Source organism: Chlorocebus sabaeus, chromosome 18, assembly GCF_047675955.1.
Source record: "Chlorocebus sabaeus isolate Y175 chromosome 18, mChlSab1.0.hap1, whole genome shotgun sequence".
Classification (NCBI taxonomy): domain Eukaryota; kingdom Metazoa; phylum Chordata; class Mammalia; order Primates; family Cercopithecidae; genus Chlorocebus; species Chlorocebus sabaeus.
In genome coordinates, this window is record NC_132921.1 from 10,015,276 (window position 1) to 10,087,364 (window position 72,089).

General features: G+C 40.6%; 1 protein-coding gene across 4 annotated transcripts; it reads right to left on the reverse strand.

The window, feature by feature from the left end:
• Window positions 1–16,752: 16,752 nt before the first annotated feature.
• SOCS6 (suppressor of cytokine signaling 6) lies at window positions 16,753–59,079 on the reverse strand. Of its 4 annotated transcripts, XM_073006240.1 has the most exons (3): window positions 58,042–58,346; window positions 57,192–57,295; window positions 16,753–22,406 (listed from the first exon to the last, which is right to left on the reverse strand). In XM_073006240.1, exon 3 carries the CDS (start codon window positions 22,278–22,280, stop codon window positions 20,673–20,675), a length of 1,608 nt encoding a protein of 535 aa, XP_072862341.1. In that variant the 5' UTR covers window positions 22,281–22,406; window positions 57,192–57,295; window positions 58,042–58,346; the 3' UTR covers window positions 16,753–20,672. The 4 variants fall into 4 exon arrangements, with proteins under 4 accessions (XP_072862341.1, XP_008011995.1, XP_008011996.1 ...); XM_008013804.3 differs by lacking the exons at window positions 57,192–57,295; window positions 58,042–58,346 and adding an exon at window positions 58,850–59,079; XM_008013805.3 differs by lacking the exon at window positions 57,192–57,295.
• Between the last annotated feature and the right edge of the window lie 13,010 nt (window positions 59,080–72,089).

Sequence of the window (72,089 nt, forward strand, 5' to 3'; positions counted from 1 at the left end):
TGTCTGGGATTTGTAAATTATGATTTCACCAATTTTAGGTAATTTTTTAAATCAATTCCTCAAATATTTTATCCTTTTCTTGCTCTCCTCCTCCTGTAGGACTCCAATTTCAGTTATGTTAGACTGTTTGATACCTTCCTAAGTATTACTGAGGCTACTAATTTTTTCCATCCATTTCTTCTCTAGGTCTTCAGAATATAATTTCTATTGATCTGGCTTCAAGTTGACCGACTCTGACAGTTTCAAGTCTCCAATCTGCTGTTATGCAATCAATTTTTAAATTTCAGACATAGTATTTTTTGGTTGTAGAGTTTCCACTTGATTCTTTTTGGGAGTTTCCATTTCTCAGCTGAGATTTCCCATCTGGGCACATTTCTAGTTTTTTTGTTTTTGTTTTTGTTTTTTCCTACTGTCTGGCCTGGGGTCTCTTGTTCCAGCTTTTTAGCATGACTGACAATTTTTGACTGGATGCTGAACATTGTGGATGAAAAATTTTAGAAGCTCTGAACTATTATTGCCTTCCTTCAAAGAGGGTTAAGTTTTCTTGTTGAAGAAAGGCTAGGTAATGGATTCCTTTGAAACTTGGTCGTAGGCATTGTTAAGTCTGGCCTATTTAAGTTTTCCTTACTCTTCTGGCACAGCCACCCTGAGGTCTTGATTTAAAGCTTGAGTGCTTACCAAACCCAGTCTACTTGAACTCCAGCAACTGACTCCCCAGCATTTCAGAGCTGCTAACATCTCTGTTTGGCTCTTCAGCCTCCCTGCTGTTGTTTTCTTCCAGGATTCTTTTTTTAGGCTTTTTTTCCTTCTAAGGTTCTTGAAGTTTTACTCTTTGCATGAACATTTTAAGCATCCAACAATTACAATAAAATACCATGGACCGGGCACCTTACATAACAGGAATTTATTTCTCACAGTTGCCAGCAGGGTTGATGTCTGGTGAAGTCTCTCTCCTGGGCTGCAGATGACTGTCTTCTCGCCATGTTTTCACATGGCCTTTCCTTAGTGTATGCAGATAGAGAGAGAGAGAGAAAGCACGCGACAGAGAGAACACCCATGCACAAACATGAGTGCACTCTGGTGTCTTTTCTTATTACGATTATTATTATTATTATTATTTGTAAAGATAGGGTCTTGCTCTAAAACTCAGGCTGGAACACAGTGACATGACCATTGCTCACTGCAGCCTTGACCTCCTGGGCTCAAGCAATCCTCTCACCTCAGCCTCCCAAGTAGCTGGGACTACAGGCACACACTATTATGCCCGGCTATTTTTTTTTTTTACTATTATTTTTAATAGAGACGGGGTCTCACTATGTTGCCCAGGCTGGTCTTGAACTCCTGGCCTCAAGTGATACTCCTGTCTTGGCCTGGGATCCCAAAAGGCTGGGATTACAAGTGTGAGCCACCGCACCTGGCCCGTGCCTCTTCTTGTAAGGGCACTAATCCTATTAGGGGGGACCTACCCTCATGACCTCATCAAACCCTAATTACCCCCGAAAGGCCCCAGCCCCAAATACCAGACACATGGGTGTGTTAGAGCTTCAATATATGAATTTTAGAGGGACACAAACATTCAGTTCATAACAGTGAGGGTGGCTCAGATCCCAGCTGGTGGTTGGGTGGCCACCTCAGCTTTTTAACCTGAGGTCTCTTGTCCTATTTGTGTAGCCCCAGATTCCTCTCTTTCTTCCCATTCAGTTATATGTTTAGTTGTAATATTTCTGCATGGTGTATATGATGTTTTAGTGGTTTAAAAATTGTGCACACTTTGAGAGGCCAAGGTGGGCAGATTACCTAAGGTCAGGAGTTCAAGATTAGCCTGACCAACATGGTGAAACCCTATCTCTACTAAAAATACAAAAAATTAGTCGGGTGCCTTGGCACGCACCTGTAATCCCAGCTACTCAGGAGACTGAGGCAGGAGAATTGCTTGAACCCGGGAGACCGAGGTTGCAGTGAGCTGAGATTGTGTCACTGCACTCCAGCCTGGGGGACAGAGAAAGACTCTGTCTCATAAAAAAAAAAAAGAAAAAAAAAAAGGAAGTTAGATCGCACCACTGTGCTCCAGTCTGTGCGACAGAGCGAGACTCCATCTCAACAACAACAACAACAACAAAATGTGCACAAACCCAACCATAACCAAGAGGGTTTTGGTTGTCTTTTATTATCTGAGCAGGCAGATTTACTCTGGAATGGAAAACATTCCTGCAGTTAACTTGTTTTTGCTCTGCTCTTGCCACCTTAACCTAGCACAGCATTTTTTCTATCTCCAGAAATAGCATTTTTAACAATTCTGTGTTGCATTTGTTCAGGTTGTTCCAGTATCTAACAAAATTTTCTTTCATAAACAAGACTCTTGCAGTTGTTAAAGATTCAATTCCAATGTATTGCCTACAGCCATCACATTCAAATAGATTAAAAAATAGATATAAGTTGCTGAAACGATTCTATTAAAGTTTAAAATCTACAACCTCTTTTTCTTCCTCTGGTACAGCAGTGCTTTTTCTTATGGGTTTCCAAATGAAGCCATTTTAATGAAAAAAATATGCCAGGGCACAAGGCAGAAATGTACACCAATACTTTGCTTTGCTGTGACCTTGGAGCTCTCAATAAGGGTGTCTGCATGTCCCTGAATAATTTACAAAATGGGTTTTTCATGGCTTTGATCACTGTCTAAGCTGGTCTCTTAATTGACCTAGGCAATGGCCTCTTTTTCACATGAGAATGCCTCTTCAGAAGGCAACAAGATTGTGAAGCCAAACTTTGATCTATATCTTTTGATTATGGGAAAAATATGAATGTAATTTACTTATTAGAAACCATTAATTTTTGAAGCCTCAGTTGGCAAGTGCAGCTAAGGTGTGGTGTGTAGTTTATATTTATGCCTTCAGCATCCCACTCAAAGAGCTCTTATTTCCCAATCCTAAACATATTTCCCTAGTAATGATAGTTGATGGTTGGTTTGTGATTGCCTTAAAAAGTGATTTAATTTTCATCAGTTTTTTTTCCTTACTCCTAAGGAAGTAGTTTTTCCCTGTTTAGAATTTAAAGACAATTGGTGGATTCCAGAAATTCAGCAAATGTCAACTAGAAAGGGAAATTTGAACTTGAGCTTTAGAACAATTTGAACCAAATATTTTTTTCCTTTGTGACATATACTGAAATACCTACACATTTATATTGTTTCAAGTCATTTGTGACTTTTCAAGCTATCTACATTTGCCATGTAATGGGAAGATTAAGTGTAAAATCTGCATTTAATTTAATTAATATGTGTTATTAGCTCAAGGGCATGAAAGAGTTAATCTACAGATATCAAATATGTAATATTTATCAACTACTAAATTGTTATCCTTCATCATTAATTGATAGAGCCTTAAATTGTAACACTGTTGTTAAACTATTTGAGTTGAAAGGATTTCCCTCTCTATAGGAACTGGGTGGTAAGCCCTTAGCAGGGTGGGAATATATTTCTATTGTTCCCTCAGGAAGTTAAAATGCAAGACATATAAATGTTCGCATAACTAAAATCTCTTAGGAAGCTCTGTGTAAAAGCAATAGATGTATTTTTTTAAAAAATTCATTTCCATATTAGCCTTAGGGTGAAAATTCAATTTTAATATCTTAATGTTTACTTCTATTGAGAACTTGTGGTAGAAATGAATATGTCTGGACCCAGAAGTCGAGAATATAACTAAGGTAATTCTGAATTTTAGTATGAAATTTTCTATTGCATTTCTCACTACCTGATAGTTTACGATTTTTTTTTTTTTTAATCTAAATAGATTATAAAATAAAGTTCTGGGGCAAATTCCCTAACAGCCCTGGTCTTTCCTGATAGTGAATCGGAGATTGTATCTTTATAGCACTCATTTTGGCAATTAATCATAGACTGCTTAACTGTTCACTATATAACTGTCTTGCCTTCCCAAGAAGATTATAAAAATTTAGAGCATACGGTTATAAGACTGCCATAATACCTAGTCTCTAGGACTTGATGACTTCCTTTAAAATGTTTCTAAAATTAATCATAATTTTTAGTATGATGTTAGCAGGCACATATGCCAAAATTGCTCACAATATACAGGTGATTAGAAAATTCTTGAAGTCTTTCTTTTCCTTCTTAACTTGAATCCTTAAAAATGATGTCTTTTGGCTGGGTGTGGTCGTTCACGCCTGTAATCCCAGCACTTTGGGAGGCCGAGGCGGATGGATCACCTGAGGTCAGGAGTTCAAAACCAGCCTGACCAACACGGCGAAACTCCGTCTCTACTAAAAATACAAAAAGTAGCCAGGCATGGTGGCACATGCCTGTAATCCCAGCTACTTGGGAGGCTGAGGCCGAATTGCTTGAACCTGGGAGGCAGAGGTTGCAGTGAACTGAGATTGTGCCACTGCACTCCAGGTTGGGTGACCAGAGCAAAACTGTCTCAAAAGAAAAAAAAAAAAAAAAAGATGTCTTTTTAAAAATCTAAAATGCATATATATCTTAAATTCATATCTTTCAAAGGGAACCATGCAAGTTTCTAATATAATTTTTTTTTTTTTTTTTTTTGAGACAAGGTCTCGCTTTGTCACCCAGGCTGGAATGCAATGGTGTGATCTGGCTCACCGTAGCGTCAACATCCCAGGCTCAAGCAATCCTCCCATCTCAGCCTCCCAAGCAGCTGGGACTACAGGCATGTACCACCAAACCTGGCTATTTTTTATATTTTTTTATGAAGTTGGGGTCTGGCCATATTGCCCAGGCTGGTCTCGAACTCCTGGGCTCAAGTGAACCTTCTGCCTCGGCCTCCCAAAGTACTGGGATTATAGGCATGAGCTACTGCACCCGACCTCTAATATAAATTTTAAAATGAAAAATAATAAAGGACAATTATGATGCCCATATTTGAGTATTCTGGATTCTATAATCTAGAGAAATTTAGGTTACTGAACACTAAAATCACAAAGAGGCCACCAAACCACTTTTACTGGTGTTCTATAGGGTAGAAAAAGGATGTGAAACAGAAGAAAGAAATAGCTAAAGCTCTTTGTCTCTGCTTTTGGGAGATAAGTAAAGAAGAGAGGCAGCCTGGTATTTATGTCTCTCTACCTCTTGGTTCCCACATTTCCAGGAAGATCTGATATTTTAGAATAGCAGTATGCAAACTGGGGTAAGTACATGAAAGTCTAGAGGTTAAGTACATGTAAACTTCTCTTCAGTAAGCAGGTATGGATAGTTTAAAAGAATTAGCTCCCAGATCCTCAAGTACCATGTCTATTCTCTTCTAAAAGTGATCTTCCTGAGAATGTGCTTGGGGAGACATCATTCTGGTTAATTCTCTCTTCACAAGTATCCTTCTCTGTCATTCCATTGCTATAAGATGCCATGTAGGCCACTGGCCACACCATACCCCCACAAATCTCAGCTTTGTTTTAGAGACAGAGGGAGACAGATTTCCAACCCAGAATACTACACAGAGCCTAACCAGTAAACAAATAGACACACAAATGAGTGGAATAAGAGATTTTAAGGCATTCAAACTAAAAAAGAAAAAATAATCATGTACTTTTTCTCAGGGAGCTATTGGAGGATGTCCTCCAACAAAAAGAGGGAGTAAACCCAGAGACAGGTGATCCCCAACAGAGAAGAAATATGAAGGGAATCCTGGGAGTGATAATAAGATAACTCAGTAGTATCACTGGGAGTGACATTAAACGTAGCTTAAGGATATCTTAAGGTTAGCAGCTATAGTAGACTAGAGAGCAATCCATCCAAGTTCAAGGGAAAAAGCATGAGGGCAAGTAGGGATGTTTCAAGAAGAAAGAAAAGTGGATAGATTATCTGTTGTGTTCCAATGTATTGAGAAATAATTTCCAATTCTGAGGAAAACTTCAAAGATGACCAACACATAGAAAATTAAGTGAATGAAAAAAATGTGACGAATAATGAGACTGCAGTTGTACAAGAAAAGTTATACAGGAAAAAATAATCATAGCACAATATATGTTTTAGTTATAAAAATATTTACTGGCTTATAATAATTTGAATACCTCCAAAAATTGGTATATAACACGTTTGGGAGAATGAGGAAAGAAACAATATGTATGTGTGTGAGTGTGGGGGTATATAAAAGAATTACAGCATTATATTTATGAAAGTAAGTCAACAGTTAATGCCCTAATGCTAAGGTCTAACCTAAACAAGAAAATCCAGAAACAGTTGTATACACTAGTAATAGAGCAAAAAGATTTTAGAAATCAGATGGGGAACTTTGAATGTGATAGACAGAATAATGGCCCCCAAAGATATCCACATCTTAATCCCCAGAAACTGTGAGTATATTGCCTTTTGTGACAAAAGGAACTTTGCAGATGTGATTAAGTTAAGGATCTTGAGATGGGGAGATTATCCTGGATTTATCTAAATGCAGACAATCTAATCACCTGAATCTTTCACAGCAGGTTATCTTTTCTGGCTGAAGTCAGGAAGAGGGAGAAAGATGCAAAGCCTGACAAGAGTTGGACCTGCCATTGCTGGCTTTGAAGATGAAGGAGAGGCCCTGAGCCAAAGAATGTGGATGGCCTTTGGAACTTAGGAATGGGGAAATGAGGATCTCAGTTCTACAACCTCAAACAACTAAATTCTACCAGCAACTTAAATGAGCAAGTAAACAGATTCTCCGCAAGAGTCTCTAGGAAGGAACCCAGCCCCTTGAAAACGTAGATTTAAGCTCCATGAGACCTATGCTGGACTTACCATCTCCAGCCTGTCAGATGATACATCTGTGTTATTTGAAGCCACTAAGTGTGTGATATTTGCCACAGCAGCCAACAGAAATCTGTTGAGGTGCAGTGAAGAAGAGATATTTTAAATTCTGTGGTACTTTTTACATGAATACATTTGTTTTCAATATGTAACAATTTTAAAACTTTAGTAAACTAAGAATTTATGGATGTTTTCTTGATGCGATTAAAAATATTTAATTGAAACCATCAGCCTCCTTCTGGCTTCTCTTCCATTAGGTACATTTACACATGAAATCTGGTGGCTTATGCAGTCCACTAAATGGCAGAAAGGACCCTGATTCCCAATTCATTTTGATGTTCCCCTAAGCTTATACTGACATAGCTGTGGTGGTTTAAAGTTGTGGCTGCAAAGTTTTTGACCTTACTACTATTAAGGGGGTTATGAACCCTTCTTCCCTTTTATCTGGGCTGGCCTGTGACTGAGTTGACCAGTAAACAGTAACTGTGACAGTAGAGGACTTCTGGTGTAGGTTATAAAAGACCATGGTGCTCTGTCTCATTCACTCTTGGAGTCCTGAGCCACCATCTACAATGTCTGGTTGCACTGAGATCGTCATGCTGCACAAGCCACACGTAGGTGCCCTGATCAACCAACCCTGCTAAGCGGATTCTTCAGCCATCTTTGAACAGACACATGCACAAAGCCTTCCTGTGTAGGAAACTATCTTAGAGCCCTCCAGCCCAGCCTATCTGTCAGCTGAAAAACACTGAGTGCTGCCAACCCTTCTTAGGATAGAAGAACCACCCAGCTGATCCCTACCCAAATTCCAAACCCACCAAATCAGGAGCTGTAATAAATTGTTCTAAGTCAACAATTTAAAGTTTCGGGATAGTTTACTATGTAACAATAGATGCCTACAACATAATTTTATTAGAAGACAGGTTCTGATCATGGCTTTCACACCCTTAACATCAAATATGGCCTTGGGGATCTTGGCTGAGCTCCAAAAGCCATGGTGTTTGGTTCTCTGTTGGAGGACAGAAGCCAGTCCCCAACCAAGGTCCTGTACCTGAAGACACTCCCAACTCTTGGCCTCATAAAATCCAACTATCTCCCAAGGAAAGGCCACTTTCTTTTCGTACCCCCGGAACAAAACTTTTTTCCCCTAATGTGCCTCATAAAACAAAATGAGCTTTCCTCTAGGTCAGGGATATCCAGAACTCAAGGACTTCAAGACCAGCTATCTCATTTAACAAAGAAAAAGGGGAAATTTCTCATGGTTCCATGGTAGGAAAAATGCCACCACCTACAACCAACTTCTCACCCCTATAAAACAACATGCCTTATTCAGTGGTGGTGGGTTGAGGCAAAGAGGGAGTGTTTAAAGGTTACCGTTAACAAAATAATTATTGGTTACTTATTGTAATGTAGCCAGAGAATGTGGGTTTCATATTTTGTAATTTTTAGAATCTGCTGAGATATTCTTTCTTTTTGAGACAGAGTTTCTCTCGTTGCCCAAGCTGGAGTGCAATGGTGCAATCTCGGCTCACTGCAACCTCTGCCTCCCAGGTTCAAGTGATTTTCCTGCCTCAGCCTCCTGAGTAGCTGGGATTACAGGCATGCACCACCACGCCGGCTAATTTTTTTGTATTTTTAGTAGAGACTGGGTTTCTCCATGTTGGACAGGCTGGTCTTGAACTCCCAACCTCAGGTGATCTGCCTGCGTTGGCCTCCCAAAGTGCTGGGATTACAGGCATGAGCCACCACACCTGGCCTGAGATAGTCTTAAAGTCCTAAGATATGATCAGTTCTTTACATCTTCCAAATGTTTGTATTAAATATATATATGAATATGTTTTAAAATACCTGTTAATTACATTATTCAATTCTTGTAATAATAAACGCTTGCATAGTATTCACTCTGGGCCAGGTGCCATTTCAGAAATTTTAGATAAATTAACTCTTAAGTGAGAGCCCTCTGAGGTTGGAGCTGTTATTACTACCGCAATAAACTTAATCAGTAAAGTTAAGGCAGGGAGAAGCTAAATGGCACTGCTAGTATGTGGCTAGGCAAGGGTTCCACTCAGGCTGTGTTATTTATATTTTAAAGGCCATGTGGCTTATATAGACTTTATTTCAAGTCACTTATGTTATTTTGAAAGAGTTATAGCATGCCTTATTAATAAGCACAAAGTTTTATTTGCTGACAACCCTAGTTAACTCTCAATGCTTAACATATTTATATTTCTCTCATCTCTGTTACTTCTAGTTACTCCATTTTTGCTTACTTTGTAGAAGTTGTTTGACAGTATCGCTGACATTTAAGTATTCTTGTATATTTCTTTATATTGGTGATTTCCTAATTTTTTTTTTCTCCTTTGCTGTTTTTTATTCTAAAGGTTTAAGAGTCAAAAAATGACTAGGTGGCCTTAATTACAAAGGTTTGAATGAGTTAGTTTGGTTTTCCTTTTTAATCTGCGTTCTCTTTGTATCCTAGCCTAGTTTCTGGGAGGTGCAAGGCACTGAGTGACTCATTGGGACCTGCTGAGTCATTAGAGAGAGTGCCTGAGGGACAGAGGCCAGACTACAACTTAAGCTATCTGGAATCTTACCTCTGCTGTCTTACTGGCTGTCTACATGGGGCTATATTTTAACTATGGCTTACAGGTAATCATTTCATGTCATGTTCTTTCTATCTTTTCCCCTCTAAAGTGGTAGTAATCATCCTTTATCTCTCCATCTCCCCACCAGGATATTGCAAAGATTATTATTAAAAACAAAATGAAATTATCAATCCCTTCAGGAATATGTTTGCTGTATTAATATAAGAAACCATTCTCATGGTTTCCTTGATTTTTATAGCTGTGCTTATTGTACCTCTTCTCAATGAAGGAGATATGCCAAATTTCTCCCAGAGGCATCTGGCATTGATTTAAAATCGATTTAGTGGCTGAAGAACCCTGAAATTGTCCCAGCGGGTTCTTACTCTGCCAGGTAAATATTTCTAAGAACTAACATGCTAAGTCTGAGACTGGTTATTCATGATTTAACTTTTAGAGTTGTATTGTTCTTGAGTTTCTTTGGGGTTACCTTTCTTGAACCCCTATGATTTTGTGCATGCCACTCGTCTGTGTCAGTGTATGTTCTTCAAGACTGAGGGATACCAGAGCTGGGAGGAACAACCTACTTGCTAAGAAAGGACATTCAACGTGTACTTAAGATGTTCAGAGATAGGTTTTCCCAGACTGGTCTTGGGGTCCCATGCTCTTTCTTTCCTTCCACTCCAACAACTGCAGCATGTTTAGTTTTTGTCTTTAAGTTTGATGACTCACGGCCACCCAGTCATTGCCACACTTCCAGACAGCAAGTCTTTACTTGACCCTGTTCACGTCAGAAGTGGAGAGATCACAAAGATGGCAAGAGAAAACTCTTCTCCCAGGCCTATCTCCTTTCATTCAGGAATGAAAGTATTTCTCAACCTTACATCTATTGAATGTCATGGGCTCTCTGGCTCTGCATGGGTGGCTGGAAAAATGAGTATCTTGCTTTTTCAGCATCTACATTGAGAGGCCGGCGAGGAAAAGTGGATGAAGAACAATTAACCGAAGTGTCTGTCACAACTAACAAATTCTTTTTCTCTTTTGCTCTCTTCTACTCCACAGAAATCATTGCCTGTCAACAGTCCCCCCAACCCCGCCACTGCACTCTTGGGAATGGACTCTGACAAACTCACCATCAGGAAAGTTGATGTTACCCATCTACGATGGAAGAATGGGATTCTGAACTTTGTCACTGTTTCTGAAAGGTCATCAGCTCCTGTAATTGCATGGTTGGGACAGATCTATTTAAACTGCTTTGAAGTTTTCCCAGAAAATTCCCACAAAATTGTGCAACCCAAGGAAATGAGGTGGAAAAAATGGCACTGGCTTCAATTTGCTTCTCACCACGACCCTGTGAAGAAGGCACGTAGCCACTCATATTTGTGATTTAAAAAATGAGGGATCAACAATTAAAGGGGTAACAGTTCTAGGTGCTTGGACTATTAGTTTTGTCAAAAACACAGTCGGTATAGGTTCATTGATAGCTGGCATTCATCATCTGAAATTAGACCCCCCTTTTAAATTATTGTTTCTCTCATTTTCCTTGCTTTTTTTCTGTAAATAGAGAATGGCATGGGATGACATTGCAAATAGGCAATATGCCATATGATCAATTCTATGTATTAATTCCAGAATAGTTTCCTCATTAATAGAAATACAGGATGCATTCTGGTATCATTATCGTTGACATTTCTCTGTTTTTATTATGTTCAATAAAATATTGAATTCAACAGCTTACCTCAGAAGAGAAGTTTGATGAGGTTTGATTGTCCTTTAGTTTTACCTTTATCACCAAGACAGGACCCAAACCTGTCTTCCTCCTAGTGTGGCAGGGCTGTTGCAATGAAGCATGCAAACAACAAACACATCTTTCTAAAGCTCTCCTTCATCTGAAACTAAAGAAGACAACTTGATATGAATAAAACCCATAGAATTTTGGAAAAGTGTGATGTTTCTCAATCTGCACTCTCTAGTTGGGATTGATTTAACTGAGAGTAACAGAAACTTTGACACTGCTTAAACAAATAAGAGGTTTATTTGTCTTGCAAACAGTATGAAAGTATTCATTTCAGGGCCCAGTGCAACTGCTCCAGGGCCAGCTCATTTGACCTTTCGGCTTTTCCATCCTGCATGTGTAACTGCTGAGCATCTGAGAGTTACATTAGCAAGCCAGGAGAAGAAGAAGAAAGATGAAGAAGGGAGGATAAGTGGCTATAGCAGGAAGTGGAACATTTCCAGAACCCCAATAAATGTATATCTTGCCTAAACTAGATCTCACAACCACCTTTAGCTGCAAGAGAGTCTGGTAACTGTAGTTTTTTCAGTGGGCACACTGCCATTCCTGTAAAAATTAAAATTTTCTTAATGAGGATGAAATAGAGACATGATGTTGCCTCAGCAACTAGCAGTGTACACCACACCCATCATCGCCAGGCAAAGTGTAGTGTCTATGATTTCATTTGTTAGTCATCACTTTCAACATCTATTGAAATAGTAAACGTAAGCCAAAATGGTATCAAAAACTGATCTACCATATTATTTTGTTTTTCCAATAAGTAATAGTAGCCTTACTCACCTTTGAGAAGTGTAGTTTATTTTATAGGCACAATTTTACATGTATTTCTATTTTAGGGTGTGGGAGTAAGTAAAGATTTGTATCTTTGTTTGGGCTGCTGTAACCCAATTCCATACATTGGGTAGCTTATAAACAACAGAAATTTCTTTCTAATGGTTCTGGAGGCTGGGAAGTCCAAGATCAAGGCATCAGCAAATCTGGTGTCCATTGAGGACCCACTTCTTGCTTCATAGATAGCACCTTCTCCAGGGGCCAATGAGCTCTCAGGGGCCTCTTTCATAAGGGTGCTAATCCCATTCATGAAAGCAAAGCCCTCATGAACTGATTACCTCTCAAAGGCCCCATTTCCGAATACCATCACTTTGGGGATTAGGATTTCATCTTCTGAATTTTGGAAGGACCTAAACATTCAGTTCATTTGAATAGTAAAGTGAGCTTGAAAGGGACAAAATTCACTGGATTGTCAAAGGGGTCTCGGATTCATCTTGGGACTGCTGTTTCCCTGCTATACTGTTTGAGCACCTTGGCTTTACCCTTTAAAACCAGGGCCCCTCAACCCTGACTAAACCTGGAAACCATTTGAACTCAAGGCTGAAAAACAGCTTCTGAGTCAATGGGTGGCCCATTTTGGGCTGTGCCTGACCAAGTTGTCTGACTGGGTCTGTAGGAACACTCTTGATGGTGTCATAGGCAACAAGTCAACGGTGCATTTAAACAGAGTTAGAGAAGTGCTCCATGCACTGCCTGGTTACATCTTGACTCCAAGGATCTTATCCCAGGAACTTAAATGAAATGGGCATACCAAACTGATGGGCTCATTGTGGACTCAGCCTATTGCAACTATGTTACAAGTTTTAATTTTTTTTTCCTTTTAGCTTTTTTTTTTTTTTTTTTCCTCCAAATCTTTTATTCTTTTTCTCTATTTAGGTTTTGTCTTAGAAACCTTATTAGAAATTTCAAGTTGGAAAGACTTTAAAAAGTCACCTTATCCAGCTCCCTACCTGCAGGAATCCTAGAGCACCACATCCAAGTTTTTCAAATGTGGACACCTAAAGCTGAGCCAATCATTATCTCACAAATCTGCCAGTTTTGAGTAACATGTAAGAAAGGTATTTCTTATTATTACACTGATAGCTTCAACTGGAAGATTTCATAATCTCATACCCACAGGGAAATTCTAAAATCTTATTTAACAAAATGACCAAAAAGCTGATGCACTGAGTGTCTGTTACATTGCTAGCTCATCCCTTTTGCATAAGCTTTGTTGATTCAGAATTATGTGATAGCTTAAGAGTCTCCATTAGAAAATTTGGAGAAGTATGAATGAAGCCTAGCAACAATTCTGTGTAAAAGCTGAAGGTTTTGATGGGGTGTGAAAAAGAAAAAACTGAACAGTGTCATGTGCCATTCTGTCGTCTTTAAAATTAAAATGTCGTGTAAGGACATACATCCTTATAAGGATCATTGAACATATTCGTCTTCATTTTCAACAGTGAAACAGGTTGTAGCTCCTCCCTTCCTTTTTTCTTTCTAAGGCTTATGAGAGTTTCAAGGAGAAGAGGTTAATCAATTTGATTTGGGATAATGAGAGAAGACATTGTGAGATAAGGCTTGAATTACCTTTGGAGAATGAGTATTGAGTGTCTGGTTGGGTGGGATGGGAAAGACTGAATAAAGACAGATGAACAAATGCAATAATTTTTATTGACTCTGCTTGGGTGGCTAAGTCATGATTACTCAAGCCACTATTATGCAAAGTAAATATGCAGCCCACAGGCAGCCATTACTGTTCATACTTATCCCTTACTTTAGGGAAGGCAAAGCATTTGTTACTCTTGACCCTCTGTATCTGCTGGTTTGAATCCACAGAGCTAGAGGCCTTTTCAGGGGCTTGAACATTGGTAGATTTTTATATCCACAGGTGGTGGAGGAGAGCCGGGAGGGTAGAGGGTGGTCCTAGAACCAATCCCATGCAGATACCCAGCGACACCTGTATATTCACCTTGTGACCTAGACTAGTGTAATTAAATCCTACTGTCCCTGGATGCCACCATTTTAGACCCATGAAACCAAGTGAGAGATCCGGAAAAACCCTCATATCCATATCTGTGCCTCCTAGGGCTTTCTTGGTGTGGGGAAATCCATTGCTTGTGATTACAAAGGGAACTCTTCTTTTTCAATGTAATTTTTTTTTTTTTTTGAGATGGAGTCTCGCTCTTTTGCCCAGGTTGGAGTGCAGTGGTGCAGTCTCGGCTCACTGCCTCCTGGGTTCAAGTGATTCTCCTGCCTCAGCCTCCTGAGTAGCTGGGATTATAGGTGCATGCCACCATGCCTGGCTAGTTTTTGTATTTTTAGTAGAGATGAGGTTTTATCATGTTGCTCAGGCTGGTCTCGAACTCCTGACCTTGTGATCTGCCCACCTCAGCCTCCCAAAGTGCTGGGATTACAGGCGTGAGCCACCATGCCCTGTAAATTTAATATTTACCCTGTTTGTAAGCCAAAGTTAACCAAGGACAAGATTTGACGGCCCACAATTCTCTCTAGGCAAGACAATTGGCCCTATTTATAAACCTTGATCTAGCCAGCTCTGCTTGGCTCTATGTAAGGGAGCCTTTCCCTCCTATGACTCCTCCAAAAGTGGTGGTGAGACTGCCTGGTAGTAAGGAGGGAAGAATATAGGCTGGTATGAAAGCGTTCTAAGAATCTGGCTACAAAACTCAGCTGTGCCCTGAGATGAATGCCTGCCCAGATATTCACTATTATTGGTTCTTTGCCAGCATCAGGCCTGGGACACTCCTGGGGTCTCTGGATTTGACTTCTGTAATCAAACCTTTTTTTTTTTTTTTTTTTTTTGAGACGGAGTCTCGCTCTGTCACCCAGGCTGGAGTGCAGTGGCGGGATCTCAGCTCACTGTAAGCTCTGCCTCCCGGCTTCCCGCCATTCTCCTGCCTCAGCCTCCTGAGTAGCTGGGACTACAGGCGCCGCCACCTCGCCCGGCTAATTTTTGTATTTTTGTTAGAGACGGGGTTTCATCAGCTTAGCCAGGATGGTCTCCATCTCCTGACCTCGTGATCCACCCGTCTGGGCCTCCCAAAGTGCTGGGATTACAGGCTTGAGCCACTGCGCCCGGCCTGTAATCAAATCTTAACAAGCAAAAGGTACTTTTCACTCTCAGATCCATTGGTTATTTCCTGGGGTTTATGACTGATCTTCCTACTAGGACTGAATTATGTCATAAACCAATACTTCTACTCCATCCAATCTGCCGTTTCCATAAAGGAACACAAAGACCCTATGGAACTGTAAAATCTGACAGGGGAAGGTCTAGGAAAACTGTTCTGGAAAATTCCAACATGAGGGGGAGCCTGGCTAGAGCCGCAAGGGTCAAAACAGCTGTAAATCCATCAACAAAACAAGCCATACACGAAGGGAAGGAAGACAAGAGTCACGTTTTGCTAAAAAGAGGATTCAAAAGGTTAGGTAACCCCAAAACTAGAAACTGAAATACAACAAAAGTGAAAAGAATTAAACAACCATTTAAAAAAAAACCAATGAATTGTAAATGAAGCTGAAGATCTGAAAGAAGAAAAGTCACTAGGCCAAAACAGCAGACAGGAAAGCTAAATTCAACAGAAATAAGATTAAACTATTTTTGATCCAGAAATTTGAAAGCCTAGGAAAAGCAGAAGTAAAATCTGTGAGGCTTAAAAAAAAAAAAAAAAAAAAAAAAAAAAAAGTAAAAATTTAGAGGTGGGAGTAAAAAAAATTGGCTATAACAAACAAAATGTTATTATGGAAGTTCTGACGCAGACAGTCTTTTCTGTTATCTGGCAGCCTAGCAGCAGGCCTTTCATCATCTGAGAGCGTCCACCTGCTCTCACCCTCGCCCTCCTCACAGGCGGCCTTTCAGGACAAGCACCTACAAGGAATGCAGCTTGGCCTCAACAAACTTCCCTGTTCCTCTATCTTATTAAATGAATAACCCTAGAGAAGAGGCAGATGAATATGAAACACTCATTTTCTAAAACAGTTCAAAGTTTGTTTACCTGGTGACGGTGTACGTTTGTGAAGTCTGTTCTTTTGCACAATTCTTGATCCCATGATAATCTCATAGTATTTCGTTAGCACTGTCATCAGCAAAGTATAACGTTAACATCAATGCTGTCAATTGATACCAGCTCTGGAAAATGGGGTTAGAGACCGCGCTATTTGTATTCCACTGAATCCAAATTGGGTTTCACTCAAGTGAAAATTTGTGATACATTCTAAACAAGATCAGTCGAAAATTCATCTTTGAATTAGCCATGGTTTTTTAAAAAAACAATCTGTCTACGAAGTATTCAAACAAAATAAAGTGGGTGTTTAATCCCATGGTTAAGAACTCTGATACAATATAATACAGTGGACATAAGGAGAACTCTTTCTTAGCTATGAAAAAATTTCTAAATGACCCCTATATGAACTTTAATGACCTGGTTCTATTTCAATGAAATATTAATAGTGACATGCTTTTTAATATGTCACAACCCAAACATTGTATCATTTAGCCTAGCCTTCTTTCAGTGAGATATCATTACTGTGTCAGTTTTAATTTAGTCTTCTTGCTTAGTACAAGTTCTCCACTCGCTCCAGCCTTCACGTGGAAGGCTTTCGGAGATTAGCACCACTAGCTGACATCTTCCATTAGGGGCATGATTCTGCTTTCCCATTTTTACTAAAATTTGCTGGTTCTCACCCTCCAGCCCCTGTGCAGTTCCTGGGACACCCAGAAGTTATCTAGTTAACCCCATACTAATTAAAATCAGGCACCTCTCAGGGTATTAAGTAGACTACAAGGCAGGTCTTGTGAACGAAATTTTTTATTTACACACTGTATCTAGAAGCAGATACATAAATTCTTATACAATTAATTTCCAAAAATGTGCAAGAAATTACTATAATTTGTTTACAAACCAAAACACGTATTAAAATCAATGGACTTTGGATAATTCATTCTGTGGTGTTCTCAGTACAAATGGTACACACCTGATTTGAAACATACAGAAAAAGTGTAAACTACCGCAATCTGAATTGCAAGTATTAATTTCATGGCACTCAACAACTATGAAATTTCTTTAACCCAACATGTATATACTTATTACAAAATTCTATAAGAATTTTTCATAATCTCTGGATGTAGAGTTTGGATCACTTTTCAGAAACAGCAACTACACACTTTGCCATGTTATGACTGATTAATAAAAAGAATGTTTATAAAAAACCTTCTTTACAGGATTAAAAAAGTATTCAAAGAAACCAAATTTGTGATTGCTAGTGTACCAACACTTTTAGAATTTTAAAGTTATTCACGGAACTGGCTATTGTTCCTTATTAGAGTATTCAAGAAAACTGCCTATTGCTGGTAGTGAGTTCATTTTGAAATTAAGACTTCATATTGGATGAAAAGCAATTAAGATTTAAATGAAAATGTATTATTCTGATTCATTCGTAAAGCAATATCTCCCATATACAATGTGAAATGTACAGTAATTAAAATTGGCATTTCTGAAAGCATTGTTACAAGGATTATTTTAGACCTGTAGCACTAGCAGAGACATTGCATTAACCTATGTTAGATTTTAGTAACTTTTATCCTGTTTCAATAATACTGGCTCAAAAATTACAACGTATACTTTGGGTTCTGTTTCCTTTATGCCAATGATTTAGCCTTTTGGAATTTTATTTTCTTCAGCAGCAAGATGGTTGCCCCGTGTAGTTGGTTTCCTTAAAAACTATTTTTAGTTCTATGATCATTTCCTGTGACATATTTTGACCTTCTAAATTTTCAGATTATTGCACCAAGTAGAAAGAGTTTTCCTCAGACAGAAAGAGAAAGAATTAGATATTTTTTCAAGTACTTTCTATAGCCTTCTTATTATTTATAAAAATGCATAATAGTGTTATAGTAAGCCTAAAAATAGCTTCTGGCCTCCATCATATTTTGTGATGAAATATTTAATAGAAAACAACTCTGATTCATCTATCATGGCAAATGGATACAGCTTTCCTGTTTTTTCTTGCCTGGAGCTCAGATTTTTAGAAGCACGTATTTAAAAAGCACTCATAGGCTGTGTCCATGTCATATATGTTAACTGCCAATAGAATCCTAAAATTTAACCAAATTGTGTCTAGACCAAACTAAATGATGAGTTTTCTCTCTCTCTTTTCCCTGTTTCCACTTTTAACCGGACTGTGTTACTATCATATAAAGCCAATCTTTCACATTGTTGTGCTGCCAACCCCAAATGGTTATTTTTCTACACAAAAGTAGAAAATATCGCAAAACATCTTTCTGCTTGTAAATTTAACTTTTTGGCAAATAGTTTGACTTTATCATTATACTATCAGAATCTGACAATTTCAAACTAGATTAGAATAGGGCATACTAACGTATGTATTATGAACATATAAAAGCGCATCAAAATTTGGCTTTCTGAATGAGAACAGTATCAAGACTGTCCTCCACTAAAACACAAAATGTACAATTTTAAAAACATTTAGATGAAAATCTGAATCATCTTGACACTAAGCGGGTAGATCTTAAACACATGACATGATGAGAAAACGCAGGGAATAGGTTATGTCCACATAAGACGGGTTCAGGGCAGTCCAAAGACCTCTGTGCACCATGATCTCACAAGGAGGACATGTCAATGCTTCTGGAGACACGGAGAAGCCATTTCAACATTTATTACTAATACACAGGGACTCTGTGACAAAACCTGCCATCTAATATAGATGCACAGGGAGTTTTAACTCACCCTAGATATACTTTTAAGTTGTTTTAAAAATAAATAGTTTTGCAAAAAAATAGTTTAAATGTCTTGCATTAATTTGATAACAAGCTTACAACTCTGTAATAGTTCTTAATCCAAATAGCTTATAATGAACACTTAAATTATATTATTACAGTATACTCCATATTCCATCTTATTAGGAGAAAACATATGAGAAAATGAGTCTTTGTAACAAGGTACAATCAACATCCCACCAAAATTAAGTACCTTTTCCCCTTTAAGTCAAAATACCATAAGACCATAATATTATGGTATTGTGCATTTTCTTGGTAATATCTCAGTTCTGACCCTAAAAAATAAAGAGAAAAAAGTGAGGATTCAGATATGTTTGAATGACAAAGCCAGTAAGTTTGACCTAAACCTTTACCCTCATGTTTAAAGTAGGTAAGAGACTTTTCCTATCTCTTCCTTTAAGTGACAAAGCAAGAACCATCCCAAATTACAGGTTTCATCTGAAATAGAAACCTTTTCCTTTAAAGGTGTGTAGCTGAAAATTTTCTGGACAGGGTAATCCCAAAATACTACATCCATTGCAGAACTGTGAAATGAATAAACACTCTGCATTTTAAAATAACTAAAAATTATTGAATATAACATCCCTCCCCAACAACCGACTCAAGGAGATAAATTAGCAATGGCAAATTACTTAAGACTTAGCTAAATTTTAAAAACCTATTTTTAAATGGCAGTATACATGAAAGACAATATGACTTCCACATCATTATCTAATATGGTTTAAAATTTTTCTCACATTATGAGAAAAATTGCTCCACAATTTCCACAATTTTTAAACTAAAGTCATCAAGGGTTCTCTTTATAGTGGGGGTAAGGATTGGTCAAATCCAGCACACTTTTATAGTAACTACATAGAAGAAAAATATAAGTCCAACTTTAAAACAATGTTTTCTTTCTATTCAAATCAATTTAAAACTTTTTATAAACATTAATGTTGCAAGAGAATCTAGTTCATTTATGAAAATTAGTTGACAATCAAGTTCACCCAAGAAAATGCTGACTAAGCTAAAGAAATCACAGATAAAACATTTTACCAAAAGTATAGGTAACACACAAAAAAATGCTATCACAGGAAGCTATGATCATCTAATATTTCTTTAATAATAATTCTAGTTCCATAGGTTTTCATGTTATGCGCCAATTTGTACCCGAGTTCAATTACAGAAAAGGCAACAATTTCTAAATTGGTGGTATACATTTCTTTACAATTTTTTAATGTAAGGCCATTTATTAAAATAGACAAACTATAAGATGAAAATGAAGGCAACAGAAAAATTCAACTTTTCACAACCAAAAGAATTAGCACAACCTTAGAAATAATTTAGAAAAAAGTGTTGTTAAAAGATAAGTTGCAGATCTCCGTTCCATTACCCAAGATTATGTCAATTCACGATTCTAAATAAATCTTTTTAAAGAGATTAAAAACTCATCTTCAGTGTATAGTAAATTCTGTGTTTTATCACACAGGTACGTTTATTCAACACTATCTTTTGAAAATGGGCCATTTAAAAAGACATAGCAATTTCCATTCTGTAAGTTTCATTCAGCTTTACTTAGGGTTGAATACACATGAAATGTGCTTTTAATGCATAAAAATCACAGTGGATAGCAGCAAAGGACTGGGGGGAGGGGCATTAGGAGAATTTGATAATTCACATTGTGATTATTCTGCACATTGATGAAAGATAATTCACACCTCTAAAACCTCAAGACTTCCCTTTTTAAAGAACCAAAATAAACCCAAGACACCTTGCTGACATTTCCCGACCCCTAAACAAACTGATGACTCTTTTACACATAAAACTGAATAGTTATGGCAGCAAAATATTTTGATGGCAATGAAAGTCTGTAAACTGTATTTCAATCTTTTGTTCTTATTCCCAAAGTGCAAGATGCAGGGTTCCCATCTTTCAGTAGTGCTTCTCCTGTAAATAATCCTTCATTTTGTTTGGCAAAGGCAGTTTCTGAATTAAGTCTATTCTGGTATACTGACGTATAACAAAACGACACAGATACTGCAACGAGCGCACCTGCATGAACCGGGACACTGGGTTGGTCAGTCTGACGGGGTAAGTTGCAGATCCAGGCAGCCGAGACCTTGAATAACAAAAAGCTCCATTTTCAGAGTCCCTGATTGAATGCTCAATTAGATCAACTATGGACGTATGTCCTTCCACATCGGGCTGTTCATAAAAGCTAAACCTACCGTTTGAGTGCTCAATTCTAGTGTGAAGTGTTTTACCATGGGAGCGAAAGCTCAAGCTTAAAAGATAACGGTCGTCAGAACTGTCCCGAACAAGAAAAGAACCATCTGGCACGTTTGCTAGCTTCCCTTCTGCCTCCCAACGTGTGATGGGTCCCCAGTACCATCCTTGTTTTGCAAGTTTTTTCAGCTCCTCTGTAAGGCTTGTCACGACCATGGGACCACTACTTTGCACTGAGTCATACACTCTTGCAACCCCAGGAGCAGAGTTCGGATCAAAATTCAAATGACAGCGCATACTTTCCGCCACGTGGGCTTCTGTGCCAGTGAGTCCACTGAAGTTCCTTTGGATTTGATTATTCTGCATTGGAGGTAGCAATGGTGAGAGTGGAGGGACATCATCGTGACCCGCTCTCGGGCTCTGCAACATGACTCCCGTGGTGCCAATCAACAAGCCATTCACGGACTGATCCACGAAGATCTCTGGGGCGACAACCAGGTCCTGGTCTACCTGACTCTCATCTTCGGGGAAAGAGCGCCCTCCCACTGGAGGAGGAACCGCAGAGACTTCCATGGGAGAAGAGCTGTCCAGACAATAGCTCCGCGATCCTTCCAAAGGATACATCCCCTCATCTAAAGGCACAGTATACTGAATGTAGTCCTGAGGCATAAGTCCAATAACGACAGGCACATGTTCATCCAGGTGGAGATGCAGGTCTCCGTTATGAGAAGCCGAGCTCTTCAGTGAATTGGCTTGCTCTTGGCACGCGGTCTCGTTCTGGAGGTCGTGGAAATCCTTCCGGACGCCGTTCAGGGCTGGACTCGGGCTGGAAGAGTGAACCAAGGCCTTGACTCTCACCTCCATCTTGATGCAGGTCTCCTCGGAGTTCGTGGGCCGCAGAGGCCACGGCGTGGGGCTGTAGTGATGGCTGCGGAGCGAGGTGGACCTTATCGGCCTCTGAGCTCTCACGTCTTTAAAGACTATGGGTGCTGAGGAGGAGGAGAAGGTGTCCTCGTCGGCAGAGCTCCCAGAGGGTGTGCCCGCCTTGCCTTTTGGCTTCTGTTTTGCAGAAAGCCGCCTTTTGAGCGTACCCATCAGGCTCTCGCTTTTCGATCTGTTTTTTCCGCCTTTTTCCTCTTCACCGTTGATATCGCAGCTGGCCATATCTTTACCATAGCAGCTACCAAACAAGGAATCATCTTTTCCAAAGTCACTGGCTAGCGATGGTTGTTGTACTACCATGAAATCAGTTTCTTCTTTACTTTTATTCAAGTTAAAAGATTTCCGTAAGGTTTTAAGACTAATTTTCTTCATTATGACTAGTTACCTAATCCAAGGGATCAAAATTTCTATCTGGAATATTATCCCCAAACATCTGGAGAGGCTGCAAGGCTGCATCTATGTATTCTTCCTGCTTCATTTAACCTTTGGAGCCATTTTCTAAAAAATAAAAAGAATAAAAAGAAGAGTCATATTAAAAAATATTTCCACAAAAGTTTTATTTTAGTCAGTTTTAATCCTTTAGCTTCTGAACAAGAATACCCCAGTCTTTCTTTCTTTTTTTTATTTTTATTTTTTTGAGACGGAGTCTTGCTCTGTCACCCAGGCTGGAGTGCGGTGGCGCCATCTTGGCTCACTGCAAGCTCCGCCTCCCAGGTTCCCGCCATTCTCCTGCCTCAGCCTCCGGAGTAGCTGGGACTACAGGCGCCGCCACCACGACCGGCTAATTTTTTGTATTTTTAGTAGAGACGAGGTTTCACCGTGTTAGCCAGGATGGTCTCAATCTCCTGACCTTGTGATCCGCCCGCCTCGGCCTCCCAAAGTGCTGGGATCACAGGCGTGAGCCACTGCGCCTGGCCCAGTCGTTTCTTAATGTCAACTCTGTTAGGACCGGGATTTCTATTGCACCCAGCAGAGCAGATCACTGCCTACTACACATGAGCATTTGGCAAATATTTCATGATGTTTATGAAGAACAAGCCTGTATCTACCTTTATTTTTTTTTTGGCACCTTGCTTTTTGGTATAATCTCTAACATGTGGGCCAGTGTGCACGTCCTTCCCAGCTGGACTCTAGCTAGACCGGCGCACTCCTTCAGCACTGACCCCGATTGCTCCTCTGCTGCCCGCCCAGGTCGCAGGACGAAAGTAAAGGCGTTCCATAGAACTGCAGTAACAAGCCTAGTCAACTCAACAACTTATGCATACTTTAAGTATTTAAGCATGTGTCAAAATAAACAAAAAGAATTTCATTATCTAGAGATGTTCCTCTATACTCGAGAGTTCCTTCAGATCAAGAATCATTCACCTTCAAGTTCCCAACGCACAGAGGACGAAGCAGCCCAATGCAAGTGGGCTGAAAAGCTTCATCTCTTAAGTACAACATCCATAAAAACCCATGTGTCTAGTTTTGATCTATTTGGAAGATTATGAAACGTATTTCCAGAATTATTCTTTCTTACTCTTCTTTTTTTGCAATTTCCCATGGCAAATTTTTACTTCTATATCCAGAAATATATTTTCTAAACTTTTTTTGTACATTGTTCTACACTGAAATGACAGGATTTCAATTCTGTAAAGACTTTCTGAAAGTCATTTCACAGGAAGAAATCTTGGTTCCATAAACCACGTTAAATAATCCTAACACTACTTTGCAAAGGCCTTGTGTTTAAATCGTGTGGAATGTTTTCTTTCCTCCAAGGCCATGTTCTGCCTTCTCTGCAACCATCAGAGTATGCCTTGACAAGGTGACTCGCTTGACTTGAGCGAAATGCTAATAAAGCCCAGAGTGAGATTCTAGCCTCCCAAACCAGCAGTTTAGCACCACTCAGTTTCTTGGCACAAGACTAGGGCTCTAGCTTTGATCCCATTCATGAATTCACTGCATTTACTAAGCCCCTACTTGGCCTCCGCGGAGTCAGCTTGGCTTAGCCCTGTGTGGCAATACACAGATTAATAAATAACTGATGGTCGCCCAATCCAGTAGGAGAGACAGATGTATGAACAGATAAATTGTAGTATCAACCCTTCTGTAATGTAATGGTACACAAGGTGGGAACTGACAGGAGAGAGAGAACCTGACAATTGTCTCCTTTTAGTTACAGGTAGGATTTGGGTGGTGTGCAGATGGAATCATTCTTACTAAAAACCATTCAGATCAGAGAACCTATCAGGGGATCAGTAATGCCATGTCCCCAACAGGAAGAACCAATTTTTAAAAGTCTACTGTCATGTACTACGTTTTGGAGTAAGTTGTAAAAAATAAAAAACAAAATATTAGAAGCACCAGTTACTTCTGAATAGTAAATGAAGTTGTATATTAGGTGAACTCAGTGTCTTAGTAGCATGTCTTCTACCCAAGCATAATGAAATATTATAACTGCCTGAATCAGTAACTGATCAACCCTACTAAATGTGAGATTCAAATAGTCCTGCTTCCCACGATCACACCCATACCCCAAAACACGAGAGACTAGCAACCACGGTAAAAGTACCTGGCAATTACCTACTTGAAAATTACTCCTTTTTCAACTACCAATCCATATTTGCAAGCTATTAATCAATACTAATATTAAAGAAACAAAATGCAATCCTAGACATTACAAACTGTAAAAGTTCTATTAGGCCATATGGTCTTTTCTCTCTTCCCTTCATATTCTAGGCAAAGATTACTCTAAAATTTTTAAGAGTATCTGTTTTTCTGTTTGCACATCCAAAAATACATGCCATCTTTTTATAGGATTACCATCTGTCTCATGCCTAAGTAAATGTTCTGAATTAGTTTTACTGCTTTTCTAATTGTAAAATTTTAAGTTTACACATATACGTGAAAATGTATATAAAGTTTCAAGGGAAAAAGCTTTACACATTTAAATACTTTATCCATATGGGTAAAGGATAACTTCTTCAAATAATTTCAACCTCTTCTTAAAGAAATGACTTGAGGTAGTCATGTCTGTCAGTCATCATAACACATAATGAAAAAATTAAAAAGATCAAACAACTACTTAACCTTCAATAAACAAAATAGCTTTATTAACCCCATTTTATAAAATGAGGAAACTGGTTATTAGGGAGATTGGAATTTGCCCAAAAAAGTTAAAATTTGCTACTAGAAACAGCAGATCCAGAATCTGAACCTGGCTATTTATTTGCAAAGTTCACATTCTTTCTCTACACCAAACGGTCCTACCTGTCATTCTACTGCTTACATCAGTGGTTCTCAAACATTCTGGTCTCAGAACCCCTTTATTCTCTTAAAAATTATCGGAAGACAAGAAGCAACATTGTTTATGTGGGTTGTGTCTATTGAAATGTACCCTACTAGAAAATAAAACTGAGAGACCAGGCATGGTAGCTCATGTCTATAATCCCACTCTGGGAGACTAAGGCGGATCACCTGAGGTCAGGAGTTTGAGACCAGCCTGGCCAACATGGTGAACTCCGTCTCTACTAAAAATACAAAAAAAAATTAGCCAGGCATGGTGGCGTGTGCCTGTAATCCCAGTTACTCAGAAGGCTGAGGCAGGAGAATTGCTTGAGACTGGGAGGCGGAGGTTGCAGTGAGCCGATATCGCGCCACTGCACTCCAGCCTGGGCAACAAGGCTGAAAACTGTCTCAAAAAAAAAAAAAACAAAAACAAAAACAAAAAGAAAAGAAAAGAAAACCCTGAGAAAATTTGTTATTTATTTACTGAAGACACAGAATCAGAGTCTTGCTGTGTTGACCAGGCTAGAGTGCAATGGTATGATCTCAGCTCACTGCAGCCTCAACCTCCTGGGTTCAAGAGGATCCTCCCACCTCAGCCTTCCGAGTAGTTGGTACTATAGGCACGCACCACCGTGCCTGGCTAATCTTGTCTATTTTTTGAAGAGATGAGGTCTAATTTTGTCTACTTTTTGTAGAGATGAGGTCTGTGTTGCCTGGGCTAGTCTTGAACTCCTGGCCTCAAGCAGTCCTCCTACCTCTGCTTCCCAAAGTGCTGGGATTACAGTGTAAGCCACTGTGCCCAGCCTAATTTTATATGTATTTTAAAATGACAATATACTCTTTACTTGTTAACATAAGTAACATTTTCATGAATAATAAAAATCAGTGAAAGTGGCACCACATGACATTACTGTAAATCTCTTCTGCCTGACTTAAAGGAAGACAGCTGGACTCTCATGTCTGCTTCTGCACTGGATCTGTTACAGAACAGTAGCCCTCTCTTATCTGCAGGGGATATATCCCAAGATCCCCTGTGGATTCCTGAAACCACATATAGTACAGAACCCTATATAAAGTATACTTTGCTTTTTTCCTATACACACATACCTATGATAAAGTTTAATTTTTAAGTTAGGTACAGTAAGAGATTAACAACTATAAGTAATAATAAAATTGAACAATTATAGCAACATACTATAATGAAAGCTATGAGAATGTGGACTCTGTCTCACAAAATATCTTACTGTAGTGCACTTAGCTGTCTTCAGATGACTATTGACCGTGGGTAATTAAACTGTGCATGGGGGACTATCTGTAAGAAGAAAATTCAGCCTCCTCCAGATACATAGTTGGAAAAAGGAAAAATATATTTTATTTAATAACCTTTTCATATAACTATGGATATCTTTCTTTGATACTATATCAAAGCTCAATGAATGAGTTTCTTAATGTTAAATTGCCCTGTAAAATCTGAAACCATAACATGAAATTTTTTTACTCTATAACATTCAAACCCACTGGTCGTGCTTATAATGCCAGCACTCTGGGAGGCCAAGGTGGGTGGATCACTTGAGGTCAGGAGGTCGAGACCAGCCTGACCAACATGGTGAAACCCTGTCTCTACTAAAAATACAAAAATTAGCCAGGCATTATGGCTCACGCCTGTAATCCCAGCTACTCGGGAGGCTGAAGGAGAATCACTTGAGCCCAGGAAGCAGAGGCTGCAGTGAGCCGAGATCACAACAATGCACTCCAGCCGGGGCAACAGAGCGTGACTCCATCTCAAAAAAAAAAAAAAAAAAAAAAGAAACTTTTAATTTTATCACTGGCAACAATACTGTCATTTGTTTTTATTGAAGTGACAGACTCATGTTGATCATTTATGGGAAAATATTAAAACTCACATGGAATAATCATGTGTGTCTGTCAATTGTTGTTTTTAGTAAAAGTGGTTATTTCACAAAAAAAAGGAGCTAGTTAGCTAGTGTAGCCAGCAATTCAAACAACAAGTGCTTCCCCTGGAGACACTCTTCCTTCTTCAGTATGTACTGTAGAGTGTCTTTGAAATATTCACATTTCATAAAAAGGATTTTAGAAAGATGTATGCTCAGGGTAAAGATTTCATAAAATTAATAGTTTTTATAGCTTCATCAATGGCAGCCATAAGTATAACCATTTTTTTTTTTAACTAAAGTGCTTGGTTCTTACTAAAGTAAAAAACATATGACTAGTATTACATTTACTATTACAGTTTGGTGCCACTGCCTTGACTCATGGTGAGGCATCATCAGTTTTATCCATCATTGCTTTCTGTACCATCAGTGAAAAAGGCAAATGATATTTCAGCATTATGATGAAAGAGGATCCACAGACCAGAGCCACAGGCTTAAATTATCTGTGAAGGCAATTTAAAAGAATAAAGACTTTAACATAAAGCAAAGAATCCACATAAAAAGTTAATAGCATTGTAAATATCTCTCTACACCCTAAGTTGCATTGTCAATTTCTGAACCTGCATGGTTCATGTACTTTCATCTCAGTTTCTTAGATTCTACTCCACTGCTCCTGAACCTGTGGGAACACTACTTGCCATTCCCTTAGGAAAAAAAGGAAAAATAAGAGATACCAAAGTCTTCCCAGAAAGGGAGAACAGAAAAAGGAAGAATGGAACTGACCATATAATAAAGAAGAATTACAATACAAATATAACATGAAATATAAGATGTACGCTCCAAAATGTTTGTTATACCAATATATATGAATGGAGTAAATTCAAGTATTAGACATTTTCTTTTTCTTTCTTTCTTTCTTTTTTTTTTTTTTTGTGAGATGGAATCTTGCTCTTGTCGCCCAGGCTGGAGTGCAATGGCACAAAATAGCACCATCTCAGCTCATTGCAACCTCCGTCTCTTGGTTTCAAGCGATTCTCCTGCCTCAGCCTCATGAGTAGTTGGAATAATAGGCGCCCACCACCACACCCGGCTAATTATTGTATTTTTAGTAGAGACAGGGTTTCACCACGTTGGCCAGGCTGGTCTCAAACTCCTGACCTCATGATCCACCTGCCTCGGCCTCCCAAAGTGCTGGAATTACAGGCGTGAGCCATCGTGCCCAGCCTAGAAGAAAAACATTTTAAGATCTGACAAAAAACAACAACAACAACAACAACACAACAATCATATGTTATATATGGAAAGGACACACTAAAATTATCTCAGAAAGTTTCAAAATACCATAAAATCTCTCCAGTATTTCCACTCTTTCCAACTATTCTCTTCTTCACTGTGCCTGTGATTTTCTTATGCTACCAGCTAGTTGTACTAAGTGTGTTCTACTTGAGATCAGGAATGTTTTCAGTAGTGGTCACTGCTATATCTCCAATACCAAAGATAGCTCCTGGGCATGGCTGATACTCAGATGCAAACTTTTTTTGTATTTAAATTCATTATGCAATTTAAACATATGAACAAATAAGTATATTTTTGAAAATTATTTATATAAAAATAGTGCTAATTGACTTAAAAATAATAAATGCAACTGGCTAAAAATGTTTTCTGCAGAATCAGGTACAGGCAAAAAGACTAGGGAAACATTCCTTTAAAAAAAAAACAAAACTATGTCTATAATAAATAACAGGCCAGGTACAGTAGCTCACACCTGTTATCCCAGCACTTTGGGATGCTGAGGCAGGTAGATCACTTGAGGTCAGGCATTTGAGGGCCAGTCCGGCCAACATGGTGAAACTCCATCTCTACCAAAAATTACAAAAATTAGCGGGTTGTGATGGTGTGTGCTTGCAGTTGCAGCTACTCAGGAGGCTGAGGTGGGAGGATTGCTTGAATCCAGAGGCAGAGGTTGCAGTGAGCCAAGATCACACCATGCACACCCACACACCAACCTGGGCAACAGAGTAGGGTCCTGTCTCAAAAAACAAACAAACAAACAAACAAAAGAATGTGGTAAAAAGGGAACACTTCTACACTGTTAGTGGGAACGTAAACTAGAACCACTATGGAAAACAGTGTGGAAATTCCATAAAGAACTAAAAGTAGATCTCCCATTTGATCCAGCAATCCCACTGCTAGGTATCTACCCAGAGGGGAAAAAAAAATTATATGAAAAAGATACTTGCACACACATAGCAGCACAACTCACAACTGCAAAAATATGGAACCAACCCAACGTCCATCAACCAATGAGTGGATAAAGAAAATGTGGGGTGTGTGTGTGTGTGTGTGTGTGTGTGTGTGTACTACTACTCAGCTATAAAAAGGAATGAAAGAATGGCATTCACAGCAACCAGGATGGAACTGGAGACCATTATTCTAAGTGAAGTAACTAACTCTGGAATGGAAAATCAAACATCGTATGTTCTCACAAGTGCGAGCTAAGTTATGAGGATGCAAAGGCATAAGAATGATACAATGGACTTTGCAGACTCAGGGGAAAGGGTGGAAGGGAGGTGAGGGATAAAAGACTACACATTAGGTACAATGTACACTGCTCAGGTGATGGGTGTACCCAAATCTCAGAAATCACCACTAAAGAACTTATCCATGTAACTAAAAACCACCTGTTCCCCCAAAACTTATTGCAACAAAAAATACATTATAAAAAATAAATTCCATTATGCTACCTTGAAAAAAATAACTGGGCCTTTGTACAAAAATTGTTTTGCAAAGGCAATTAAACTTCTAATTCTAATACTTAAAAGAAGTACTAAACTAGAAATCCTAGACACATTACGTGAGGATATAGATTGTATCATTTAGGCGGATACAGAGTTCAGTCAATAGATGTTTAAAGAAAACACATTGGTCCTACATTTAGAAATTATTGAAAGAGTGTATTTACTTGTTTTAATTTAAAATAAAATGTTTAAAGTACACGAGTCCTAGTTTAGTGAAGTTTTTCAATTAACTGACAAACACCAATTCTGAAAAATTTTGAAGAAAAAAAATAGTCCTCTTAAAGAAAAGAATGGAAAAAGGCATAGGCAAGCAACGGGGAAGCTAGAGTAACAAGATGGCATTGCATTCAAGAAAAACTGGCCAAACAAAATGAAAAGGGGCACATTATGAAAAGTATAAGCCATAATACAATGATGAAAAAATCTGCCAAAAATTTTTGAACATAAAATGGAACAGCATTAAAATGTCCCTTTCAGCCGAGGAAAATGAAGTAAACAAAAATGAAGAATATAGCAGATTTAAATTACAAAATTCATTTTTCTTTTAGACATATGGGATTCTATACCCTAAAAAATGAGAACACATCTCCTTTTCAAGAACTTAAGCAACAGTTACTAAAGGCCCCAATTAAAACCTTCATAAATTTTAAAAGTCCAAGAGATCTCCTTAATTAACCACAAGGCAATAATAAAAGTAAATAGGACAAGCAAAAAAAAAAAAAAAAAAAATTAAGTAAATTAAATTAAAATTGAACATCTTTAAATAAGTCAGAGACAAAATCTCAAAGTGAACAAAAATGGTATACGAACATAATGAAAACGCCACATATCAGCCGGGCGACACGGTGGCTCATGCCTGTAATTCCAGCACTTTGGGAGGTTGAGGCAGGTGGATCACTTGAGGTTAGGAGTTCAAGACCAGCCTGGCCAACATGCTGAAACCCTGTCCCTACTAAAAATACAAAAATTAGCTGGGCGTGGTGGGAGGTGCCTGTAATCCAAGCTACTCAAGAGGCTGAGGCAAGAGAATAGCTTAAACCCAGGAGACGGAGGTTGCAGTGCCTGGGCAACAAGAGCGAAACTCCATCTCAAAAAAAAAAAAAAGCTACATATCAAAATCTATGTGATTCTGCAAGACCCTAAAACCGGGTCCACAGAAAATTCAAAGATTTAAACATTTACAAAACTACATGGTAAGGAATTAAAAGCAACAAATTACGCATTCAATTCAAGAAGTCAGTAATTATAAACCCCCAGCCAGCAAAAGAAAAATCAGAAAAAATAATGATAAAAGCACAAATTAATGAATTAGAAATTAAAAAGTAACACCATTAAACATGACAAGACTTGATTCTTTGATTATACAAGAGAAAACTCAATTGGTAAACAACTAGCTGGCATAACCAAGAAAGGGAAATGTGCTTATACATTAGAAATAGAGCAATAACCACACATTCGTGAGGAACCAAAATGTGTAAAACTACTTTGAAAATTCTATGAAAATGAATTTGAAACTCAGATGAAAAGGGTAATTTTATAGCAAAATATATATCATCAGACTTTGCAGCAGAAGACACAGGAATCCAAAAGAAGCTAACAATTGTCAAAGAAACAGAAAGTGATCAAGAAGCCACCAGGCTCTTTTTCCCTCAGGCGAAGAAAGGGAAGGACAATCAAGACGGGTCCAAAATTCACAACTTCAGAGCACAGAGAAAACACAAAGCTCCCAAATTTATTTTTGAGGTCAAAAGCATACTGATACCAAAATTTGACAAAGATGACAGAAAAAAAAAAAAAAAAAAATCAAACTGATCTCGCTTAGGAACATTGAAGTACAAACCTTAAATACCAGCAAACATTGGAAGTGGTGGGGGGAAAGCAATTCAACTAGATAAGGTATATCCAGGGATTGCTACCTTGGCTCTAATAATATGGAGGTTTATTAATATATATTACTTTAGATAAAAGGAGTAAAATAATATGATCATAGCTACGAGTCACAAAAAGGATCTGAAAAAATATTAAACATCAATTCTTGGCACCCCAAACCCATTGCAAAACAGAAACAGATGGACATTTAATGTTATATATATACACACATACACACACACACACACACACACACACACACACACACAACATCAGAGCTGTAATGAAGAAATGCTGAAAGCCAGCAACGAGGACATCAATTATCAATATTATTAATTAGCATTATTTCCAACACATTAGCCAGTGAATTAGGTAAGAAATAAAAATAAATATTGGAAAGGAGAAGACAAAATTATCCTTATGAAATGATTAAACACCTGAAAATTCAATAGATGCAGCTGAACAACGGGGTGTGTTCTGAGAAATACGTCGTCAGGTGATTTTGTCATTGTGCACACATAGCATGGATTTACACAAATCGTGATTGTATAGCTTACCTAGGCTTTATGGTATAGCCTATTGCTTCTAGGCCACAAACCTGTAAAGCACGTTACTGTTCTAAATATTGTAGGCAGTGTAACACAATGGTAAGTATTTGTGTACCTAAACATATCTAAAGAAAGAAAAGGTAGAGCAAAAATACGGTATTATAATCCTATAGGACCACATTACACACTCAATTCATCATAGACTAAACTGTCATTTTGCAGGGCATGACTGTATTGGGGAAAAAAAGGAACTCAGTCAAGCGACCAATTACAAAATTCATATGTAAAAATCACTAGTAATTCTATGATTTTTTTTTTAGTTTTGAGACGGGGTCTCGCTCTGTCGCCCAGGCTGGAGTGCAGTGGCGCCATCTCGGCCCACTGCAACCTCTGCCTCCTGGGTCTAAGCGGTTCTCCTGCCTCAGCCTCCCGAGTAGCTGGGATTACAGGTGCGTGCCACCACAACCGGCTAATTTTTGTAGATTCTATAATTTTAAGAAGCAGATAAGAAAACATAATAAAACACTAGATCCTATTTATAACAGCTTCAAAAAAAGTGAATAGGAAATGTAAAACTACATGAAACACTTTAAAACTCCTTAGAGAATCATAATAGATCAAATACACGCAGACACATCTTGTTCTCAGGTAAAACAATTCAATCCTGTCAAAATATTGACTTAAGATCCCAAGAAAACACCAAGAATGCTTTTTTAAGAAAGTCAACAAAATGACAGTGAAATTAACTTTGTTATGCAAACAACAAAAAGAGAAAACTTCTAAAAGACTAATTGAAGGAGGATGAGCTATATGACATATTAAAACACGTGACAACAGCTTAACACTGGAGAAGGGGAAAGACAGAATAGAAAGTCAAGAAATAGACCAAGAGACATATGGGAAGAGTATGTCAGTCATTAAGAAGACATCTTAAGACCACCAGGGGCCGGGCGCGGTGGCTCAAGCCTGTAATCCCAGCACTTTGGGAGGCCGAGACGGGCGGATCACGAGGTCAGGAGATCAAGACCATCCTGGCTAACCCGGTGAAACCCCGTCTCTAGTAAAAAAATACAAAAAAATAGCCGGGCGAGGTGGCAAGCGTCTGTAGTCCCAGCTACTCGGGAGGCTGAGGCAGGAGAATGGTGTGAACCCGGGAGGCGGAGCTTACAGTGAGCTGAGATCTGGCCACTGCACTCCAGCCTGGGCGACAGAGCGAGACTCCGTCTCAAAAAAAAAAAAAAAAAAAAAAAAAGACCACCAGGGAAAGGTGAACTATCAATGAATGATGATGAGCAGGTGGGAGAAACTTTTGGGACTAGTGGGTCTAGCAGGGCTCTTAATTTCCTATCTCAAAATGAATTCCAGAAAGATCGAATATATAAATATTTATATTTTTAAAATATAAAAGTTGGAGAAAAATATTTTTTAAAAGCCTTGCACTGCAGAAGGCCTTCTAATATATAACATAAAACCTTGAATCCATAAAAGATGAATAAAGCTGACAGTGCAAAATGTATAAATTTCTTGATAACCAAAAAATGACATAAAGAAAGCAAAAAACAGAGAAAAACTGCAAACATATATGACAAAGGATTAATTTTGTAACATAAACTGTGCTGTTAGAAATCAGTAAGAGAAAGTCTAACAATTCTAAAAGCAAGCAGGCAAAGCACAGAAACAAACCACACCAAAAGAATGATGGAAAGGAAGAAGAAAGGTAAGAAGAAGAAAGAAATCATGAAAGCAAGAGGGAGAACACAAATTCAAGTGGCCAATCAATACCCGAAAATATTCTCAATTCATTCATGATTAAAAAATCCATGGGCCGGGCGCAGTGGTTCACGCCTCTAATTCCAGCACTTTGGGAGGCCAAGGCAGGCGGACCACGAGGTCAAGAGTTCGAGACCAGTCTGGCCAACATGGTGAAAGCCTGTCTCTACTAAGAATACAAAAATTAGCCAGGCATGGTGGTGCGTGGCACTTGCCTATAATCCCAGCTACCCAGGAGGCTGAGGTAGGAGAATTGCTTGAACCCAGGAGGCAGAGGTTGCAGTGAGCCAAGATTGCGCCACTGCCCTCCAGCCTGGGCAACAGAGCAAGACTCCATCTCAAAAAAAAAAAAAAAAAAATCTAAAGAATTTTGGGGTAATGGGAATTGTTCTATATCCTGATTGTGGTGGTGTTTATATGACTGAATGCATTCGTCAAAACTCAACAAAATGCAACTAAAAAAGGTGATTTCACTGTATGCAAATTATATCTCAATTTTTAAAATTCATTGAAAAGGAAATTCAAACCAAAACAAGACAACCTCTTCATCTGAGTCTGAAAAACTTAAATTATTCACAAAGTTGGGAAAGGCGTCCTGAACTTAGTGCTCATAACTCATGACTGAAGTAAATTACAACTTTGTAAGAGATTATTTGAAAATATTTATCAAAAATTTAAATTGATATACACCTAACCAAGTAATTAGGCTACTAGTGATTTGTCCTTTGGATATATACTCATGCCAAAAACAAAGACATATGGACAACAATGTTCCTTATTGCATTAATTGAAAAAAAACAAAAACAAAAACAAAAAGCAAACATTACTTGATCACTGACCTAATACTGGTAAATACAGACCACATATTGGCCTACTATGTGCTAAGTCTTTGTTATAACCCCCCGTAAGTTTGGTACTATCCACTGTGGAACCAGACTGCATAAGTTCATGTACTGTATTCTCTCTCCACCATGGAATGATCTTAGAAATACCAGTATCCATCACTCAGGCTGGTTGTGAGGTTTAAATGCATTAATATATGTGATTTTTAAAAACAATGCCTGGCTCATACTAGGCTATACAGATGTTCGCAGCTAGTAAAAGTAGAAGTACTAACATTCTCAATGTATAGACGGGGAAGCTGAGATACAGAGAGGTTAAGGAACTTGCCTAAAATCACACAACTGATTTTAGAGCTCACTTCTCTACACGAAACGCTGACTACATAATTCATTTTGGCAAAAATATGGAACCTAAATGTCAGGAAGCAACTATAAATAAAAAAAATCATTAGACTAGTGTAACAAATGATAATCAATACAATGGAATGTTATAGAGACAAAGCAAGATGTTCACGACATAGTACTGGGGAAAGAATCAAGCTATAAAATTAATGCAAAGATTATCTCATTTGTATATATATTTATATGCCTAAAAGTGCAGAGTAAATGTTTCAAAGAATATACAAGTAACAGTGATTACATCTCTAGTGAACAGGAAAAGGGATAAGGAGGCTCAGTTGACTTTTATTTTCTATATTAGACTTTTCTGTAACTGTCAAGCAGATTTTACATTACTATAAAACAACCACTCCACCCCATGAAGTGTTCAGGTACAATTTAAGGTAAAATAAGGCACTCTAAGTAAAAAACCCTGTCTCTGGGTTTCAGTCACCTGGTATTAGGAAAAGCAGGACCTTGATGCTCTCAGGGCCAAAGGTATAAACAACTTTCCTTAATCCATCTCCCATAAGCCTTCCCAAACTGTTCCAATTCTTCCTAGCTAGTTTTAATTTCATGAAGCAACGTATTGCCCTCGTGCCTTGCCTCATTCCAAGTACCTCATTTCAGCCTTTTGCTTCCCTCTTCAAGCAATAGCAAAAACACCAGGATGGAAAGATGAACTCATTATCTTCTAGGATCTTAGATTCTAGTGTGGAATACATCGGTGAACATCTGCAGGAGGCTGTCAGAAGTGCTCTAAGAGAAACACATTTCAGAATGCCATCAGCACTCACAGCCACCCCCAACTCAGACCACGAGGTATGAGGGAAGCCTTTGCTACTTCTGCTGCTGCTCCAACCACCACTCACTTGGAGATTATGCACTAGCAAATGTTATGTTTATCTTCTTGAATCCTCACAAGAGCTCTACTTGGAAGACACTATTTTTATCTCCGTTTTATAGAGGAGCAAACTGAACCTTAGTTTAATAATTTGCCAAAAGTCACAAAAGAAGTTCCCAAGTAATGGATACAAGTGCTGAACCCTTGGTGCATAATTCAGAAACTGCCACTTTACTTGAATGCGCACTCATAACATCAGGCATGGCAACACAGAACCTCATGATTAAGAGCACAGACAGGAGAGGGGAGTCCATGTCGCAACTACTATTTCCTAATGACCCTGGACATCCATGTCCCAGTCTCTTCATGTGAACATGGGGACAGTGCGCAGACTGCTTGAGCCCAGGAGTTCAAGACCAGCCTGGGCAACATAGGAAGACCCTGTCTCTGCCAAAAAAAAAAAAAAAAAAAAAAAAATTCCCACAAAAAATCAGGCATAGTGACAAATACCTATAGTCCCAGCTACTAAGGAGGTTGAGGTGGGAGGATTGCCTGAGCCTGGGAAGGAAGGTCAAGGCTGCAGTGAGCTGTGACTGCACCACTGCACTCCAGCCTGGGCAACAGAGTGAGACCCTGTCTCAAAAAAAAAAAAAAAAAAAAATCATTTATAAAAACTAATTTTAAAAAAAGGAATGAGGAGGCCAATAAATCTCTTTCCCTAAATGTAACTATGAAGCTGGACTAAACTGTCAATAGCAACCATTCAGTGCTTTGAATTCATCACATTTGGTGATGACTGGAAATGATGTGTGTAGGTTAATTTAAAATACTACAAATACATTTTTTTCATTTCTTCTCTTCTTCAAAGGCCATGAGATTGTATAGGTTAATAACTGTTAACAGTACTGTTGAGGTTATAACATACAACATATAGTAATTTACGTAAATAATAGCACAGGCTGGGCGTGGTGGCTCACGCCTGTAATCCCAACATTCTGAGAGGCTGAGGCAGGCAGATCATTTGAGGTCAGGAGTTCGAGACCAGCCTGGCCAACATGATGAAATCCTGTCTCTACTAAAAATACAAAACAATTAGCCTGGCATGGTAGTGCATGCCTGTAATCCCAGCTACTCGAGAGGCTGAGGTAGGAGAATCGCTTGAACCTGGAAGGTGGAGGTTGCAGTGAGCCGAGATCACGCCACTGCACTCCAGCCTTGGCAACAGAGCGAGACTCTGTCTCAAAAATAAAAATAATGGCATAAAGTCAGGGGAGGAAAAGGAGACATGAAGCCAAGTGTCTGTCTGTTATCAGTATTAAGGTAGCATTATTTTGAAATACATTGTGATAAGCAAAGACACATGGAGTGATTTGTGGAGAAACCACGAATAAAATTACTTAGACAATATTATTTAAAAAATAAAATGTCAACAAAGGAATTAAATTGGCACACCAAAAAATATGCACTTAACACAAAATAGTGCAGTAACAGAGGAAAAAATAAACAAAAATAAAATTTAAAAAGAATAGCAAAATGACGAATATAAACCCAATGGAATCAATAATCACATTAAGTGTGAATGGACTAATAAACCCTTACTCCAGGAGTCAGCAAACTTCAGTTCACAGGCAAAATTCAGCGCATCATCCTTTTTGTGTATTTCAAAGCTAAAAAATGTGGGGTTTTTTATTATTTAATGATAAAAAAAAAAAGTGACACACAAAAATTACATGAAATTTGAATTTCAATGTTCAGAAATAAAAGCTTGGAATAAAGCCACTCCTACTTTGTTACTTATCTTTTATGGCTGCTTTCTCACTGCAGTCATAAAGCTGCATTGTTAAGGGGTCATAAAGCATGCAAAGCCTAATATTTACAATCTGACCCTTACAGAAAAAGTTTGCTGATGTCACTCTACTCGAAAAGTAGAAATTGTCAGACTAAATCTTTTTTAAAAAAGAAACAACTATGTGCTGGCTACAACAGGCTCCCCTAACACAGAAAGACGCAAATCACTTAAAAAGGACAGGAAAAAGTTTCCATGTAAATCATAATCATGAGAGCTAGAATAGCTACATTAATATCAGACAAAATAGACTTTAAGTATTACTAGGGGCAAAAAGGGACATTTCAAAATGATAAAGGGGTCAATACATAATGAAGACACAGCAACTGTAAACACATATGCACTTAATAAAACCCCAAAATACATCAAGCAAAGCCTGAGAGAATTGAAAGCAGACATGGACAATTCAACAATAATACCTGAAGATTTCAAAAAGCCGATTTCATAAATGATGGAACAAATAAAGATGAAATAGCAAGGTATATAATACTTCAACACTATCTAACTTGACCTAACTAATATTTTTTCAAGGCTTCATTTTTCAGGATAGACCAAAATAAACCTCAATAGCCAGGTGTGGTGGCTCACACCTGTAATCCCAGAATTTTGGGAGGCAAAGCTGGGAGGATCACATGAGCCCAGGAATTCAAGACCAGCCTGGGCAGCACAGTGAGACCTAGTTGCTGCAAAAAATTTAAAAACACATTAGCCAGGTGTGGTGGCACATGCCTGTAGCCCCAGCTACATGGGAAGCTGGCGCAGGAGGATCACTGGAGCCCAGGAGTGTTGGGGCTGCGCCTTGTCCAGGATTAGGCCACTGCACTCCAGTCCGGGGGACAGAGCAAGACTGTCTCGAAAAGCCTCAATAAATGTGAAAAGACTGACACTATAATTACACCAGGTATGTTCTCTGACCACAATGGAAGCAAATTAATTATATATCTACAACAGAAATAAATCCAGAGAAACACCAAGTATTTCTAAATGAAACAAAACACTTCTAAATAACCAGTGGGCCAAATACTAAAAATCAGAAGAAAAAGTTAAAAAATATTTTGAACAGGATGAAAACAAAACATACACAAATTTATGGGATGTGGCTAAAGCAGTGCTTAGAAAAAAATGCACAGCATTCAATGCCTATATCAGAAAAGGTCTTGAATCAATAACCTAAGCTTTCACCCTTAAGAAATTAGAAAAGAACTAAACCCAACAAAAGCAGAATAAAATAGTAAACGTTAGAGTAGAAATAAAATAGAAAACAGAAAAACAAGAAGGAATAAACAAAACCAAAAGTGGGTCATTTGAAAAGATACAAAACACACAAAGCTTTAGGCTAGACTGACAAAGAAATTAAGAGAGAAGACATAAATTAGCTAAATCAGAAATGAAAGAGAGGCTATCACTATCAAACCTATGGAAATTTAGAGGATTATATGGGAATACTATAAACCACCTTTTACCAACAAATTAGAAAACTTAAGAGAAAATGGACAAAATCCTAGAAAGACACAAATTACCAAATCTGACTCAAAAAGAAACAGAGAATCTAAATAGACTCATAATGAGTAAAGAATGAATTGATAATTAAAACCTTCCTATAAAGAAAGGTCAGGCTCAGGTGGCTTCACTGGTAAATTCCACTGAAGATTAAAACAATTAATATAAATCTTCACAAACTCTTTCTGCTAACAGAGAAGAAAGGAACACTTCACAAGTCATTCTGTGAGGCAACTATTACCCTGATACCAAAGCCAAAGACATCACAAGAAAACTAAAAATCAGTATCATGAACACTGATACAAAAATTCTTTATTATTTTTAGAGACAGGGTCTCACTCTGTTGCCCAGGCTGGAGTGCAGTGGTGCAATCATGGCTCGCTGCAGCCTCCATTTCCAGGCTCAAGTGACCTTCCCATCTTGGCCTCCCAAATAGCTGGGACCATAGGCAGGCACCAGCATGACTGGCTAATTTTTTTATTTTTTGTAAAGACAGGGTCTCCCTATGTTGCCCAAGCTGGTCTAGAATTCCTCGTCTCAAACAATCCTCCTGCCTAGACCTCCCAAAGTGCTGGGATTACAGGCGTGAGCCACCATGCTTGGCCAAAACTTACCAGCAAACTGAATTCAGCAACATATAAAAAGCATTATATACTTTGACCAAATGAGATTTATCTAGGTGGGCTTAACATCAATAACCAATTAATGCACTATAGCATACTAACAAAGAAAGAAAAAAACACACATGATCATCTTAATAGTTGCAGAAAGGTGGCCGGGCGCGGTGGCTCACGAGGTCAGGAGATCAAGACCATCCTGGCTAAAATGGTGAAACCCCGTCTCTACTAAAAATACAAAAAAAAATCAGCTGGGCGTGGTGGCGGGCACCTGTAGTCCCAGCTACTCGGGAGGCTGAAGCAGGAGAATGGCATGAACCCGGAAGGCAGAGCTTGCAGTGAGCCGAGATAGTGCCACTGCACTGCAGCCTGGGTGACAGTGTGAGACTCCATCTCAAAAAAAAAAAAAAAAAAAAAAAAAAAAAAGCTGCAGGAAGGCACTGACAACACCTATTGAAGATAAAAACTTTTTATAAGCTAAGAATAGAAGGAAATTTGCTCAAACTAATTAAGGGCAACTATGAAAAACCTACAGCTAACATCACACTTAATGGTGAAGGGCCGAATGCTTTGCCACTAAGACTGGGAGCAAGATAAGGACATTTACACTCACCCCCTCTACTCAACACTGTACTGAAGGTTTGAGCCAGTGGAACAAGAAAAAAAATGCATACAAATTGGAAAGGAAGAAATAAAACCACCTTTATTTATAGTTGATACAATCTTATTTTGCCTTTTTTTTTTTTGAGATGGCGTCTTGCTCTGTCAACAGGCTGGAGTGCAATGGTGTGATCTCGGCTCACTGCAATCTCTGCCTCCCGGGTTCAAGTGATTCTCCTGCCTCAGCCTCCCCAGTAGCTGGGATTACAAGTGCGCGCGCCACCACACCCAGCTTATCTTTTGCATTTTTAGTAGAGACAGGGTTTCACCATGTTGGCCAGGATGGTCTCAATCTCCTGACCTCGTGATCTGTCCACCTCAGCTGCTTTTTTGTGACAGGATCTCAGTCTGTCATCAGGCTGGAGTGCAGTGGCATGATCGCAGCTAACTGCAGCCTCAACCTCCTGAGCTCAACCAATCCTCTTGCCTCAGCCTTCCAAGGAGCTTGGACTACAGATGCATACCACCGCAGTTAGTTAACTTTTAATAGAGACAGGGTCTCCCTATGTTTCCTAGGCTGGTCTTGAACTCCTAGGCTCAAGCAATCCTCCAGCCTTGGCCTCCCCAAGTGCTGAGATTATAGACATAAGCCCCCACGCCTGGCTAGCTGACAAAATCTTATACGTAGAAAAACCCAAGGAAATCTCACACACACACACCCCCCCTACAAGCCTACAACAATAAAACTACTGGCACACCAAAAGTCAATTAAGAAAATAATTCTGTTCACAAAATATTAAATTGCTGAGGAATAAATTTAACATGTAGTACAAGATTCATACAGTCAAGACTACAAAACACTGCTAAGAGAATGTAGAGATTCTAATTAGAGATCTCATGTTTTTGAACTGGAAGATTCAATACTATTAATACGGCAATTCTTCTAAAATTGATCTACAGATTCAAACAATCCCTATCAAAAGCTTAGTAAGCTCTTTTTTTTATATTAACTGATACAACATTCCTAAACTTTACATTGAAATGCAATTTTGAAAAAGAACAAAGCTATACTATCTGATTTCGAAAGTGCTTATAAAACTATAGGAATCAAGACAGTCTGCTGCTGACATAGAGACTGGCGTACACATCAGAGAATAAAGGAGTCTGGAAATAAGTCTTTACATTTATAGTCGATTGATTTTCAAGAAAAATCCCAAGACAAGTCAATGAGGAAAGTCGTCTTGACAAATGGTGCTGGGACAACTGAAGAACTAAAACCAGAAACGTAAACCCTCACACCACAGGTAAGAACTAAGTCAAAATGGATCATATACCTAAATGTATGAACCAAAACTACAAAACTTTTTTTTTTTTTTGGGACGGAGTCTAGCTCTGTTACCCAGGCTGGAGTGCAGTGGCGCCATCTCAGCTCACTGCAACCTCCGCCTCCCGAGTTCAAGCAATTCTCCTGCCTCAGCCTCCCCAGTAGCTCGGATTACAGGCACATGCCACCATGCCCAGCGAATTTTTGTGTTTTTTTAAGTAGAGACTGGGTTTCACCATGTTGGCCAGACTGGCCTCGAAGTCCTGACCTTCTGATCCGCCCGCCTTGGCCTCACAAATTGCTGGGATTACAGGCGTGAGCCACTGCACTCAGCCCTGAAACTATAAAACTTCTTTAAAAATGCTTTGTGCCCCTAGTTTGGACACAGAGTTCTTGGACACAATACCAAAAGCATAATATATAAGAGAAAAACTCTGCTAAATCAGACATCATTAAAATCTAATAACTAAAATTTAAAATGTTTGTGTTTCAAAACAAACCACTAAAAGAAAGATAAGCCACAGGCTAGAAGAAAATACCTGTATCATATCTTCTAAGCCACAGGTTAGAATATCTGTGTATCATAACTGACAAGAGATTATACCAAGATACAAATAAAACCTAATTTTTTAAATGAGACAAAGATGTGAACAGACCTTTGACCAAAGACAACACGCAAATGGCTAATAAGCACACGAACAGGTGCTTCATAGTATTAATCATTCAAAATGTAAATTAAAGCCACAAAAAGATACCACTGCACAAACACTATCAAGACAATATCATGACAAAGGCAGGGGTACAGAGCAACCAGAAACCTCACACATGGCTGGTGGAAATGTAAGACGGGTTGGCTTTTAAATCAAGTCTTTCTTTTCTCCCGATTGCGATTGCGGCAAAGTGATGATTAAAGTGTGTGGCTAAATATAGAGAACAAAAAAATGTATCACAGGGCAGGTAAACTTCAGACCCCTAGAAATCACTCTGTATCAGTTCACACAGATCATCCTGTGTCTTTTCTCTTTTTTCTTTACTGTTGCATTGACCTTATATCTTGACTTTTTAGTCTTTTTCTAGTACCTGATGATCAGAAGTTTCTCCATTTTATTTTAGTCAAATTTATCAGTTTACCTTTGCCTCTTCTATTGTCTTTTAAAAATTCATCTAACACTGAGATCATATGTTCTTGTGAATTTGCTGTAAACAAGTTTTGGTTTTCATATTTAAGTCCCTGATTAATCTAGTACTGATTTATGTGTGAGGTAGGTAGGGATTTATATTTTTCCACGCATATAACCAATTCACTCAACACATTTATGGAAAAATATTAACCTTTACAAGAATCAGAGACATACAAATTAAACTATTAACACTATGATTTTCCAAAAGTCAAATCAGCAAAGATTTTTTCTAAATGGTTGTACTGATTGCCTGAAAGTATCTTTTTTAAAAAATTTATTATTATTATTTTGAGAGTCTCGGTCTGTCACCCAGGCTGGAGTGCAGTAGTGCAATCTCCGCTCACAGCAACCTCTGCTTCCCGGGTTCAAGCGATTCTCCTGCCTCAGCCTGCTGTAGCTGGGACAGGAACATACCACCACTCCCCAGCTAATTTTTGTATTTTTAGTAGACATGGGTTTCACCACGTTGGCCACACTGGTGTCAAACTCCTGACCTCAGATGATCCACCTGCTTCAGCCTCCCAAAGGGCTGGGATTACAAGCGTGAGCCACCGTGGCCGGCTGAAGGTATCTTAATACAGTCATAAAAATTAATTTGGCAATATGCAACTGAAAAACAATCATACTCCTTGACCCAATAATGCTGTTTTTATCAATCTTAAAAAAATAAGAAATAAAAATATTCCCTGGATCATTATTTACGACAAAAAGTAAATTTAAATTTAAAAAATTGGAAACATCCTAATTTCCAACAGTATGAGTAAACAAAATCCTGGCACATTTACACAATGGAACTTTAGAGAACCACTGAAATTGATATTTATACAGAGTTATAAATAACATGAGGGGAAAATTCATATTGTTCATTTGTTAAGTGCAAAAACACAGGAAACAAAATTATATGTATGTGGTTCAATTACACAGAAAGAATAGGGAGGAAAACTGGACCACAAAGTACAGCAGAACTGTTAACTGGATAGCAGAATTTTTGTAAACATTATTTTCAAAACATCCTATAATGAACATGCAGTGTTTTTATAAGAATAAAACCTGTGAGCTTGTTTGTTCTTACTTTTTTAAAGGAAATGGTTGAGTAAATCCATTAAAAATGCAGGGGCTTTTCTTGGCTTTCAGTTATACCATGACTGCCAAACAAAAAATAAAAGATGAGACTATTGGGTTTTTTTGTAGCTTTTTGTTTTTACTGTTACTCTTTGGCTTTGGTAGAACTTAGACAGCCTCCTCCTCTTTACCTGCTCAAAATAACTTTTTGCAAATCTGACTTAAATTTTTTTTTGTACTGGGGTATATATAGTTACGAACTGGCCTTGAATATTCAAAGTCTAAATGACAAGAGTGATACGCCTACCAGCTTTCAAGACCCTCTTCCCTTCCTACTCAGGTTATATTCCACAATTCATCATTGTAATCATTTCCTCGTGTATACTTTTTTTTTTTTTTTTTTTGAGACGGAGTCTCGCTCTGTCGCCCAGGCTGGAGTGCGGTGGTGTCATCTCGGCTCACTGCAAGCTCCGCCTCCCGGGTTCCAGCCATTCTCCTGCCTCGTCTCTGAGTAGCTGGGACCACAGGCGCCGCCACCACGCCCGGCTAGTTTTTTGTATTTTTTTTAGTAGAGACGGGGTTTCACCGTGTTAGCCAGGATGGTCTCGATCTCCTGACCACGTGATCCGCCCGTCTCGGCCTCCCAAAGTGCTGGGATTACTGGCGTGAGCCACCGCGCCCGGCCTCCTCGTGTATACTTCTATCCCCTTCCTCTACTCTCCTGAAAAACTCTCTTGGTAAAACCATATCAGCAAATTCAACTCCGCTTATGTCATGCCTGCACCCACAGAGCTCAATAAGGCTGGAGGAAAAGAGAGCTGGTCTGATGGGTCTCATTTTGTAGTCAAGGCCATGACCCTCAGGTGGGTCCTCACCACTGTCTGGAAATGAAACTACTTTTCCCTGGTCCATTCTTCTCCTTCCCTGCCTGCCATTTCACACCTGCCCTCTCCTTTCTCAACCCCTGGAACACTCCCATTACCCCCGGAACACTCCCATTACCCCCGGAACACTCCCATTACCCCCGGAACACTCCCTCATTTAATATCCCAGCAGATGGCCCGACTTCCTATTTCACCTAGAAAAGGGACGACAGGAGACCTTGGACTTGGCCCCCATCTACCCACTCAGCACCATGTTTCCATCTACTCTAACCTGCTGCCTTGCTCAAGGGCCCCCACGGTCAGCTGGCACACTTGATCTCCCAACAATTCCCCCACTCCACTGGATCACTCCTGAAAATGGTACTTCTCATATATAAACAAACTTGTGGGGACCCCACTTTCCTTACCAGCTGCAGCCCCATCTCTCTCATTCCCTTTGCAGCAAAACACCTTAGGAGAACTGTGTCTACCGATGCCTACTATTCCTCTCCAACCTCCTCTGACACCCACACCAAAGGCTTCTCTACCAACCAGCGCACGGAGCAGCTCTTGTCTAGCGTAAGTTCTTAGTCCTCATCTTAGAGGCACTGTGTGACCACTGACCACTCCTTTTCCTTTCATATAATTTTACCTCTTTGCTAAGCACACCACACTCTCAAGGTCCCTCAGTCTGACTCCTTTGCTAGTTCCCCTCTGAAGTCTTAATAGGAGTGCCCCAACACTCAGACTGTGGTCCCCTCTTCTCCATCCATGCTTTCATTCATGCTCGTGACACTGTATAGCATCGATGTGCCCTACACTCCCAAATTCTCTCTCTTCATTTACAGGTTAGTTATATTCAGCTCCCTTCGGGATACTGCCACTTTGATGTCTTGCAGATACCTGAAACTTCACAAGTTCAAAACTAAACTCTGGCTCTTTCCCACCCCACCCCCACCCCCTCCCCACCTGCAGGTTTAAATCTTCTCTATCCTACTTCCATTTCCGGCTACTCCACATTCTACCAATGATCAGATCAGAACATTCAGAATCACCCTTGGCTCCTTTCTTTCCCTCATACCTCATCCCATGTATGTCATGAAATCCCAATTTCAGCTACCTCCAAAACATACGCAGAATCCAACTACTTTTTGCCACTATACTAGTCCAAGCTACCATCCTCTTTCTCCTGCATTATGGCAATACCTCCTAATTCGTTTCCGTGCTTTCCTTCTCCTGCCCCATTCTGTTCTCAACATGTCTCAGCCAACTGGGACAGATGCTGACACTCTGGCTGCTACTGTAATAAAGTCCTTCATCTCTGACCCAAGAGTCTTATGTCTTCTGCCAGCATCCATGAAACTGCAGCAGGCTGGCTGGTGAGCCTGCCTTTGAGCTTGTGTTGAAGGCAAAAATCTCAGCCATTTCACACTTCTTGGCAACTATATGCAAACATAATAAATATTTACAACTACATAAAAATACAATTATATTTACATAATAAATATAATACAATTGCTTTGACTTCTTTCAGGGCCCTTAGCTCTTACCACACAATAAGCTCTAATTTAAATGCAATAGGAACACTACATGGCTACAAAGGTAGATTTTAAAAATTTAAATATAGCCAAATTAAGGAAAATGAACTTAAAGTTGCCAAATAATTTAAACTTAAGAATAAACTTATATTTACAGCAAAAGTCCTAATAAATACTCAAGTGATTCACTCCTACTTTATAGGCTATTGACACAAAAATATGGGGTAGCACTAGCTTAAGTTTGCAGGGGGATACTGAGTGAATCTCCGTATAAAATAGGTGATAATCTCTAAATCATGTCCAGTTCTAACAGCATCTGACTCAATGAAAATAATAAAAATATGTACAGATTTAGATATCTAACCAGCAATGAACTTTCCCAAGAGCATTTCTAAGCATCCTTCATTGTAATTACATTCAATGCATTCCTCAATTATTCAGCTGAGTATGAAACAAATATTCACAACATCAATCATGTAAAAATGCTAATTGTGTTGGCTTACAAGAATTGATTAATGAGACTGGGCATGGTGGCTCACGCCTGTAATCCCAGCACTTTGGGAGGCCGAGGTGGGTGGATCACTTGAGGTCAGGCGTTCGAGACTAGCCTGGCCAACAAGGTGAAACTTTATCTCTACTAAAAAAAATACAAAAACTAGCCAGGTGTGGTGATGGGTGCCTGTAATCCTAGCTACTCGGGAGGCTGAGGCAGGAGAATCACTTGAACCCAGGAGGCAGAGGTTGCAGTGAGTTGAGATCGTGCCACTGCACTCCAGCTTGGGCGAGAGAGAGACTTCATCTCAAGGAAAAAAACATAAAGAATTGATTAAATGACTGCACACCTCTCCTTAATTTTTTAATTCAGATTTTAACAGGTTACATTTAAAAAGTAGTACACCTATATGTCAATTCATCACTGTCTTTGTACGTATACAGTCACCCCTCGGTATTCATGGGGGATTGGCTCCAGGACCCCCACCAATAACAAAAGCTATGAACGCTCAAGTCCCTTATGTAAAATGTCATAGTATTTGCATATAACCTATGCACATCCTCCCTCTAAATCATCTCTAGATTATTTATAATACCTAACACAAGTGTTATATAAATGGTTAAACTATATTATTTGTCATTGTCTTATTTGCACTTAACCAATTCAAAGAAATGTGATAGAAGAAATATTGCATCTTTGTCCCTAGTTCCTGGCACAGTTCCTAAATCTTTGGGATTTCCTGAGATAGAAATGTTTTTTGTTGTTCAAACAAGCCCCTTTCAATCACAACTGTTAATGCTAATGCTGTGATTCAAAGGAGCCCTCCTAGACAGCCTCAGGATGGGGCTGGTCACCCAGAGACCCAGGGCCTAGAGTGTGGAACTTTCAGCCCCGACCCTCAGTCCCTATCCTGAAGAGAAAAGGAAAGGATTAGAGATTGAGTTCGACAGAAACTCTAACCACGAGATTTGGGGACCTTGTGCACACAAGGGCGAGCTGGGCAGGAGGCCACCCTAGGAGGGCACAGAAGCTCCACGTCCCCCTGTGCTTGCTCCGTGCACCTCTTCTACTGGGCTGTTGCTGAGCTGTGCCCTTTATAATAATGTTTTCCTGAGTTTTATCACAGCAAATTATCTAATCTGATGAGGTAGTGGGAACTGCCGATTTGTAACCAGTCAGTCAGAAATGTGAGAGGCCTGGGACTTGCGACTGGTATCTGAGGCCGGGGCAGTCTTATGGGACTCAGCCTGTTGCCTGTGAGGACTGTACTTACTCTGAGTAGTGTCTGAATTAACTGAAACATTGGACACTCGGTTTTCTTTTCTTTTTTTTTTTTTAAGACAAGTTTTGCTCTTGTTGCCCAGGCTGGAGTGCAATGGCATGATCTCGGCTCGCCGCAACCTCTGCCTCCCAGGTTCAAGCGATTCTCCTGCCTCAGCCTCCCAAGTAGGTGGGATTACAGCATGTGCCACCATGCCCGTCTAATTTTTGTATTTTTAGTAGAGACGGGGTTTTGCCACATTGGTCAGGCTGGTCTTGAACTCCTGACCTCAAGTGATCCACCCACCTCGGTCTCCCAAAATGTTGGGATTATAGGCATGAGCCACCGTACCCGGCCAGGACACTCGGTTTTCATGTTGAAAGAAGTCGTTGTTGGTGTTGGAAACACATCGCAAGAAATAAATCGGCCTTTTATCTTTACCACTGTGTGTATCAGGCCTGGGTCTCCTATAAAATAACTATGACACTTTTCAACAAATTAATATAGGTATCTTAACTCTAAAATCAGTGGGGACCTGGGCAACATTGATAATGGAAATCATTTGCACACTGAAAATACAGCACCCTGACTTACTAATAGTAAGATCCTTAATGATGTCCACATCTGCAACCTTATTGGCTAAGGTATAATTACAGTTGGTGTTTTAGAAACAGCTATTGTAATACATTCTGATATAATATATATGTAATACATCCTGACCTCCAGAATGATAAATGTAAAATACCATCTCATATATAGTTCTTTTAATTCCATTCACCTATATATGATCATAGCTGACAATGACAAATCAAAAAACAATTATTTAACATTTTAATGTCAACAAAATTATTTTAACTACAAATATAGCAAATTCCCTAAAAATCTCACCACATTCATTGCCTATGAAAAAGAATGACCTCATGAATTATAAACTACCAAGTAGGTAAGATTCTTTCAGAATTTGACAAACTATGAACAAAGATGTTTTGTTTTTATTCTGTACGGTAGCAAAGTGTTTTAATAAAGTTTCTTCATTGCTTTTTTATTTTTTCAAGATTAAAAGTAATTTGTTTATATATTAAAATATCTTAAATGTAATGAACTACTAAAGCAAAAATATCTAACTTCTGAAAGGCAACATGCATATAAAAATAACTGAAAAGTAACACAACTGTTATGACTGCTCTCAGAGACTTCAGAGCAACACAAAAGCTCTAATTTAAAGAGCAATTTGTCCATTATTCAAATGCTTTCACATAGAACATACAAGATTTTGTCATTCAATTTGCAGTAGAGAATATGAGTTTTCAGTTAAAATAATCTTTTCCTCATTTCTAAAGCACATCCAAATGAAGAATGGAATTTTAAATAGCATATTTGGGGTACAAAAAGTAATCCACATGAAATTTGCTATTAAATGTACATTAAGAACCAACGTAAACTTCATTCACTGATCATTAGAGCTGAAGGGAATCTTGGAAAGCAATAATTATTCAATTTAATAATATATCTCTATTAAGCAAATAATATACAAATCTTACAAAATGAAAAGATTACTTCCATTGTAAAACAATAATTTGATTGCCACAAGTAACCATTTATTATGGGTTCCCAAAGATGTGATCTCTTGATGCTTTTAAAATAGTCCAAATTAAAATAATTATGTTACCCACTACAGATCAGCAAGCATTTCATCAACTAAGTTAATTGAACTCAGTGACACAGATGTGGCTTCATGAGAGCACTAAATGAAAACACTACCTTTATTTAAAGAAAAAAATAGATGTGGTTTTTCCCCAAAAACGAAGGGTTTACTATTCATTGATGCTAGCAAAACAAACGAAAACTGTTTAAAAAAAGGAAAAAAAAAAACCCTCCTGATTAAACATACACTTCTTTATCTCCATCATTCCCCAAAAACACAGGAACGAAGAAAATCACAAAGGGAATTATGGCAGATGACAACAGTGTTAAGTGACTAAAACAAACTGGGGTAAACCAAAATCTAAGACTGCTGGAAAGGAAGACAACGAAAAAGCAGCCTGAGAAAAGGTTTCACAAATAGGAACCCCGAGGCGGATGCTATTTGTTTAAAAAAGAGGGGGTGAGGAGAACGGTTAGAAAACAAAACTCCCACAGCCAAAAAGTAAATATCCAATAAAAGAAAAACTGAGGGAACTCCTCTCCAAAGAACAACAACAACGACAAAAACTGACAAGAAAAATGGAGAAAAAAGCTAAGAAAATAAATAGATGGATTTAGGAGTTCCTATGTCCAATGAAGAAGAGCTTAAGACAGAAAAAAAAAAAAAAAGGAATGAGAAAAGGAAAGGGAAGACATTATAAAAGTCATCTAATAGTTTTCCTAGAACTGAAAAACACAAGTTTACAGACTGAAGAGCTCTGTGGAATGCTTGGCACATCCGAGGTAGAAAAGAACAATCACAGACCCACCATGGTAAAATGTTAGTATTTAGGCGATAACACAAAACTCCCCCAAAAGCTTCCAGGGAGAAAAGAAATGGCTTACAAATGCCCGGCAAACTGGCGGCATGTGACTTAACAGTAACACTGAAAACCGGAAGACAACGGCGCAATGCCTGCAAAATTCCAAGAGGAAACACACTTACAACTGTGACCCCCACTGACAGTTCAATGACTCTCATTGTGCCCTTGCACGTGTCTGGCATTCTTGCAGGGACTAGGCCTGGTTCTGGCCTATGGTCACCAGCGTGCGACCTGCAGATATACCCACATCTGCCATGGGGGCAACAGACAGGAACTGTAGGTGAAAGCAGACTAGACCCAAAGGAAGAGGCCCAGGGAGGTGGCGCCCACCGCAGACTTTGCGAAAGCAAGAGACAGACCTCTATTCATGCACTGAGATTTCAGAGTTAATTTGTCACTGCCAAATAACTTATTCTATCTGAACTAAAATATTAACCTGGAATTTTATACACAGCCAGGCATACACCCGATACTTAGAACACAGACATTTTCTGACACACAAGGCTCAGAAAAACAGTATCATCTTCCCCATCACCTTTCACAGAAGTCACTAGGAGGATGAGCTTCATCATATCAAGGAGGTAAACTAAGGAACAGAAAACAAGGAACCCCACTTGGGAAGGAGAGAACAATTTCTAAGTTGACGGTAGAGTCTCCTGGGATTCGCCCTGTTTCAGATACTGTCCCTGCCTTCTGTATCTTTCTCCAATCACACACACGTCACCCTGCAAGAGCCAGCTCAACTGTAATATCCTCCATGAAGACACAAATCCAAATTCCCCAGCTCCCAGGATTAAATTAAAACCTTCAGCATCAACAGGAAGAAGGGCTGCACACACCAGAGTCCATTCTGAAATCGACTACTAATGTGGTGTGTGACTCTGGGCAGATGACACCCTGCTTAGACCCAATTTCCTCATCTGTGCAAGGACGAAGATAATCTATAATCAGAGGAGTTCCTTCTAGCTCTAAAATGCAGTAATTCTGCTGCAAATGTATAAAATCACTAAAACCCTACTGTAATTCTCTGCTTTGGTATTTGCTTACATTTTCTGCCAGTCTGTGATATTTGGCAATAATGTTATTCCCTAAATATGTCACTTTTTTTTTAACTTCAAAAGCAATGTCAACAAACAAAAATGACTATTGTCTGAGGGATGGTAATATGTTACTTAAAACCAAAATTAAGCTTTAAAAACAAACACATTATAAACATCACAACAAACTTTAAACAAGTAACATACAGACACAGTAAAAATCTACCAGTAAGAATTCATCTGACTTTAAAAGCATGCTAACCCAGCTGCTTCAACCATCTAGCATATTACTGATATAGTCAGAACAACGTGTACCACAAAAATCACTTTAAGTGCCACCGTAAACAGCACCAAATAATCGGCTACCCAGATCGCTGAGTAAAAACACCTTGTCTAGATAATTCTAAAGATTAACGCTGAACTATTGAAATTGTTTCCGATGGAAATCTTATCTAATAGGAGCCATACAGTCCTCTAACTTCAAAAAGGTATTTTAAGCACAAGTGTGTATATTAAGTACAATCCCAGACTGTCACAAACTGCTGTATATAAATGGATGCCTCTCCAGATGACCAAATTTATCTGCTGGAAAATTTCAGGATGGCATTATGACACCATTAGGACTTACTGATGTTCAGGTCACTGCCTGCCTCCCAGGCCCTCAGTTCTATCCTGTCTTCTTTCTTTTCTTCTCTATATTCAAGAGTCCAATGCTATGGAAAGTGAGATAATGATCACTCCCCAGTCTCCAAGTGTGATGCCCTTTTAATAATTTTAAAGTATTTTAGTGTGTTGGCTGTTAAGAGTGATAAAACAGTATCAGAACAAACATAATCAGAGCAGAAGGCTCTGCAGAGAAGGCAAAGTGTGGCATCCTTTTTGTTCTCAGTCTCCCACCAATGAACTGCAGTGACCCCAGAGCCAAGCCAGGCAATTGCTGCTAACACTGTGACCACCTGTAGTCCTTACCAGTCCAAAAGCCTGCACTAGCAATCCTTCGGAAGACGCCCATTCACTCCCTGCTTTCATTTCAATCCTTCGGAAGACGCCCATTCACTCCCTGCTTTCATTTCCATTTCTCTTGCTCCTTTGGTCTCAAACCCTTTTCTCACATTAGGCTTCCTTAACAAAAACACTCAAGTCTAACACGGGTGTGGCTGATTAATCAGAATACTACTTTTGACTAGTCAGATTATGTTTTAAATTAATAGTGAGAATTACTTTAGGAATTATTACTATTATAATATTATATATTATAAAAGAGGGGGTGAGGAGAACAGTTAGAAAACAAAACTCCCACAGCCAAAAAACATCCAATAAAAGAAAAATTGAGGGAATTCCCCTCCAAAGAACAATAACAAAAACAACAACAAAAAACTGACAAGAAAAATGGACTCAGTGGCCAGTACCCCTGGGATGTGTCAGGGACACAGAAAAGAATAGTAATAATATTAATAGTAATAATTACTTTAAATAGGAATTATTACTATTATTTTAAAACATAATCTGACTAGTCAAAAGCAGTCAGATTAAGGAGTAGAATACTAGTGTTAAAGTATTAGCACTTGTTATATTTCAGGCACTTAATACACTAACATGCATTATCTCATTCCACTTTATTTTTCTTTCTTTTCTTTTTTTTTTTTTTTAGACAGAGTCTCACTCTGTTGCCCAGGCTAGAGTGCAGTGGCGCGATCTCGGCTCACCGCAACCTCCAACTCCCAGGTTCAAGCTCCTGCCTCAGCCTCCCGAGTAGCTGGTACTACAGGCACGTGCCACCATGCCCGGCTAATTTTTGTATTTTTAGTAGACACGGGGTTTCACTATGTTGGCCAGGCTGGTCTCAAACTCCCGACCTCCTGATCCGCCCGCCTTGGCCCCCCAAAGTGCTGGGAATACAGGCGTGAGCCACTGCGCCCAGCTATCTCATTCCACTATCACACCAGCTCTGAGAGAAACATCATCATTATTATACATGTAAAGGAACAAAAACTTTAAGTTTTTGTTTTTGTTTTTAATCTACCCTATAAAATTGAAGTGCTGAAATTCAAACCTAGATCTGCATCCCCATGAGAGACTGCCCTCCTTAGCACGGAGGGCTTCTAAGTCTCTGGCTTTTCTAATTCCAAAGGAGTTCTTCCTTCTGGCTTAATTCTACACCAGAAAATTGAGGATGCCAGGAGGTTCCAGATAACTGAGGTTTCACTTTACTAAGCTATGTAAGCAGGGGAAATGCGTTTTGGGATGGTGACTTTCTACACACTATACATGACTATACTTTCAGAAGTGAAGATCTGGGCGTCTACACTGCGAGTTAGTCTGGTACTCGAGTCACTCAGACACACATCATGCCTCTACAGGCAGTGACAGTTCTCTCTGTAGGGCTCTTGGGGCCATGTAATGATAAGGACTTTGGTTTTATTAGTGCTATGGTTCACTCAGCTAGGCAAGCAGTCCAGCTCAGAAAAGGACAAACGACATGAAACACCAACTTTCTAACACGCACACAGCATGTCTCTGCCTTTAAGGTGTAGATAACAACATGAAAACTGCAAGTACTTTCTGTATACCCACAACCCTCCTACTCAGCAGCTAGGCCCCCCGGGATGTGTCAGGCACACAGAAAAGGGGACTGCAGTCGACATTCTGGCCTCATAGAACTTTTTTGGGGTGGCAGGGAAACAGCAGAAATAAGTAAACAAAGTAATTACAGATAATAGCAGAGGTCATGAGGGAACCATACAAATCAATTACTTGGGATTACTGAAGGAGCCATGAGGTAGTCAAAGAAGTCTTCTCTGAGGTGGTGATGCTCTGAGGTGGTGACACTGGCATTAAGATCTGAGAATGAATCCACCACAGGAGCCACCGAAGGATACTGTAGGCAAACAGAACTCCTGTGTCAAAGGTGGCGAAGCAGGAAGCAGCTCAGATTGCTGAGGAACAGAAAGGCTAGGGCAGAACCCTGGTTAAGGCAGAGATGGTTGTTCAAGATGAGAACTAGGGAGAAATGAAAACACATTTCAGAACTCGGCAGAAATGCTACAGTCGATGAGAAAGGGTTTGGATTTTTGGCTGCGCACAGTGGCTCACGTCTGCAATCCCAACAATTTGGGAGGCAAGGGTGGGAGGATCACCTGAGTCCATGACTTCAAGACCAACCTGGGCAACATAAGGAGACCCCCTCTCTACAAAAAATAAAAAAATCCCCTGGGCATGGAGGCATGCACTTGTGGTCCCAGCTACTGGCGGAGGGGGTGTTGAGGTGGGAAGATAGCTTGAACCTGGGAGGTTGAGGCTGCAGTGAGTCCGGATGGTGCCACTGCACTCCAGGCTGGGCATCCAGAGCGAGACCCCCATCTCAAAACAAAGCAAAACAAGAGTTTGGATTTTACCATAAATACATATTCATTACAACACTGTGAGATAAATTATTATCCCCACTTTAGCCCCAGTTGAGGAATAAGACTCAGAGGGCATACAGAATGTGTTCAAGGTCACAGAGCTGGTAAATGGATGCCCCCCAACATGTCCAGAGTGTGCAAGGTGGGAACTGAAATCTTACATGACTTTATCTAAGTATGTTTGTTCTCAAAACATCAAGACCAATGGCCACCTAAAAGCAACTGCCCCAACTAAGTAAAATTTAATGTTTGTATGCGTGGGTAAAGACCTGAAATCAGTTTAAGTAAACCGTGTTCTCAGTCCTAAAGCCATCACGACTTATTAGCTAAACCAACACGCCAAACAGCATACTAAATTACCCATAAAAACATTAATGACAATTTCACTTCAATATCAAACACGTCTTATGTTATTCCTCTTTTAACAGCTGAAGAATTATTACTATCAATCTATCCATATAAGAAAGTTTCTCCTTTTTATGACATATACTAGTATTAGGAATTTCTCCCTTGTAAAATGAATAATTTTACAAAAGCACTTCAGCACCAAAGATGAAAATATAATTTCCAGAATTGGAAGAGGTCAGGGATGAGGCCAGAGAACTATAATAGACAATTCTCACTTCCTACAAAGGATGAAATAAACAGAAAACAGCAAAAGGAGATCTTTTTAGTTCATTTGCTTATCTAACTTTATTAAGCATTAAAATAGAATGTATACACATCCATTAGCTATACTGGATTATAAATGAACTATTTGACCTCACGCTTCCAAATACATATGCATTTATGTGTGTATTATCCTTTCTCATGAGTGCATATTTTCAAGAGAGTAACAGTAATTGCATCCCAATAAGTCCACGATAAATTGAAAGTATCTTAAAGTCAAAACTCACAGTGGATTTATCTGGATCTAAGTCGAGATGCATACTGAATGTGTATACTGAATGTGTTTTTGCTCCATCAAAAAGTCAAAAAGTTCAAAATTGGGGACCATCTATATGTTTGGACTTTTAAATGAGATCACACCTCCATGAGCAAAATAAAAGATATGATCAATAACCCAAAAGTTTCCTGAAAACTGGCCACAATGGAGAAAACTAGCAAGGAGTTTTCTGAGGAGTGTAATTACACAAGACAGGCTTAAGGGGACACTTGCAGGCTGGGTGTGGTGGTTCATGCCTGTAATCCCAGAGCTTTGGGAGGCTGAGGTGAGAGGATCTTGAGGCCTAGAGTTTGACACCAGCCTTGGCAACATAGCAAGACCTCACCTCTCCAAAAAACAATCAGCCAAGTTCGGTGGCACATGTCTATAGTCCAAGTTACTCAGGAGGCTGAGGGAAGTGGATCACTTGAGCCCAGGAGTTCAAGGCTGCAGTGAGCCATGATTGCACCACTGCACTCTACCCTGGGTGACAGAGATAAAACAAAAAACAAGATTCTTGTTTTCTGTTTCCTAAAAAAAAAAAGGGCCATTAAAAAAGAACACCTTTTCCAGTTCTAATGCAAGAATGAAGAAAAACATTGGAAGGCAAAATGACTAGAAACGCAGTCAGTACAGCACCATTTTCCACCCTACGTCCAGTCAATGGCTCTCAAATTCCTTCCCTGCCACTCCCTGAGGGCAGGGGGTAGGGGGGCACCAAGAGAGGAGGTCATGGGATGACCTGAGGGTGTGCCCTTGGGTTGGAGGCACTGCTGAAGAGAAAGGGGCAAGACTACCAATTTAGAGGGTAATTTAAAAGATAACGATAAAGGTAAGAGAGAAAAAGTGTTTCAAAAGAGATGCTGAATGGAGTTTTTAGAAGTATACATTCGGGTGAATACCTGGCTCATCCTTACCCAGGCACAAGTGGAAAGAAAGCTCGGGTCAAACTCCAGATAGAAGTTCTTCCAGGAATCCTTATCAAATCCACTGTCCACCAACCAGCTTCCTCCAAGGCAGGCTTAGGGAGGGTGTTGGAACCAAGGTTAAAGCCACATATTTAGTTTAGACCTGAAAGGATCCTAGACCTTACCATATCTACGCGTGCACAAAACCCACTAGGAGAAATTAGCCCACGGGAAAGTATTACAGACTTTTTTCCGGTTTTTGTGAAACCTGGTGAGCAATGTCACTCATGTTTTTAAGTAAGGCTGACTGTCCACAACATTAAATATTCCACTTAAAATTCATTCATTCAAGTAAGCTAAATGGATTTAACGTTGTGGCAGTTCGTTAAAAAAAAAGTCAAGATAAATTGCTACCTTCTGTGGCTGAGAAGATGTCAGATATTTCATCTTGAAGTAGACCGTGTACTTTTGTTTGATTCCAAATGTATCTTTATCCCAAGGAACACAGTAAATTTAAAACGTCTCTGGGAGACGTTCAGTGTGTGTAATTCACGTTATTTCTGTCATTACTGTGTTCTCTGTCCTCAGGCACAGTGCATGTTGCCTTATCCGGGCAGACGTTGCAGAAACATTTGTTGAAATGAATTCAACATTATTTCTTTTGCTGCCGGAAGACTGAGTTCTGCCACATATTCCCACCTGGCCCTTCATTCCAAACAGTGGGGATGGGAACCCCAATTTCACATTCCAACTGAACGATAAGTTGGCGCACACATTACTGCACACATCCCAAGTTTTGTGTCAGGACCTGCCCCTGAGAAACGTCCATAATTCTGTTCCGTGAGCCACAAGGGTGTACCTGAAGTTGCCAATTCCCGAAGCAAACTGAAAATTCAGGCCCGTGTCGGTTCCAGGAGCGGTTTAAATTCCACAATCGTCTCCTCCCTATGCCCGGGTGAGTGCGCTGCCGGCTGGCGGCACCTTCAGCGGCAGAGCAGCCCCGGCCTGCACCTCCACCAGCGCCGGCGCGACCTCGCGGTGGGGCGGGGGCGTCTCCGAGTCCCAGCACCGCGCCCCAGGCCCGCCCTCGCGCCTGCGGCCTCGCCGCGCCCCGACCCCGAGCCCGAGCCCGAGCCCGCGGAGGTCCGAAGAGGGACCCGGCCGGGGCGCAGAGCCGCGGAGGCCCCGCGCCGCCGCCCAGGCCTCGCGGAGCCCCGGCCTCTCCCCGGCGAGCTGCGGGCAACAAAGGCGGCGGCCCGGGCCGGCGCGCCGCGGCCGAAGAGGCCGAGGGGTCGGAAAGAGCCGCCCGCGGCCGCGCAGGCCTCGGCCCTTCGGGGGCCGCCGCGCCCCGGCCCCGGCTCCCCGGTTCCCACATCCCCGCTCCCGGGCCCGGCCCCGGTCCCCATTCCCCGTTCCCCGGCCCTGGCCCCCGCCCGCGCACCCGCCGAGACGGCGCAGGGCCTCGCGCTGACCCAGACCCGCCGCCGCAGCCCCGCGCCCGGCGGCCTCCCCGGCCCGACCCGGCCCGGCCCGGCCCGCGCCAGATCCGCCCCCTGCGCCCCGAGGCAAAAACCAGCCCCGCGGCCGGTGCCCCGCACCGCGAACGAGCCGAAGGCGGACGGCGAAGCCCGGCTCCTGCCTCCCGCCCGGGCTCCCCAGACGCTCACCCGGAGGCGGCCCGGCTCCGCTTCCTCGCCCAGCGCCGGCGCGACTGCCGCGCTCGCCTTCTCCCTGCAACTCCTCCTCCCGCCTCCTTCCTCCTCCTCCTCCTCCTCCAGGAGGGGCGCGCAGCCGCGGCGCCTCGGCCCGAGCGGGGAGCCGGTGCGGAGGAGCCGAGCGGGCCGCCCCGCGCCCACTACTCGGGCCCGCGGCGCAGGCGGGGCGTCGGGGCGCGCGGGACTGAGGCCGGGGGCCGCGCGGGGCGGGGCGGGGCCGGGGCCGGGCACTAAGTGGGGGTTCCGAGGCGTGGGGCGCCGGGCCGGGGTCGTGGGGCGGGCGGGGCGCGGATCCCTGATCCCTACCCCCGCGCCCCTCCGCTGGTGCCTGCAGGCGGGCGCTCCTCCCGCCCCCAGTGTCCCTGTCCTGGTTTTTCCTTTGGTGCCTTCCCTCTGGTGGGGGTGGCCCCGGCTAACGCGGAAAGGAAAGTCTCCTTGACCCCCCGGCCCCGCGGATTTGGCGGCTGCTGTCCCTGTGCCCCCGCGGCCGGCGGCCGGACCCCCGCACTGCCCAGGTCCGCTGGGCTCGCGCAGGGACCCCGGCCTTGTCCCCGCAGGGAGGGGACCCCAGGACAGACGCGCGCGCACGCTGTGCAGAGCCACAAGTGGGGAAACCCTCCCCACACCTCGACTAAATTGTGAAAAACGCTTTTTAAAAAGACTAACTTATTCCTTGTTTCAAGCCATCTACTTTTCCATTTAGTCGTTTTCAGGGAGGTTTTGTACAAGTAATAGTTGTTTGTGCCGCCCAATTCCAAGGTACTGTGATATACAAGTTGCATGTTGGAAACTTGACTAATTTCTTTTGAAACTGGCTGGACATACTACTAATGTATAGCAGTACCACAAAAACTTGATTTTTGTCCATAAGAATCAATAGGAAAATTTGTATTTCAATTACGATGAAAAGTGGTTAAAAAATGAATATCATTAGTATTTCAATAAAGCTTGGGGGGAGATAAGTATTATTAAAATCTAACAAGAATTATTGTGGACTTTAAAAGTTGTGTTTCTTGAATAGTATGGACCTTTTTAAAAGAAAACTGAAAGTACAGAGAAAAAAGGGCTAGAAAAAAAATCTAAAAAGTTGTTCAGGTATGAGTTTGTACCCAAATTATATCTCAATAAAGTTGTTAGTTACAAAAAAGTTCAAGTACAGTAATCTTAATTCCTATGTCCAATATGCAATCTAGATTTCCCCAAGAATAACAGTGAAGTTGTATCTTTAGGTGATGCAAAGTTGATGTCATTTGTTATGTATCATACACTGTCATTGTCATCTTCAGTTTTTACTTGAATTTATTAATAAAATACTACCATTATTGTTACCGTGATTGAAATGCAACACAGTTCTCAAATATCTAATTACAGTGATTGGAGAATGTAGGTTGAAATAGAATTGTCAGAGAGGTTAGTGGGAAACACAACAAGTAGTAATTAACAGTGGCTCATGCTTGTAATCCCAGCACTTTGGGAGGCCGAGGCAGGCAGATCACGAGATCAGGAGTTTGAGACCACCCTGGCAAACACAGTGAAACCCCGTCTCTACTAAAAATACAAAAAGTAGCTGGGCGTGGTGGCAGCTGCCTGTAATCCCAGCTACTGGGGAGGCTGAAGCAGGAGAATCGTTTGAACCCGGGAGGCGGAGGTTGCAGTGAGCTGAAATCGCACCACTGCACTCCAGCCTGGGTGACAGAGCTAGATGCCATCTCAAAAAAAAAAAAAAAAGAAAGAAAGAAAAAGAAAAGAAGCAAATCCTACTGCCTCGGGGTGCCAGTGTCTCCTCATTTTTTCTAAAAAGGACAACTGGCAGGAGCTGTGCAGCAGGGCATTAGTGAGCCTTTCACACAGCAATGGGGCTGTGCAGGATGGGGAAGAGTTGACTCTTCCAGGAGACACTTAAACGTATGGTTAAGACCCTGGGGTTCTAAGTCTGGCAGAGCTGGACCAGAAGCACAGTTTTGTCACACAGCTGTGTGACCTCAAACAAGTTTCTCAGTTGTAACCTCAGTTTCTATTTTTGTAAAGGGAGGTGAGGGAGTTCGATATTTATTATGTCAAATAGTTGTAAGATTACATGAAATAATGCATAGAAACCACTAGGGGCCTAATCTAGGTAATAAAATTTTATGAGTCACGCCTTGCATTCAGCTCTTTTGAATATGTTACGGCCTTTAATTTTCGTATCAATCCTGTAAGGTCAGTATTAACATCATGCCCACATTACCAATGAGGAAACTGAGACTTGCAGTGTGAAAGTAGTAATTTACTCTCCCAAAGTCACAGCTACTATGGGGCAGAGCTGGAATTCAGGCTTAGGCCTCTGTGATTTCAGAGTATGAGCCCTTTGCCACTAAATAGTGATAACAATAATATAGCAACAACTTCAGTGTAGAGATATTAGTGTCTAGATATACTATTAAAATCTCCACTTGGCTGAATTCCAAACACTTCTTGGCCATAAACATGTAATATCTTCTTGGCTGTCCACCACTGAACCCTTTTTTCCATCAGCCCTCACTCTCCCTTTGGAGGAAATCTTATCTTTGCCCTACCAACACCCAGCACAGCTAAGATATATGCCAATGACTCACCTACTTAAACTCTTGCCCAGGCCAGACAGAGAGGCTTACACCTGTAATCGCAGCACTTTGGGAGGCCAAGGTGTGGAGGTTCACTTGAGGCCAGGGATTCAAGACCAGCCAGGGCAACATGGCCTGATGTCAGCTCTACAAAAAATTAAAATATTAGCAGAGCATGGTGGTATGGAGGTGGGAGGATCGCTTAAGCCCAGGAGTTCCAGGTTGCAGTGAGCTATGAACATACCACTATACTCCAGTCTGGGCAATAAAGCAAGACTCTGTCTACAAAAAGAACCAGGCTGGGCGTGGTGGCTTACACCTGTAATCCCAGCACTTTGGGAGGCCAAAGCTAGCTTGAGCCGGGGAATTTGAGACTAGCCTGGGCAACATGGCAAAACCCTGTCTCTACTTAAAATACAACAGTTAGCTGGGTGTGATGGCACATGCCTGTAGTTCCAGCTGTTCAGGAAGCTGAGGCTGGAGGATTGCTTGAGCCCAGGAGGCAGAGGTTGCAGTGAGCCACTATCATGTCACTGCACTCCATTCTGAGCAACAGCACGAAACTCTATCTTAATAAGTAAGCAAGAGAGCGAGAGAGAGAGAGAGAGAGAGAGAGAGAAAGAAAGACCGACCTAAAAAGAAAAGAAAAGAAAAAGAAACCAAAAAACTCTTGTCCAGATGCTTACTGTGGTGCAAGTGATATAATCATGGAAAGCTCCTGGAAGAGGATGGGATCACATCTACTGTAATAAGGTACCTGCACCAAATTGATCCTGGTGCCAGTCCCCAAAGCCTTCTAATAAATCCCTATTTTGCTCAAATTAACCAATTTCTGTCGTTTACCATTACAAATGCTGTCCGATAGATATGCTTGTTAAAAAATGGGGATAGCCACCAGTCATATTGAAAATCTATCCTCTTAACAGTGACAGGGGAGCACAGTTCCACTGCTTCCTCCTAGAGCAATAGCCTATAGAGCCAGAAGCACCCGTACTGATCATTCTCAACATCCTCTTTTTTCAGACATGAAAACAATCCAACATCCTCATTTTAAGGAGGAGGAAACAGACTGAGAGATCAAATGATTTGCCCCAAGTGACAAAGTTGTGACATTTCCCAATTTTGAGTCTTGTTTGATTTCTAATATTAAACCTCTTTCCTTCATCTAAAAGGGGAAAAGGAGAAGTCTAGACTTGAGAGCACTGGGTGGAAGCAGGGTGGGTTACAGTGTGCAACCTTCCATCCTAGTCCTGGTGATTCAAGTGCGGTCATACCTCACTTAACGACAGTGCTATGTTCTGAGAAAAGAGTTACTAGGTGATTTCATCCTTGTGCTAACATGATAGACTGTATTTACACAAACCTAGAGGTAGCCTACTACACACCTAGAATAGTAGGGCATAGCCTATTGCTTCTAGGCTTCAAACCTGTACTGCATGTTACTGTAGTGAATTATGTAAGGCAATGGTAACCCAAAGGTATTTGTGTATCTAAACATATTTAAACATAGAAAAGGTTCAGTAAAGATACAGCATTATAATCTTATCATGGGATCACAATCATGTATGCAGTTGACCAAAACACTATTTGGTGCATGACTGTACATTCTCAGTGCTAAAAGCACTCTTGGGGCCCTGCGAAAAACTGCAAAGCAAGCAAAATTTGCCACCCTCCACTTCCTTCCCTCCTTCCCATTGCCCTTCTGCTGTTCCTGCCTTCCTGTCTTGATGGTTTAGGCGCCATACTCCACTCACACAAATTTCCCTTGCATTGTACTTGTCCTGGGTTACATAATGTCCCCCAAAGAGTCGTGTCCTTTCCAGAACCTTAGAATGTGACTTCGTTGGAAGTGTGATCTCTGCCACTGTTAAGTTGAAATGAGGTCCTGCTGGGATAGAGTGGGCCCTTAAATCCAATGTGATTGGTGTCTTTACAAGAGGACAAGAGACACAGAGACAGACACACAAGGAGGGGAGAGGAGGTAAAGACACATAGAAAGAACTCTGGGGAGGCAGAGACTAGACCGATGCATATGCCAGTCAAGGAACCCCAAGAATTGCTGTCAACACCAGAAACTGGGGAGAGGAAAGAAAGGATTTCGTCAGAGCCTTCAGAGGCAGCATGGCCCCAGTGTCACCTGGATTTTGTAATTCCTACATCCAGAACCGTGAAACCATAAATTTCTACTGTGTTAAACCACCTAGTTGGAGGTACTTTATTATTTTGTTATTTTATTTTATTTTATTTTATTTTAGAGACAGGGTCTCACTCTGTTGCCCAGTGGCAGGATCTCAGCTCACTGCAACCTCTGCATCCCGGGCTCAAGTGATCCTCCCACCTCAGCCTCCCAAGTAGCTGGGACTACAGGCATACCACCATGCCTGTCTAGTTTTGTTTTCAATATTTTTTAAGAGATAGGGTCTCACTGTGTTGCCCAGGCTGCTCTCAAACTCCTGAACTCAAGCGATCTGCCCGTCTGAACCTCCCAAAGTTCTGGGGTTACAAGTGTGAGCCACCATTCCCAGCTGAAGGTATTTTATTGTGGTAGCTCTAGGAAATGACCACAGTGCTCCTAGGCCTGCCTAACCTCAGTGCCTGTTCTCTGTAATGAACTCACTGCAGTCTGCTCCTGTCTTAGTCCCTTTTCTGTTGCTATAACAGAATACCTGAGACTGGGTAATCCTAAACGAGAGGCAGCTGGGTGTGGTGGCTCATGCTTGTAATCCCAGCACTTTGGGAGGCTGAGATGGTTTGAGACCAGCCTGGCCAAGATGGTGAAACCCTGTCTCTACTAAAAATACAAAAATCAGGCGGGTGTGGTGGCACGTGCCTGTAATCCCAGCTACTCAGAAGGCTGAGGCAGGAGAATTGCTTGAACCTGGGAGAAAGAGGGTGCAGTGAGCCGAGATCGTGTTGCTGCACTCTAGCCTGGGCATCACAGCAAGACTCTGTCTTGGGAAAAATAAAATAAAATAAAAACATAAATGAGAGGCCTATTTAGCCCATGATTCTGGAGGCTGAAGGTCCAAAATCACGCAGCTGCATTTGGTCAGCTTCTGATAAGGACTTCCTGCTGCATTGTAACATGGTGGAGAAGCAGAAGGGGAGGCCAGTGCATATGAGAAAGACCCAACACGATGGGAAGCCTCACTTTATCACTAGTCCAGTCCTCCCAGAGCGAGAACTTGCTGTCCCAACATGAGTTTTGGTGCAGAGAGACCATATTCAAGCCATGGTACTTCCCAATCAAAACTTTTCTTTGAAGAATTTCCCAATGATTGGGTGACCATAGATCCCAGTTTGTTCAAGACAATACCAGGTCATAACTGTTGTTCTGGCACAACTGTTAATCATGCCACCCAGTTCATACAACATCGAAATCATCCCAGTTCATATAACAAATTCCACCTAAGGGTAAGATCATGACACATTGACCTGACATCCAAAGCTCTTGGAGAAGTGGCCGCCTCCTGCTTCTCCGGCCTCACAACTCACTGCTTCTTTCTGCTTCACTTTGCCAGGCCAAGATGGGTAACTCAATCTCTAGACAGATCCAGCCGTGTACCTTAATTTATACTTTTCTGTCTGCCTAGAATTTTCTTCCTTCTCACTCCCTACCACCTAATTATTTTTATAAATAGAAAATCTTACTCATGATCAGTCAAGGTTCAGATTTGCCCCACCAGAAATGATGTAATCCCATTTGTGAACCTCACTTGGGTTCAGTCCTTTCTAGAGTCCACTTCACACTCTACCCTGAATTGCAATATTTCTCATCTCTCCTCCTTTGAATGCAGATGTTTTGTCTTATTTCTCTTTATATTATTTGTACTAGTACCTTGAAAGATAATTTTTCACACAATAGATACTCAAGTAATATTTGGTGAATAAATATGAGTATACCATTCCTCTCTGCATCTATTTAAGAGCATCCCTCTGAGAAACGGACTCTGAAATTCTTTTAAAACTCCACTTCAAGATATAGGTGTGGCTGGTGTGTCCTTCGAGCAGTGACAAATACCTGCTTTCCAGAGCATAATTATTGAGGGAAAGTGTCTTTGTTGTTTCAATTAGCTAGATTCTGCTAGGTAGGAACGAGCTAGAGTCAAACGAATGTCTACCACCCTCAACAGTGAGCTCTGAGGATTTTTAAGACCTGGCAGAAAATAAGTGGTGCTGTTTGTGTGGATACCTGTTTGTTTACTCAGAAAGGTAAACAAAGATATTTAGCAAAATATTTTTCCCACTTAGTCCCTGGTACATTTAGCTGAGCTTAACATTATTCTCTATTTCATCTCAAAGACTCTCACTTGTAGATAAATTTATTTATTTATTATTATTTTTTGAGACAGAGTCTCTCTCTGTAGCCCAAGCTGGAGTGCAGTGGCATGATCTCGGCTCACGGTACCCTCCACCTTCTGGGTTCCAGCGATTCCCCTGCCTTGGCTGCCTGAGTAGGTGGGATTACAGGCACCTGCCACCACAATTAGCTGATTTTTGTATTTTTAGTAGAGACAGGGTTTTACCACGTTGGCCAGGCTGGTTTTGAACTCCTGACTTCAAGCAATCCACCTACCCTGGCCTCCCAAAGTTCTTTACTTTACTCTTGCCTGCCCTCTTTGCTTCTAGGATTCAGGGTCCCCTCTGACTGCTTACTCAACCTTTCACTATCAGGTAACTGTATTAGTCTCTTCTCATGCTGCTGTGAAGAAATACTGGAGATTGGGTAATTTATAAAGGAAACAGGTTTAATTGACTCACAGTTCCACAGGGCTGGGGAGGCCTCAGGAAACTTACAATCATGGAAGAAGGGGAAGCAAACATGTCCTTCTTCATGTGGCAGCAGGAGAGAGAAGTACAGAGGGAAGAGGGTAAAAGCCCCTTATAAAACCATCAGGTCTCGTGAGAACTGACTCTCTACTACAAGAACAGCCTGGGGGAACGGCTCCCATGATCTAATCACCTCTCACAAGGTCCCTCCTTCAACACATGGGGATTACGGGAACTACAATTCAAGAAGAGATTTGGATGGGGACACAGCCAAACCAAGTCAGTAACCCTATAGATTTAGTGCAAAAAATCTAGCAAATACTCATTATTATGAGTCAACAGCATGTATTTGCCACTTTAGAAAATGTAGGAGGTATGTCCTATGATAGAGAATAATATCATCTACAATTCCCCCTATTAAGCCAGCAACGGAGGAAGGTGTTAGAATTCTTCTCTCCAATAACCAGACACAAGGGTTCCTATGACCAGCTCAGGGTCTTGAACTACCACCACTGCTTTCCCTCCCGGTGAGACTATCAGAGGCATTCAAACCAGTGTGACTCTATTTTGAATAGGGGCTAGGTGAAATAAGGCTGAGACCTACTGGGCTACATTCCAGGAGGTTAAGGTGTTTTTAGTCACAGGATGAGGTAGGAGGTTGGCACAAGATACAGGTTATGAAAGCCTTGCTGATAAAATAGGTTGCAGTAAAGAAGCAGGCCAAAACTCACCAAAACCAAGATGGCAACAAAAGTGACTGCTGGTCGTTGTCACTGCTGATTATGTGCTAATTATAATGCATCAGCATGCTAAGAGACACTCTCACTGGCACCATGACAATTTACAAATGCTATGGCAAAGTCAGGAAGTTACCCTATATGGTCTAAAAAGGGAGAGGAACCCTTGTTCCAGGAATTGCTCACCCATTTCCTGGAAAACTCATGAATAATCCACCGCTTGTTTAACATATGATCATCAAGAAGTAACAATAGGTGGACGAAGCTAAGCAGCCCAGAAGTTCTTTGATACCCTATGTCCCTTTCCCTTGAATCTAGGATTACTGTTGTGACTCACTTTTAACCAATAAAATGCTGTAGAAGTGATACTCCATGACTTGTGAGGTTAGGTCATAAAAGGGGATGTGACCTCTACCTATTTTGCTTGATCACTCTTTCTGGAGCCCTAAACCGACATGTAAGCTGTGCATCCAAGTGGCCTGAGGCTGCCATGGCCTGAGGCTGCCATAGACACCCAAACTGTACATCAAAAGACAAATGTGCATGCACACACACACACACACACACACACACAAAATACAAAAGACAAAACACTTATTTAGGAAACCGGAAAATCACTTGAGTGGCAACTTACAGAAACTCAACATGATAAAAATCTTATAAGAATATCCTCGAGGTCAGGTGCGGTGGCTCACGCCTGTAATCCCAGCACTTTGGGAGGCCGAGGTGGGTGGATCACGAGGTCAGGAGATCAAGACCATCCTGGCTAACACGGTGAAACCCCATCTCTACTAAAAATACAAAAAATTAGCCGGGCGAGGTGGCGGGTGCCTGTAGCGGTGCCTGTAGTCCCAGCTACTCGGGAAGCTGAGGCAGGAGAATGGCATGAACCCGGGAGGCGGAGCTTGCAGTGAGCTGAGATCACACTACTGCACTCCAGCCTGGGCGACAGAGTGTTTTTTTTTCCTCAAAAAAAAAAAAAAAAAAAAAAAAAAGAATATCCTCAACCTACCTAGGGAACTGGGAATAAAATTGATACAACCCAGAGTCAGACAATACCAAGTGTTTGTGAGGATGTAAGGAAAAGATGAGGCCTCATCTTAAAATTAGTGGTGAGATTACAACTTAAAAAATGCTGATGGAATTACAAAATGATTTAACTACTTTAGAGAGTAATCTTGAAATATTAGTAAATTTGAAGGTGTAAATACACTTTGACCAAGCACTGACACTTTTAGATGTATGCCATCAAGATCTGAAAACAAGAAATGAGTCAGGTGTGGTGATTCATACCCGTCATCCCACCTGTAATCCCACTCCAAGGCAGGAGGATCATCTGAGCCCAGGAGTCCAAGACCTGCCTTAGCAACATAGTGAGACCCCATCTCTATAAAACATTTAAAATTAGCCAGGCATGGTGGTGCGTACCTGTAGTCCCAGTTACTTGGGAGGCTCAGGCAGGAGTATTACTTTAGCCCAGGAATTAGAGGAATTGGAGGCTGCGATAAGCTCTGGCCATGGCACTGCACTCCAGCCTGGTCAAAAGAGAGAGACCCTGTTTTAAAAAAGATAATCAAGAAAACAAGAACTATTCATTGAAGCACTGTTTGTGGTAGTGAAAACCTCAAAACAACACAGTGACGATAATGCAAATGTCTACAGCTGGATAACCGGATAAACCAAATGACTTCCATTTAAACAAAAACATGAGTAAACTAGATTACATGTATCAACATGTGTATATATTAAAGACATTATTTAGTGAAACAAAAAACTAGTTCTAGAAGAATACATACAGCATGAAACCATATATGTAAGGTTTGAAGCATTCAAACTAATAATACACATTTTTATGGGTACATGCATATATAGAAAAAGCACAAGTCCGAGCGTGGTGGTTCATGCCTGTAATCCCAGCACTTTGGGAGGCTGAGGCAGGTGGATCACCTGGGGTGGGGAATTCGAGACCAGCCTGGCTAACATGGTGAACCTTCATCTCTACTAAAAATACAAAATTAGCTAGGTGTGGTGGCGGGCACCTGTAATTCCAGTCACTAGAAAGGCTGAGACAGGAGAGTCTGTTGAACCCGGGAGGCATAGTTTGCAGTGAAACCAGATAGTGCCACTGCACTCCAGTCTGGGTGACTGGAGAGTAAGACTCTGTCTAAAAAAAGCAAAAGTATATAAACATGAATTGGAAAGATACACACTTTAAGGTAGGTGTCATCCTTGGGGACAGAGACAGGAGAATCATCAGCGAGACATACAAAGGGAATTTTTCCCTAAAAAGGGAAGGACATATTCTTCCTTCAAGAAAAACCCAAAAGTAAACAAAGCGAAATGCGAACATTTGTTAAATTTCAGTGGTGGGTACATGGCTGTCCATTCTATTAGTCTGTGTTTTTTCAGCATGTTTGAAATTTTTTAAAAGAAATGTATGTGGGGATTCTGAAGTCAAACCCAAATTCAAACCCCTTCTCTACTGCTCCCAGTACTCAAATACCATTCTACTGCTAAAGAAGATACGAATTGGCAACCACATACATGTGAGCGAGCGGGAAAAGTCCTATTTCTTTTTTTTTTTTTTTTTTTTTAGAAAGTGTATTGCTCTATCACCCAGGCTGGATTGCAGTGGTGCAATCTCAGCTCACTGCAACCTCCGCCTCCCAGGTTCAAGTGATTTTTTTTTTGCCTCTGACTCCCAAGTAGCTGGGATTACAGGCATGTGCCACCATGCCCGGCTAATTTTTTGTATTTTAGTAGAGACGGGGTTTCACCATGTTGGCCAGGCTGGTTTCAAACTCCTGACCTCAAATGATTTGCCCCCCTCGACTTCCCAAAGTGCTAGGATTATAGGCGTGAGCCATCATGCCTAGCCCTTTTTCTTCATTTGCCTTAAATCGGGTGAAATACAGCCCGGAGCTTTTATCTTACTGGCTTGGCGGAAACATTCAACGTTTACTATTATTGAAAATGGGGTTTGAGCCAGGCGTGGTGGCTCATGGCTATAATCCCAGCACTTTGGGAGGCTGAAGCGGTTGGATCATGAGGTCAGGAGTTTGAGAGCAGCCTGGCCAACATGGTGAAACCCCGTCTCTACTAAAAATACAAAAATTAACCAGGCGTGGTGGCGGGCGCCTGTAATCCCAGCTACTTTCTGGAGGCTGAGGCAGGAGAATCGCTTGAATCTGGGAGGCAGAGGTTGCAGTGAGCTGAGATCCCGCCATCACACTCCAGCCTGCGCAACAAGAGCGAAACTCCATTTCAAAAAAAAAAAAAAAAAAAAAGGAAAAAAAAGAAAATGGGGTTTGTTTTCCTTCTCTAGGTTTACACGTGAATCTGCTAATGCGATTCCTGCAGACCCAGGGCCCTCTCCTCTTCCTCTCCTCGTGGTTCCCCTGACATCCTATTAATCAGATCTAAGTGGTCCCTAAAGAGCAGGCTTGGAGGTGGGATTCTTTGCTGAATTGGGAGCTTGAAGTCTAGCCCACTCTTGTCTTGCATTTTGAAGCATTGCACTTGTCTTTAGTCATTTCTGTCAGAACTGGGATTCAAACCCATACCTGCATTCAGAGACCAGAAGCCATTTCTGCATTTGATTGTCTCTGTTTGTGATGCCAGAGGAGAGAGGGAACCTTTTCCCACAGGGAAGGTTCTAACTGGCTGACTTGAATAATAAATGTCGTCAGGGAAATGCGGTTCTCTGGCTGACCAGGCTGGGTCCTGTGTCCACACATGTCTGTGGAATTAGGCATGGAGCGGTCCACTTAAACTCTAGGGAATGGGTTTCCCATAAGGTAAAGATGGCAGTGGCACAGGGCAAGCCAAACAACAACAAAAAAAAATGGAAGCCAGTCACAGTTAAATAAAACCAGAAGCCAGTCACAGTTAAATAAAACCAGAGCAGGGCAGGAGTTAACGCTGTGAGTGCAGATTTTATTCAGGAACTATTGCAATAGGGGAAAGAGACCTCAGTATAGAACCAGGCTCAATTCTAAATACAGCATGGACAAGTGGCCATTTATAGTCACAAGGCAGGGTAGGGTCAGTGGTTGGAAAAGTACTGAGAGGAAATCTCAGAAGTAAGGGGGGATTGTGGCTAAACCAACTTGACAGGATTCTTGCTGAAGGCGGGCCAGGGTGATCAGACATCACCTGGGGGATGGTGGGGATAAGGAATTTGACCAGATATTCAGGATGAACGTCCTTTGTAATCTGACTTAACAGGATTCTTGCTACCACTGACTGATGCAGACCAACAGAAACCAAGGGTGTCCACTGATTGTGGAGGGCTAGAGGGCTAAGAGAAGTCTGACTAGAGTTAGGTGGAGAGAGTATTTGTCAACAGTCCTAACAGATCTTACCTCCAAGGGCTTCTCAGGCGATTAAATGATTATATAATACCCTTAGCACAGAGGTGGGTTGAGAGTAAATCCTCAATAAATGGCAGCTGTTATTACTTTTCTTTCATGGGCCTTATTATGACTGTAATCATGTAATTCTTCACATGATTGTTTGTGAACGTCTTTCTCTCAGGGGAGACTTCAAAATCTGAAAGGACAGAGGTGTCTTCATTCACCACTGTATCTTCAGCACCTGACAGTGTGCTGGTACTCAGTAGGTGTTTAGTGAAACATTGTTGAATAAATGAAGGATTTAATGATGTCATCGTATTTGGTTTTTAAAAAATATATGTGAAAGTACTAATTTTGCATGGGACCAAATGGATGATAGAAAAAAAGACTGATGATACATTTATTTCGTAGTGTTTTTATTTCCGTTCACAAAATTTCCAGATGTCCTTAGTAAAATTATTGCCAGTTTGTGAATGAGACTCTGAATGAGTAATTTATTTGAAGATCGTACATGGAACTAATTATATAAGAGTCACTAAGTTTGCCAAACTTTTCAGTTGCTTTTAATTTAGTCACTCTTTGACAAACTTTATAACACGTTTTCAAGTCAGAGTTTTGTTTGTTTATCTCAAGTCGTGTGTAAAGTCCCACTTAGAAAGATTTTTAGGTTCTAGATACAAAAAAGGTTTTAATTAGAACAAGATCATATGTTCAAGGTTAATGACTTACTTTTTTTTTTTTTTTTTGA

Excerpts from the sequence above, each read along its gene's own strand:
- SOCS6 (XM_008013804.3), bottom strand. The coding sequence starts at position 22,280 with ATGAAGAAAATTAGTCTTAAAACCTTACGGAAATCTTTTAACTTGAAT.